Raw genomic sequence first — 60,948 nt, forward strand, 5'->3', positions numbered from 1 at the left:
CATGCGATTTTATTTCACCAAGTCTCTCACGCCAATCAAGAAAAAATATCCAAATGAATATGAATCAATCAATTCATCAATGATTCTCATGATATGATCATTATCTATTCCTGGTCCGATTAGAGGGACCCGATACATTGGTATCAGCGAAAGAATGAGGGTGAACATGAGGCTCATTTTTGTCACCACCCTCGACCTGCTTTGGCTGGACACCTCGGAGAAGAAGATGCATGCACTGGACAAGCAACAGGCTGCCCACCAAATCACTCGGATTCTGGTGCATGCAATGGATACAGTCAAATCAGAGGTTCACGGTATGTGCACCAGAACTCCAGCTTTCTTTAGCCTCTTCTCCAATCTAGATAATATATTTTTTTGTCACGGATTCTTATCGAAACCAAGCAGACCACATAATAAACTGATAACTTATTGTCTGTCATAAAAAATTGTGGTGTGTTTGTTCCTCGTTGGCTTTGTCTATCAACTTTATTACTATTCTAGTTTCACATTACTTAACGAGTGTTTGTGTGCTCTGGTATTTTATTCTGGAATGAGAGGATGGAAATCCAAAGCAGAACCTCAAGGCATGTGTTCTTCAGAAATAGTAAGTGGGATATTCTTATTCTTTTTCTTTTACGGTTAAATATTCACATGATGTTACTTGCAGACATTTGATGCCTCATTTAGATTTGGATAAGCAAGTTGTTGATATACTTTCTTGGTGTTTGCTTTCAAATTGTTAACGATAAGCCCACTAGCTCTGCCTAACAATGGTAAAAAGTAGTCACTAGAAGAAAGAAATGAACGCACAGTTTATGACCACCACAAACTCTACAACTTGATCTCGGACAGAGCACTATCATAAAAAAGGTGAGGATATCATCCGATTAGGGCCCAAAATTTGTTCCAAATCTATTATGATACTACGGTAGGTTCCCTGTTTTTTTTTTTTTTTTTGTGGTTCTGCTGCTGCTGCTGCTGAAATAAAGAGAATTTTTTCGTAATATAATATCCTTCTCGTTATTTTCTGTCTGTTTAATGAGGTCAGATGGTCATTTGTCCACGAAAAGACTGATTTTGTCTGTCCTCGAGAAGACTACTCTTCTACGTCTTTTATTTCATGGATTTGATCACCACCTCATATTTATCTTTATTTTATTTTCACGTAATGATATGAGAAAAAAAAATTTAGAAAACAGGCTTACTAAGTTCAATGATGATTAAATAAATCGTATAGTAAGTCCTAAATATAATCATCCATAATTGTATATTTTTTTTCTTTTGTCACAATTCTGAGTTAGAATAATTTTCATATCTCGAGCACTTTCATTTTCTCGCTCTTGAAACTTGTAACAAATAAGTGAGGTTCAAATCGTTTTTGGTTGTCTCCGCCTTTCTATATTGTTTGTTAGTTCTCATCCTCTGCTCTCATCAATGGATTCTTTCTTGTCTTCTCTCTGTCACAGTAGATTTATGATAGAAAAGATAAATAAATAATTAAGATCGTAGTGAGATGAGAGAAACAGAGAAGATTCCACAGATCCTAAATCCAAACTCTTATTCATTAGCATCGATTCCCTGGAAGCCAAAGAAACATACATATAAGGATGACGCCACGCATCGATGCTTCCTTCCGTCTCTTACTACGTCTCTTACTACATAAGAGGTGGAGTAAAATCCAGCGAGGAGCAAGTACTCGGCGTCGGTTCATTGCTTGTGGGAGAGAATCATCTCGCGCAGCTCGGCTGCGTCCACCTGCGCTCGGAGGTTGCTGGGCCTGTAGTACCCCGTCACCGGGTCCGGGACCCAAGAATTCGACGAAGCAGAGGTGGAAGAGGAGGCGGCGGTGGTCGAGGAGTCTACCACCTTGCGCGCCACCGTTTTCTGCTCCACGGACCTTCTCACACCAGCCGCCGCCGCTGCTGCAACGTATCCCCTCCTGGATGAATCGAACGGAGCAGGAGTAAGTAATGGTCTAATTATTGATTATAGATTATAGATAGATGATGATGATTGGTATATCAGTTACCTGTTAACCAAGAGGGCGATGTTTTGAGAGACGGACGCAGCGAGAGCAGCAGCACTAGAGAGAGAGCGAGCCATCTGCCCTCTTCGTTTTATCACCTTAATTTCTCTAGCTAGTAGAAAGAAAGAGAAGAGATGGACGAACAGGAAGAGGTCGTTCTCTTCTTGTTGTTGTGCTCCTCTCTCTCTCTCTTTCTCTCTCTCTCCTTCTATCCTCCCTACCTTGGCCTGTTTGGTTTGGGGATGAAGTGAGACCGAATGCCAAGGTGTTTATTTATAGCAACAGCCGTGAACCGGAAATGGCTGTGTATGTGTTTTCTGTGGGAGGAAACGAAGCCGTGGGGCGGGTTATCAGCCAGTAGTATCTCTTTGGCTCTTCCGCGTCGCCACGAGCCGCTGTTTCCTTTAATTAATTCCGAGAGAGAGAGAGAGAGAGAGAGATGTGTGGTCCGGAGAATTCGACCTCCGCCATCTTGCCTTTGAAAAATCTTCTGCGCTGCAGCTGCTGACAGGCAGACTCCTCTGCTCAGTGCCTCATTGCGTCAAATGAGCAAAGCATGGAACCAGTCAGGTGGATGTCAACTTCTACAAGATATTCCAGTGGCTTGTTTAAATGGATTCCCTGTCCAACTTTTTGGTTCGGGGAAGAACTCTAGATACTATCAAAGTATCAATCTAGTTGTGATCTGATCACTTGGTATCGTGCTCCATCAATCTAACTACTAAGATATAAAATGTAGTTTGGTCGGAGACACCTGTCGAGAAAACAGATCATGCACTGATTTCGTCTTGGATTTGCAGACAATTCAAGCCGTTGTAGAAAGAGAGATGAGATGAGCCGGTTGGAGAGGGTGATTGATGGAACCCTATTTGTTCTACCGTCAACAGGTGGCTGGTGGATTGAGTGCCAAGAACATTATCTTTAGTATCAAAACAACGAGAGCTTTTAGGCTAGTGGATTGAGTGCCAAGAACACCACATGCAAACATTATCCGTAGTATCAGAACAACGATAGCTTTTTGAGGATGAAGAGTATGGCATCACTAACTAAATCTTGATTATTAATTAAACACTAAGTTATCTTTATCGAGGTGTCTAAGTAAGTTAATGGTATCATTGCGTAAGTGATAAATCTCATGCATATTGTTTTCATCTGACTTCTTTCCCTTTTAGTTTTGCTCTGTTCTGATAATAACAACTGTGGCTTTGTCTTAGATTACGAGGGGAGAAGAAGTAGATGCTTAAAGAGACAAGCTCCTCAAACAAAGCCAGTCAAACTTAATTACATGAGTAAGTCAATTTGGTATCTCAAGTATAGAAACACTTTGGGCTTCTCTGCTGGAGTTGGAGTAGGTCGTTTAATCGAGCTCGTTTCTTTGCTGATGCCATTTGCATTCCCAGACAATATCTTCATTAAATCATTCTAAAGGAAAAAAGAAGAAACAATTAGTAGCATAGAACCAATAAAGCTTCGTATCGCAGAAACCACTCCTACGAAGTCTTAGTGCTTGCCATTTGTTCATTTTCGTGTGTATATATACAACGCCAACTTTAAAAGCTTCTGTCTATTGATTTTCCTAAAAATAGATCTAGAGATAATGAGAGATTAGATAAAAAGAAAAAGGGTATAATAAGGAGAGTTATGTTTGAGTTTAGGATAATTTAAGAAAATTTATAATTTAATCTCACATGAAGAAAATTTTAATTATCTCTATAAAAAAAATAAAAAGGGTCCAACTACTTCAATCTTTTATCCGTCTTTATAATTTTTGTTTGATTTTTTATCTATGAATTTTTGTTTGATTGATGATCTATGAATTTTCTTAGTGTAACAGATTTTACGGACAACAAAAATTAAAATTGCACCTACGCCTATTTAAGTTTTAGGACTTAAGTCAAAATATCTTTGATGATGCCAGTTTGAACACTAGGCATTATTTTTTTCTTAGAGTATGATGTGATTTGTATGAATATTAATTATTCTTCAAACAGATGAACATTTTCTAACATATTTATTACTATAGCATCCATTTCGATTATTAAGATAGTAAATAATATAACGCGTAGTTAAACATGTTAGGATAAACTAGCAGGGGTGAATTAGTGTTTTTGTAGAAGTTACGAATTAGAAAATCCTCGTTCGATAAACTCCTATCAGAAAGATACTTAATTTAAAATCAGTAAGTAATAAAGGTAAACATCAAAAGAAAAGAGTATACCAAATTTATCGTGGTTCGATCATCGGTGTTCGCGTCCACTAACGGTCTTTCTTTAATGGGTGAAGACCAATTACCCTTTTACAACTCTTTTCTCCTTCCGGCAAGTTTAGGAAAGAACTTTTACACCCATTTTTTATAAAGTTTTCCTCGTACTCTCTCTTAGAATAGTCTTTAAACTTTAGGAGGAGGGACTCAACACTTTACAAGGGTTTACAAATTTAGAATCACAGAGTTTTGTTCTACTTTCTTAGTCTCTTAAACAAAAAATATTAGGGTATTTATAGACCTCAAATGACTTTAAAAATTAGAGCCAAAATTCAAATCCTCGAGATTTCGGGGTACTAACGATACCACCGCCTACAGTATTGACACTAAGTAGTACCACCGCCTAACACTGGGTGATACCACCACCCAATCTAGCAGTACCATCATCTAACACAATCTCGGGGATTGTGTCTTGGAGACTAAGCCGTTGGCAATTCCACTACCTAGACCAATGGTGCCACTACTTGACCCAACTTTTGGGTCACTGAATAGGTCTTTATCTTAGCTCAAAATAGCTCTATCTTAGGCCTAATTGAGTTGACCTAATTATATTCAAACCAACTCAATTAGAACTCTAAACTAATTCGACCTAGACAAATTATTACAAAGTATGAATCATATATTGTCTAGCATGTCATTGGTTCTTTCGACGCTTCGTTTGATCCTTCGGCGCATCATCCTCTCCTTCGGCGTATTGCCCAATTGGCATGTTAACTTCCTGCAATATCCGATCTCCTTGTTGCAAAGTTTGATTCTTCCAGCTTGATGCCCGAACTCATGGCACGAAGTCCTTCTATCGGTATGTCGACCAATCTTCTAACATGTTCAACTCTTGCCTTATGTCTAATTCCTCCTATTTCAATCAATTTGCCTCTCCTTGATTGAAGCTAATCATGTGTTACTCAATCACAAACTCATCAATTGATTTCATCATCAAAATCCAAGATTCAACAATTTTTCCTTTTTTTATGATGACAATCAATTGATAACAGAGTTTAAACTAAACTCTCCTTACCAATATGTCATATTGATAGAATCTTTAAATTCAGAAAATCATGTAATGCTTTAAAAAATAAAAGTACATCATACCATGCATGATTCGACGCATTATCATATCTTTTCCCCCTTTGTCATCAACAAAAAGGAGAAGTGCATCGTATAAGTTTTTGAGATATACAAGTTTTACAATATACAAGCTAGCAATAATTTTGAGTTGTGCAAGTTTATAAATTTTACTTCTTGAGATGTACAAGTTTGCACTTTTGCTTCTCTTGATATGTGCAAGACAGCAAATTCTTTCTTCTCTTGCAAGCTATCGATTTGCTTCTTGAAATGTGCAAGCTAGCAAATTCTTTTTTTCTTTTTGCGATATGCAAGCTAGCAAGTTCTTGAGAATGAAGTTTAGCGAAATTTTTCTTCTCTTGAGATAACAACTTTTTGCTTCTCTTTACAATGTGTATGTTAGCAGGTTTTCTCTCCTTGAAATGTGCAAGCTAGCAATACTTTCTCCCCCTTTGTTATTATCAAAAGAAAGAATACAATGGTACAAAATTTTTCTTTTTACATCAATTTTTAGATTATAACAAATATTAATAACAACGATAAGTTTACATCAATATTTCAATCATCAAAAATGAAAGATTAACTCATAAATACTAAAAAACCATGAGTCATTTTTGACAAATCTCCTCTTTAGTAAATAACAAAAAAATATTATAGGAGATTAAATAGTCAATGATCTTCAAATGTAATCTTATGTTATAAATTCTGAGAAATCAAAAGAAAATTTTGAATGAACATTTCTTTAGTAAAACGAAGGAATCATAGTGAACGATATTAATTTATATAAAACCTCAAGTTATAATTATCAAGATCATGGTTTGTTTGCATAATTCTCCTCTTTAGTAAAAGAAGGAATCATAAAAAATCTTGATTCATGAAAAATTTAAGTTATGATTCTGAAAAATCAAAAGAGAATCCATGATTCATTTGGATAAATCTTAATAAGAAGAAATAATATGAGAATACATAATAACAGATCTTGATTCATAAACGATTTCAAGTTATAAATCTCAAGAAATCAAGATCTTGATTTCGATAAAACTCATTAAATTCAAATCATCAAAATCACTTTCATAGTTCACAAGATTCATAACATAAATAGAATCATTAATCTCTTATTAAAAAATTTAATAAGCTTTTAGGGATAGAATCATATTCAATAAAAATAATGCATTCCTCTATGTAATTGATTTTATGCCATTGTTTTCTAAGTCAAAACCATGCAGTATCATTTAAACCCATAAAATAAGCATCATCACAAAAATTCATCATGATCAATAGTATGACATTAAAACATCTTCAAACAAAAGATTCAATTTGTTAATAATCATTTTAATTCCAATGGTCTTTCTTTTGTTATTGTTTATTATAATAATATATTTTACTTCTTAATCCCATAAAATCTAGTTTTTCATACTTAGTACAAGGAATTAATATGTCATTGTCATGCTCAATTTTTTTTTTTTCAAAATCACTAGAAAGAGAAGGATGATGCCCATTTTTTCCTATATTTATATACTAATTTAAAAATAACTCATGAAATGCATCAAGTAATTTCACAATAAAGTAAAGGAGTTTTGGTTGAGTTACTTATCTCATTGTCAAAACTCATTAAGGCGTAGTTTGTTACTTTGTTTTTGTTGGTTTGCTCTTCACCTTCGAATGTACTCGATTCGTCCCAAGTCGCCTTGACTACTTTCTTTTCTTTGACAGCTTCTTCTTTTTAAGTTTATTTTTATTTTTTATTTTTATTTTATGAACCTTTTAAATTTACTTGTGAGGAGTTCAAAGTTATCATCACTTGAGCTTTCGCTCGAGTGGTCTTCTTTTATTCTAAGTGTCAAATCCTTCCTGTTCTTTAAAAGGTTGTTCTCAAGTTCGTCATGTGCTATACAAGTCATTTCATATGTCATTAATGAACCGATGAGTTCTTCTAGTGGAAAATTATTTAAGTCATTTGCCTCTTGTATTGCAGTTACTTTTAAATCCCAATTTTTAGAAAGAGATAGTAAAACTTTATTAACAAGTTTAAGATTCAAAAAATATTTACCAAGAGCTTTTAAACTATTGATGATATTCATAAAACGGGTGTATATAACAATAATAGTTTGGCTTGGCTTCATTCGAAACAATTCAAAATCATACATCAAAAGATTTATTTTAGACTCTTTAACTCTACTTGTGTCTTCTCATATGTAATTTCAAGAGTATGTCAAATGTTACGTGCAGTTTCACAAATCAAAATATGATTAAACTTATTTTTATCTAAAGCGCAAAATAAAGCATTCATAGCTTTCGTATTTAAAGAAAAAATTTTCTTACCCAAATTATTCCATTCGTTCATTGGATTAGAAGACTTTTAAAAATTATTTTCAATAATATTCCATAAATCGAAGTTCATAGAAAGAAGAAAAACTCTTATTCGAGTTTTTCAATATGTGTAGTCTATCCCATTGAACATAGGAGGATGAATGATAGAGTGACCCTCTAGATTACCAGTAAAAGTTATTCTCTTGGGTGTTAAACCAATCGAAAAAAATTTGGCTCTGATACCAACTATTAAGACCGTTTCGACACTAAGAGGAAGGGGTAAATTAGTGCTTTTGTAAAAATTACGATTTAAAAAATTTTCATTCGATAAATCTCATATCAGAAAGATACTTAATATGAAAACATCGTAGGAATATAATAAGTAATAAAATTAGTAAGCAATAAAGGTAAATAGCAAAGGAAAAGAGCATATCGGCTTTATAGTGGTTTGGTCGTCGTGTGAGGCCATTGGCGTCCACTAATAGTCTTCCTTTAATGAGTGAAGACCAACTACCCTTTTACAACTCTTTCTCCTTTTGACAGGCCTAAGAGAGAATCTTTACACCCCCTTTTTACAAAGTTTCTCTCACACTCTCCCTTGGAATAATCTCTAAACTTTACAAGGGTTTACAACTTCAGAATTAGAGTTTTGTTCTACTTTCTTGCTCTTTTAAGCAGGAAAGATTGAGATATTTATAGAGCTCAAATGACTTCAAAAATTAGAACAAAAATTCAAATCCCCGAGATTTCAAGGTACTAGCAGTACCACCACCTGTGTTGGGCGGTACCACCACTTGCAGTATTGACATTGGGTAGTACCACCATCTGACACAGTCTCAAAGATTGTGTTTTGGAGAATGAGCCGTTGGTAGTTCCACTGCTTGGACTGAGGTGCCACCACCTAACCCAACTTTTGGGTCACTAAACAAGCCTTTCTCTTGGCCCAAAACAACCTCATCTTAGGCCCAATGAGCCCCTAATTGAATTAACCTAATTACATTTAAACTAACTCAATTAGAACTCTAAGCTAATTCGATCTAGACAAATTATTATAAAGCACGAATCATATATTGTTTGGCATGTTATTAATTCTTCTGATGCTTCGTCCGATCTTTCAACACATCGTCCTTTTCTTCGGCATATTACCTAATCGGCATGTTGACTTCCTACAATATCTGATCTCCTTGGTGCGAAGTCCAATTCTTCTAGCCCGATGCCCGAACTCATGGCTTAAGGTCTTTTTACCCGCACATCGACCAATCTTCTAACATGTTCAACTCTAGCCCAACGGCTGATTCCTCCTGCTTCAATCAATTTGCCTCTCTTTGTTCAAAGCTAGTCTTGTGTCACTCAAAATACAAATTAGACCACAAACTCATCAATTGATTTCATAATCAAAATCTAAGATTGAATAAAACACTTAATGGAGTGTAATGATATATAGTATTTAGTAGTTACGTGTGCTAAACATATATCAATATGAGGCTTATTAATTAGATAACTTTAATATCTCGATTGTTACACTTTCAAAAATTACATTAAGATCTCTATGAAAATAAAACATTGAGATCCCTACACAGGATTAAAAAATAATTTTATAACGTTAAAAATTGAGAGAGGTTTTATTGGAGGGTTGAATGTTTCACTTTCATAATTATAGAGATCTCAATATAATTTTTAAAAGTAGAGAGACCGAAATACTAAGGATAACTACTTACGGAATGTAATATGTAATTAGTGTTGAATCCCATATTTTGATGATGAAATTAATTGATGAGTTTATGGACTAATATGTTTTTGAGATAAATGATATAGAAAATATTTCAAATATGGGCACAAACAAACCATCAAAAGGTACATTGTCAAAGTAGGAGAATCATATATTGTGCCAAAAAAATATCATGTTACAAATTGGATATCGAGCCAAATGATTAGTCGACATGTCGAAGATTGAACTTCGTGTTATAAGTTCAGGCATCATGTCAAAAGGATCGGGTATTGCATCAAAAGATTGGGTATTGTGGGAAAGTCAACATGTCCATAGATCGGGCGATATGCCAAAGGAGAGGACGATGTGCCGAAGGTTTGGACAAAGTGTTGGCAGATCGGACGGCATGCAGTAATGACATATAACATGCTAAAAAGTTTTGTAATTGTGCCAAATATGTGGTTGGATTGTTAACATCTTGATCAAGGTCTTTCTGGGTCAAATTATATTGGAATTTGGCTGCAACTATGCTAACTTATTAAGAAAGCCAATGGGCTTGGACCCGGCAAAATTAGGCCAAAATAATGGTCATGAGCTGACTTGGGTGGTGGTGCCACTAGGCCCAATGGGATGGACTATACCTATTGGAAAACTAAAATGAAATTTGTTTCTCTTTTCTATGGATTTTGATTTATGGAACGTTATCGAATTTGGCTTTCAAAAATCTTCTAAACTAATGAATGAATGGAATGATTTTGAAAAGAGAACATTTTTCGTAAATGCTAAAGTTATGAATGTTAGGATCGAGTCGGCAATAAGAGGGGAGGGGTGAATTAGTGTAACGGATAAAAAATACGTCAAGTCAAAAATCTTCGTACGATGAAAAATCGTTTCGACAAAGTGAGTTTAACTTTGAAAGCGTACGGAATGGTGTGCAGCAAAAGTAATGAGGAAGTAAAGTAATTTGTAATAAAGATAAATAGTAAAATAGAAATGCAAATCATTTTATAGTGGTTCAGTCGTCGTGACCTACATCCACTCCACCGATTCATCTACCGTCGAGGCCACCAGCATCCACTAATGATCTTCCTTCAATGTGCGAAGATCAAGTACCCTTTTACACCATTCTTCTCCTTTTCACAGGTTTAGGAGACAACCTTTACACCCCCACTTACTCCTCTCTTAAACTGCACTAACACTTGGAGCTTGTAGAGGAGTTCTCACAAGATTACAATAGTATTTTTCTTCTTTTAGCTCTCAATTCTTGTATATGTTAACTTGGGATGAGAGAAGTATTTATAGGCCTCAAGTGGATTCAAACTTGGAGCCTAAAAGTGTCTCATCCTCGATTTTCGAGGTACCGGCGGTACCACCACTTGTGTTGGACAGTACCACTACCTACAGTACTGACACTAGACAGTACCACCGCCCAATCTGGTGGTACCACCGCTTGGCACCTTGCCACTAGGTGGTACCACTGCCCAGACTAGCAGTACCACCGCTTGACATAGTCTCGGAGACTGTGCCACGATGGTTTCACTTGTTGGGTCACTGTTTGGGCCTTTTCACTTGGCCCAACACAACCCAAACTTGGGCCCAATTGGCCCCTAATTGAATTGGCCCAATTCCAACCCAATTATATACTAACTACGAATGTTAAGGCATATACTAAGCTAAATAAGTCTGGTAAGTCTAGGTTTCTTCCGGTGAGCTTCCGGTGATCTTCCGGCGAACTTCCGACGATCTCTCGGTAGTGTTCCAACGGACTCCCGGCAAGCTCCTGAACTTCACGATGATCTTCTTGGTGAGTTCCGACATGCTTCTTTGGCAAGCTCCTGGACTTCTCGGTCAATTTTGATAGAACTTTCGATGAGCGTCCGAACTTTCAACGAACTCTCGAACTCCAAACGAAATCTTGTTCTTAACTTTGGGACTTCATTTTGCTTTATGCCTTAATCGCTATCATAGGTAATCCTGCACACTTAAAACCTACTTCGATCTAGACAATTATTACAAAGCTTGAATCAAATGTTATCCGGTATGTCATTGGTTCATCGATGTTTTGTCTAATTCTTCGGCGCATCGTCCTCTCTTGCGGCCTATTGCCTAATCGGCTAGTTGACCTCTGCAACTCCAATTTCCATAGTGCAATTTCCGCTCTTCTTGGCCCGATGCCCGAACCCATGGCCCGAAGCCTTCTGCCGATACGTTAACTAGTCCTCCGGCTCGACGTCCAATCTTCTAATATGTTCCACTCCGACCCAACATGATTCTTCCTACTTTAATTGTCTCTCCCTGATCGAAGCTTCCTGCGTCACTCAAAATGCAGATCAGATAAACACTATCAATTGGTTTCATTATCAAAATATGAGATTCAACAATCTCCCCTGACAACCAATTGATGACGAAGTTAACCTTAACTCCCCCTTGATATATGCCATATTGATAGAACCTTGAATTCAAGTTGAATTCAAGTCAAAGAAAATTTAATCATGAATCCAAGCAATATATCATCATAAAATCATGCATAATCAAAATTTTAATATATCATTCCATGCATGATTGTTCATCATAACTTCTCCCCATTTGTCATCAACAAAAAGGAGAAGTGCAACTATGCAAGCTAGTAAAATAGCAAGTCTTGAACATGCAAGCTAGCAAGTTTTAGAGATGTGCAGAGTTTAGCATATTTGCTTTTTTTGCAATGTTTAAGCTAGCAAGTTTTCGAAAAAGAATGTAAGATAGCATTTTTGCCTCTTATTGAGGTGTGCAAGCTAGCAATTCTTGCTTCCTTTTGCAATGTACAAGTTACAAGTTTTGCTTATTGAGATAGGCAATATAGCACTTTTGCTTCTCTTAAGATTGCAAGATAATATTTCTTGCCTCTCATTGTGATGTGTAAGCAAGCAAGCAAGTTTTTCTATCTTTGAAATGTGCAAGCTAATAAATTTATCTCTCCCTTTGTTATTATGAAAAAGAAGGGAAGAATATAATTTTATAATTTTTTTCCTTTACAATAATTTTCAAAGCATGTCAAAGATAAATAACAAATTTACATCAATATTCTAATCATTATTCCAATCATCAAAACTGAAAAATCAAATCATGATTTTTGACATATCTCTCTTTTGTATATAGAAGGAATGATAGGGAAACGATATTGATTCAAAAAGAAGATTCAAGTCTAAAAATCGAGAAATCAAGGTCATGATCCGAAAAATATATAAGAAGAATTTATGCATTTGGGAGATTTAACATGTCTAAGTTTATCATTCAAGCTAACAAAAACAAGATCTTGATTCATAGAAAAATCTCATGCATCAAATATCGAGAAATCAAGATCATGATTTGGGAAAAAAAATTAAATCTTAACCCATAAATTTTTTTGTTTGAATTGCCAAGTCATCATCATTATTACGTTGGGCATGATACTAAATCAATAAATTTTCAAATCAATATTACTTGGGTATAATACGGTTTCAAGTCTTCAATATATAACATGCATAATTTCAAACTATTACATTTCATCCTTGCTTCATACATGATACAAATCAATCATCACTATGGGCATATCATACATGATACTAAAGCATTCATGATACCAAATATTAAATTAATATTTTTGAGCATTTATCACTTCATGATTGTTGATACCAAATATTCATCATTTATTTTCTCCCCCTTTATTATAGGCAAAAAGAGGGGAATAACACAAATGCGTAAATATTCAAGTCATCACATGAAAGATATCAAGAAAAATTTAGTAATGAGATATAGTTCATGAATTCAAGGAATTAAAAAAAAATTATATCATAAAAGATATCATGTGAATACCAAAAGACATGATTCATATAGTAAATCTCCTCTTTAAATAAAATACCAAAAAAAAATCGTAGGAGTACAAAGAAGAGATCTTGATTCCACAAAAATCTCAAGCAATTCCAAGAAATCAAGATCATGATTTGGATAAAACTCATTCAAATTTAAATCATCAAATCATCAGAATTACTTTCAAGAGATTCAAAATGACATAAATAAATTTATCAATCTCTTAGTGAAAAAATCGATAAGATAGAGAAAAAGAATTTTTCAAGAAAAATCCTTTCCTCTTTTTAGTTATTTCAATTTAAGTGATTTGATTTCTTACATGCATGCCCAAGTTTTTATGCCAAATCAAAATATGTATCATCGTTTAAGACTGAAAAATAAATTTCATTATCAAAATCATCATGACAAAAAATATAACACATTAAACATAAGACTTTTTTAAACAAGAGATTTGATTTATCATTTTAATGATAATACATTTTTCTTTTTATGTGTTTCATTGTGATTGATTTCATATAAGTATGCTCAAGTTTTTCGTATGAAAACCATTCATCATGTTTAAAACCGAAATACAAGCTTTCTCACGAAAAATCATCAAGACAAACATTTAAGCATTCATAGAAGTAATCTTATTTAGTGTACAAGCATTACATTTTTAATATTTTTATTTCTTTATCATAAAACATGCAAATGTCATGATTATTTTTTAAAATAACTAGAAAATGAAGCATGATATTTTTTTTATAATTTTTTTTATTCTTTACTAACTAATTTAAAAATAACTCATAAAAAACATCAAGTAATTTCAAAGTAAACTAAAGGAGTTTCGTTTGAGTTATTTACCTCATTGTCAAGAGTTACCAAACCGAAGTTCACCACTTCATCTTTATCAGTTTGCTCCTCATCTTCGGATGCACTGATTTCGTCCTAAGTCACCTTGAGTGCTTTCTTATTCTTTAGTAACTTTTTTTTTTAAATTTATTTTTATTCTTTAATTCCTATTTTAAGAACTTTTTAAACTTTATTGTGAGAAGTTCAAGTTCATCATCACTTGAGCTTTCGCTCGAGTGGTCTTCTTTTATTCTAAGTGTAAAATCTTTTCTATTCTTTGAAAGGTTGTTCTCAAGTTCGTCATCTACCACATAAGTCATTTCGTAGGTCATCAAAGACTCGATAAGTTCTTCGAGAGAAAAATTATTCAAATCCTTGGTCTCTTAAATGGCTATTACTTTAGGACCCCAATTTTTAGAAAGAGATCATAAAACTTTATTAACAAGTTCAAGATTCGAAAAATATTTGCCAAGAGCTTTTAAGTCATTGATGACATTCGTAAAACTGGTGTACATGTCAACAATGGTTTCACTTAGCTTCATTTGAAATAGTTCAAAATCACGCATTAAAAGATTGACTTTAGACTCTTTAACTATCTTCGTGCCTTCGTGAGTGATTTCGAGTGTGTACCAAATATCAAAAGTCATTTCACAAATAGACACTCGATTGAATTTATTTTTGTCTAAGGTGCAAAATAGAGCATTCATAGCTCTAGCATTTAAAGAAAAAGTTTTCTTCTCCAAATCATTTCATTTGTTCATTGGAGTAGAAGACTTTTCAAATCCTTTTTGATAGTATTCCATAAATTTAAATCAATAGAAAGCAATAAAACTCTCATTCGAGTTTTCCAATATGTGTTGTCCGTCCCATTGAACATAGGAGGACGAATAATAGAAAGTCCCTCTTGAAATCTAAAAAGAGTCATTTCTCTTGGGTGTTAAACCAAACAAGAAAAAACATGCCTCTGATACCAACTGTTATGATCGAGTCGACACTAAGAGGGAGGCGTGAATTAGTGCAGCAGATAAAAATCACGTTGAGTCAAAAATCTTCGTACGATGAAAAATCGTTTCGACAAAGTGAGTTTAACTTTGAAAGCATACGGAAGGGTGTGCAGCAAAAGTAATGAGAAAGTAAAGCAGTTTGCAATAAAGATAAATAGCAAAACAGAAATGCAAAATGTTTTATAGTGGTTTGGTCGTCGTGACCTTCATCCACTCCACTAATTCTTCTTTCGTCGAGGCCACCGACATCCACTAATGATCTTCATTCAATGGGGGAAGATCAACTATCATTTTACACCCTTCTTCTCCTTTTCATAGGTTTAGGAGACAACCTTTGCACCCCACTTACTCCTCTGTTAAACTGCACTAACACTTAGAGCTTTTAGAGGAATTCTCATAAGATTATAATAGTGTTTTTCTTCTTTTTGCTCTCAATTCTTGTGTATGTTAACTAGAGGGGTATTTATAAGCCTCAAGTAGATTCAAACTTGGAGCCTAAAAGTATCTCATCCTTGATTTTCGGGGTAATTGTGGTACCACCACATGCAGCACTAATACTGAGCGGTACCACCTCCTGGCACCCTACCACTGGGCGGTACCATTGCCTAGTCTGGCGGTACCATCGCTTGACAATCTCTCAGAGATTGTGTCTAGGCGGTACCATCGCCTAACATAATCTCGGAGACTGTGCCACGACGGTTCCACCTGTTGAGTCATTATTTTGGCCTTTTCACTTGGCCCAACACAGTCCAAACTTGGGCCCAATTGGCCCTTAATTGAGTTGGCCCAATTCCAACCCAATTATGTGTTACCTATGAATTTTAAGGCATACACTAAGCTAAATAAGTCTGGTAAGTCTAGGGTTCTTCCAACGAACTTCTGACGATCTTCCGGTGAACTTCCGACGATCTCTCGGTAGTGTTCCAACGGACTCCCGACAAACTCTTGGACTTCTCGGTCAATTCCGACAGAACTTCTGACGAACGTTCGGACTTCCGACGAACGTTTGGACTTCCGACGAACTCTCAAACTCCCAATAAAATCTCATTCTTAACTCCGGGACTTCATTTTGCTTTATGCCTTGATCGCTATCATAGTTAATCCTGCACACTTAAAACCTACTTCGATCTAGACAATTGTTACAAAGCTTGAATCAAATGTTGTCCGGTATGTCATTAGTTCATCGATGCTTCGTCCGATTCTTTGGCGTATCATCCTCTCTTGCGGCCTATTGCCCAATCGACTAGTTGACCTCCTCAACTCTGATTTCCTTTGTGCAATTTCCACTCTTTTTGGCCTGATGCCCGAACTCATGGCCCGAAGCCTTCTGTTGATATGTCATCCGGTCCTCCGGCTCGACGTCCAATCTTATGACATGTTCCACTCTGGCCCAACATGATTCTTCCTACTTTAATTGTCTCTTCTTGATCGAAGCTTCCTGCGTCACTTAAAACGTAGATCAGATAAACACTATCAACTGGTTTCATCATCAAAATCAAAGATTTAATAATTAATGCTTTATTTTATGCTTTAGACAAAAATGAGCTCAATCGAGTTTCTACTTATAACACCATATATAATATTTGGTAGAAACTCGAAGTTACTCATGAAGGCATAAAGAGAGTAAAAGAATCTAAAATTAATCTTTTAGTTCATAGTTACAAATTATTTAAAATGAAGTCAAGTAAATCCATTGGTGACATATACACTCATTTTATAGATGTTGTCAATGGGTTAAAAGCTTGGTAAAAAATATACTAATCTTGAATTGGTGAGTAAGATTTTAAGGTCTCTTCAAGTTAGGATCCAAATGTAACGACAATCCAATAAGTTAAAGATTTGAATAATTTTTCTCTTGAAGAACTTATAGGATCTTTAATGACCTATAAAATAACTTGTAAAACATATGATGAAGAAGAGAAAAACCTTCCAAAGAAAAGGAAGGATATTTTTCTTAAATCTAAAGAAGACTACTCGAGTGAAAGCTCAAGTAATGATGATGATGACATGGCACTCCTAACAAGAAGATTCAAAAAGTTCACGAGGAGAAACAAGATAAATCTTACTAGATGAGAAGGTGAGAATAAAAGTGAACGTAAGAATGATGTAGTCATATGCTATGAGTGCAAAAAACTTAAACACTTCAAAAATGAGTGTTTGCAATTAAAAGAAGTTGTCAACTCTGTTGAATCTCGGATTTTGATGATGAAGTCAATTGTCATTTGTTGTCTAACCTATATGTTGAGATAAGTGTGCAGGATTAACTACGATGAAAGTAAGACATGCAGCAGGAGTTGCGTCGGAGTCATGACAATGATCATGTTGGGAGTTCGAGAGCTCGACGGAAGTTCGGACAGTCGTCGGAGGTTCTGCGGGAACAAATCCGAGATGTCCATAAGCTTGCCAAAAAAACTCGTCGGAACTCGCCAAGTGTATCGTCGCAAGTCCAGGAGTTTGCCGGAAGTCCGCAGGAGAATCACCGAGGGTTCATCGGATGATCGACGGAAGTTCGGCGGAAACTCGCCGGAAGAAGCGATTGACGCACCAGAGCAAGCTGCAGAAATTGTCTTTCGAATTTATCGTAGTTAGCACAATGATTAAGTTGGAAATGGGAGGTGATCCCATTAGCTTAATCTTGGGGCAATTGGGCCCCTGAAAGACCCAATTTGGGCCGAATGGATCTACCTATTCGGACCCTGATTGCTGTGGGAGGTGCAACTGCCCAAGCCAGGAGGTAGCACCACCTGGGCTAAGTCTCCCAGGGAGACTGGGCCGTGCAACCGCCCCAGCCAAGAGGTGCAACCGCCTGGGCTCAGTCTCCAAGCGAGATTGGGTGGTGCAACCTCTCATGACAGGAGGTAGCACCGCCTGAGCTCGGTCTTCGAGCTCTGGCAAGAGGTGCAACCGCCTGAGCTCGGTCTTCGAGCTCTGGCAGAGAGGTGCAACCGCCCCTGACAGAGGTGGCACCGCCTAGAGGCTCAGTCTTCGAGCTCTGCCAGGCGGTGCAACCGCTTCAGTCAGGAGGTGCAACCGCCTGATCCCGGAATTCCGGAAATTGACAGTTTTGAGCTCCAAATTTGAACTGGGTTGGGGCCTATAAATACCCCACCTATTCAGCACTGAAAGCAGTAACAAACACTCAAAATCTTGACATCTTTCTGTGATTCTTAGAGCTCAAAATTGTTGTAAAGGCCAAAAGTTCTCCTCCCTCTGTTCTTCAAAGTTTTGAGTTGTAAAGAAAGGAGAGAAAATTTTTGTAAGGGTTGTCTCCTAAGCCCGTCAAAAGGAGTGAAACTGTAAAAGGGTGGTTGGCCTTCGCCTATTGAAGGAAGGCCTCTAGTTGACGTCGGTGACCTCGTCGGTGGAGGAAGCCAAAAGTAGAGTAGGTCAAGATTGACCGAACCACTCTAAATCTCGGTTTGTATTTACTTTGAGCATTTTATCTTTACTGCAAACCTCCTAAATAGCTACTGCCTTCTGCGCTTTTACGAACGAGTTTCTAAGTTCAGAACTTTCCGAATCTACGTTTAGACGTAAATCGGCTTTTTCGTACGATCATTACATTTCAGTTTACGTTTACGTTTTGATTTCAATCATAACTGCAAACTGCCTTCTGCACATTTATAAAACGTATCTCAAAGTTCAGTATCCTCAAAATTGGCATTTAGACGTAAACTGGTTTTATCGTACGAACGTTGCATTTCAGTTTGCGCTTGCATTCTGATTTTTATCATAAACTGCAAACTGCCTTCGTAGATTTACTTTAGCGTCATCTCGCTTAATCTTAAGTTAAAGTAATCTTAGAATCCGCTTTTACATCGAAATCGTTTTTATCAAACGAACGCAGCTTTCGATTTTAATAGTGAAAGATTTCCGCTGCACTAATTCACCCCCCCCCCCCCCTCTTAGTGCTCTTGATCCTAACAATTGGTATCAGAGCGGGGTTAACTCTCAAATGGATTAAAACCCAAGAGAGATGGCTTACGCCGAAAACCAAGAGGGCCATTCTATTACACGTCCACCCATGTTCAATGGGACGGACTACACCTATTGGAAGACCCGAATGAGGATCTTTCTTATTTCTATGGATTTTGAACTTTGGAATCTTGTCGAAAACGGTTTTTCAAAGTCTTCTCTTCCAATGGTCGATTGGAATGATTTGGAGAAGAAGGCTTTCGCTCTTAATGCAAAGGCTATGAATGCCTTACTTTGTGCACTTGATAAAAACGAGTTTAATCGTGTTTCGATTTGTGAAACTGCATTTGATATTTGGCACACACTCGAAGTGACTCATGAAGGCACAAGTAGAGTGAAAGAGTCAAAAATCAATCTTTTGCTACACTCTTTTGAACTTTTCCGGATGAAACCGAGTGAGACTATTGGCGACATGTTTACCCGTTTCACGGATGTCGTCAACGGTCTAAAAAGACTCGAAAAAAGTTTTTCGGATTTTGAGCTCGTAAATAAGATTCTAAGATCCCTTCCTAAAAGTTGGGATCCTAAAGTCACTGCTATTCAAGAGGCGAAAGATCTAAACAACTTCCCTCTTGAAGAACTAATTGGGTCATTAATGACCTACGAGATGACTTGCAAAGCTCATGAAGAGCAAGAAGACATCCTTCCAAAGAACAGGAAGGATATGGCACTTAGAACTTCAGAAGATCACTTGAGAGAAAACTCAAGTGATGAGGACTATGACGATGACTTAGCACTTCTAACAAGAAATTTTAAAAAATTCATTAAAAGAAACAAGTTTAAAAATGACACAAAAAACAAACTTGAACCCAAAAAGGACCAAGTCATTTGCTATGAGTGCAAAAAGCCGGGACACTACAAGAGTGATTGTCCCCAAATCAAAAAGAGAACACCAAAGAAGAAGGCGCTCAAAGCAACATGGGATGATTCGAGCGCATCCGAAGAAGAGGAGTCCAACACCGAGCAAGTTGCTCATTACGCCCTAATGGCCATCGGAGAGGAGGTAACGAATTTAATAGATGCAGATTTATCTTTCGATGAATTATTAAATGTCTTCCATGACTTATTTGATGAATGCAAGATTATCAATAGAAAATACAAATTGCTAAAAAAGGAGCATGATAGTCTTACTTATGATTTTGATAAGTTAAAAACTGAATATCATGATAGTTTAAATTCATGCATCAAATGCCATGATCTAGAAACTCTCCAAAAAGAAAACTTGCTACTTAAGGACACCTTGAAGAAATTCGAGGTTGGTAGCAAGTCATTAAACATGATCCTTGCAAACAAGGGTCACGTTCCCAAAAGAAGTGGAATTGGATTTGTGAGAAGTTCTCACCAAAATCCAACCACCTTCATGAAAGGCACCATCCTACATGTTCGACACCAAAACAAATGCAACTTTTGTTGCAAATTTGGACACAAGATGCATTATTGTCCATTCAAGAAAATTAGTCCAAACAAATTGATTTGGGTTCCTAAAGGAACCATGATAAATTCTATGCAACATGATAGACAATGTAGATCTATCTTTGAGGCACCCAAAAGCAAATGGGTACCTAAAAATTATCCTTTCTTGTAGAAACTCATACCATCGCAAGCTAGGAGCAAGAGATGGTACCTTGATAGTGGATGCTCAAGGCATATGACCGGAGATCCATCTCAATTCTCTAAGCTCACTAGCATAGACGAAGGCTATGTCACCTTCGGAGACAACAACAAGGGTAAAATCATTGGCAAAGGAACCATAGGTAACAAATCCAACTTCTTTATTGAAGATGTTTTGTTAGTTGATGGTTTAAAACATAACCTCTTGAGCATTAGTCAATTATGTGATAAAGGATACATTGTTAGATTCAAATCTAATGCTTACATCATTGAAAAATCACACAAAAACATGTCTATGATTGTATTAAAACAAAATAACGTATACACTATTGACATCAATGATTTGTGTAATGAAATGTGTTTTTCGGCTTTGAATGAGGATGCTTGGCTATGGCAGAGAAGAATAGGTCATGCTAGCATGAAACTAATCACTCAAATATCATCTAAAGATCTTGTAAGAGGAATTCCTCATATCAAGTTTATCAAAGATAATGTATGTGATGCTTGCCAATTAGGTAAACAAATTAAGGGTAATTTCAAATCTAAGAATCAAATAAGCACCTCTAGGCCCTTACAATTGATCCATATGGACTTGTTCGGACCAATCTCTACATCAAGCCTAGGAGGTAGCAAATACGCCTTCGTCATTGTGGATGACTATAGTAGATACACATGGACTTACTTCTTAAAACAGAAAAATGAATGCTTTAGATCTTTTACCAAGTTTTGTAAACTTGTTCAAAACGAGAAGGGTTCTATGATTTCGTCAATTAGAAGTGATCATGGTGGAGAATTTAAAAACCATGATTTCCAAGAATTCTGTGAATTCAATGGATACAACCATAATTTCTCTACTCCAAGAAATCCTCAACAAAATGGAGTAGTAGAAAGAAAAAATCGAAATTTACAAGAAATGGCAAGAACCATGTTGAATGAACATAGCCTACCCAAATATTTTTGGGCCGAAGCCGTAAACAATGCATGCTATATTTTGAATAGAGTTCTAGTTAGACCCTTACTCACCAAAACTCCTTATGAGTTATGGAACAACAAAAAACCCAATGTTTCATATTTTAAAGTCTTTGGGTGTAAATGCTTTATCTTGAATGAAAAAGATAACTTAGGAAAATTTGATGCTAAATCCGATGAAGGAATCTTTCTTGGTTATTCTTCAGTTTCTAAAGCTTTTCGTATCTTCAATAAAAGAACATTAATTATTGAAGAATCCATTCATGTTGTTTTCAATGAGGTTTCTGAAATCAGGAAAAACGATTTTGATGATGATGTTAATTTTGATTCCTTGAATTTAAATGAAACCCCTTCTCCAAATAGCAACTTGGATGCATCCACTTCCAAAACATCCTTACCCAAGGATTGGAAGTATGTAGATGCTCATCCCAAGGAGCTAATTTTAGGAGACACGTCAAAGGGGGTTCAAACACGATCTTCTCTTAAAAATTTTTGTGCAGACGCCGCCTTTCTCTCCCAAATTGAACCCAAATGTGTTGACGAAGCCATGAAAGATGATTCATGGATTATCGCAATGCAAGATGAATTGAATCAATTTGAGAGAAATGAGATGTGGAAGCTTGTTCCTAGGCCAAATGACCATTTAGTTATTGGTACTAAATGGGTCTTCATAAAAAAGCAAGATGAAAATGGTATCGTGGTTAGAAACAAGGCTAGATTAGTGGCCAAAGGTTTCAACCAAGAAGAATGTATCGATTACGAAGAAACCTTCGCTCCTGTGTCTCGATTGGAAGTCATAAGGATGCTCCTTGCCTACGCTAGTAGTAATAATTTTAAGCTGTTTCAAATGGATGTTAAAAGCGCTTTTCTAAATGGCTTTATCTCCGAAGAAGTTTATGTTGAACAACCTCCTGGATTTGAAAATAATAGCCTCCCTAATCATGTGTTTATATTAACTAAAGCTCTCTATGGTTTAAAACAAGCCCCAAGGGCTTGGTATGAGAGACTTAATTCTTTTCTTATCGAAAATAATTTCACAAAAGGCAAGGTTGATACTACATTGTTCATCAAGAATTTTGAAAATAATTTTCTCATTGTTCAGATTTATGTTGATGATATTATCTTTGGCTGTACGAATGAATCTCTTTGTGAATCTTTTGCTAAAACTATGAGTCTTGAATTCGAAATGAGCTTAATGGGAGAATTAATATTCTTCTTAGGCTTGCAAATCAAACAACTAAGCAATGACATCTTTATTAGTCAAACTAAATATGCTATGAATTTATTAAAAAAGTTTAATATGAACAACTCAAAGGCTATTAACACTCCTATGAGCACCTCCACTAAGTTAGAAATTGATGAAAGTGGAGAAAGCTTCGATCAAAAAACTTATAGGGGTATGATAGGAAGTTTACTTTACCTCACTGCAACTAGACCAGACATCATGTTTAGTGTAGGACTTTGTGCTAGATTTCAATCAAACCCTAAGATATCTCATCTCAAAGCAGTTAAAAGAATACTTAGATATCTTAATGGTACCACAAATCTAGGATTATGGTACCTAAAATCAAATAATTTTGAGTTAATTGCTTATGCTGATGCGGACTTTGCTGGCTGTAAACTAAATAGAAAAAGCACATCAGGATCATGTCAATTTTTAGGACATGCCCTTGTTTCCTGGTCATCTAAGAAACAAAACTCGGTTGCACTATCAACAACCGAAGCTGAATATATTGCAGCAAGTGCATGCTGTGCACAAGTTGTATGGATGAAAAACACCTTAGAAGATTACAAAGTTAATCTTAAAAATATTCCCATTAAATGTGATAACACAAGTGCAATATGCTTGACTAAGAATCATATATAACACTCAAGAACAAAACACATTGATATTAGACATCACTTTATACGAGATCATGTTACTAATCATGATGTAACCATAGAGTTCATTGATACTAAACATCAACTAGCTGACATTTTTACAAAACCTCTAAGTGAAGAACAATTTGATTTCATACGAAGAGAATTAGGAATGTTGATGTGTCCAAATAGATAAACTAGTCAAAATTATTTTTCTGGCTTTATTGAATGATCAAATCACTTGATTGCCATGTGTTGAAATGTTTTAATTTTTGAAAAACTGTAGCATAATCTTGTCCGAATGCATGAAAGAATTCATCTCATTTTCGGATTCGCTTAACAGTTGGAATGACAAAAATCAAATACACTCTTATGAAAAATATTTTGAAATGGATTTGATAAAATGACTTTCCTCCTTCATGCACAAAGGATTATAACAAAAAAGGAGAAGAAGTATTCAAAGCATTATACGTATCATGTCTTCCTTTATATGCTTGATAACTTGCTTATATTGTTCTCCTAGTATCACATCTACCATGCTTTTTGTTGATGACAAAGGGGGAGAAATATATGAATTGATGCTATAAACACTGATGCTATGATTATGTCATGCCTGCATTATCAAGAGATATATGAACATATGCCATATTTGAAATGTGTACATCTGCTAAAATATTTGAAATGTGTACATCATGTAATGATATCAAAATCTTACTTCACGGCTTTACATGTTGATATCTTACAATATGATGAATTGCTTCAATTACATTCATTCAAAATTGTTATGTAAGAATGAATGTCAAACCTTGACATCATCTTCAGAAATGTCACTTGAATTCTTAGGTCTTGAATTCAAGAATGACTTATCTCAAGTATGGCATGTAGACAAGGGGAGTTAAGGTTAACTCCATTATCAATTGATTGTCATCATCAAAAAGGGGGAGATTGTTGAATCTCGGATTTTGATGATGAAGTCAATTGTCATTTGTTGTCTAACCTATATGTTGAGATAAGTGTGCAGGATTAACTACGATGAAAGTAAGACATGCAGCAGAAGTTACGCCGGAGTCATGACAATGATCACGTTGGGAGTTCGAGAGCTCGACGGAAGTTCGGACAGTCGTCGGAGGTTCTGCGGGAACAAATCCGAGATGTCCATAAGCTTGCCAAAGAAGCTCATCAGAACTCGCCAAGTGTATCGTCGCAAGTCCAGGAGTTTGCCGGAAGTCCGCAGGAGAATCACCGAGGGTTCATCGGATGATCGACGGAAGTTCGCCGGAAACTCGCCGGAAGAAGCGATTGACGCACCGGAGCAAGCTGCAGAAATTGTCTTAGAATTTATCGTAGTTAGCACAATGATTAAGTTGGAAATGGGAGGTGATCCCATTAGCTTAATCTTGGGGTAATTGGGCCCCTGAAAGACCCAATTTAGGCCGAATGGATCTACTCATTCGGACCCTGATTGCTGTGGGAGGTGCAACCGCCCAAGCCAGGAGGTAGCACCGCCTGGGCTAAGTCTCCCAGGGAGACTGGGCCGTGCAACTGCCCCAGCCAAGAGGTGCAACCGCCTGGGCTCAGTCTCTAAGCAAGACTGGGCGGTGCAACCTCTCCTGACAGGAGGTAGCACCGCTTGAGCTCGTTCTTCGAGCTCTGGCAGGCGGTGCAACCGCCCCAGTCAGGAGGTGCAAACGCCTAAGCTCGGTCTTCGAGCTCTGGCAGAGAGGTGCAACCGCCCCTGACAGAGGTGGCACCGCCCAGAGGCTCAGTCTTCGAGCTCTGCCAGGCGGTGCAACCACTCCAGTCAGGAGGTGCAACCGCCTGATCCCGGAATTCCGGGAATTGACAGTTTTGAGCTCCAAATTTGAATTGGGTTGGGGCCTATAAATACCCCACCCATTCAGCACTGAAAGCAGGAACAAACACTTGAAATCTTGACATCTTTCTGTGATTCTTAGAGCTCAAAATTGTTGTAAAGGCCAAAAGTTCTCCTCCCTCTGTTCTTCAAAGTTTTGAGTTGTAAAGAGAGGAGAGAAAATTTCTGTAAGGGTTGTCTCCTAAGCCCGTCAAAAAGAGTGAAACTGTAAAAGGGTAGTTGGCCTTCGCCTATTGAAGGAATGCCTCTAGTTGACGTCGGTGACCTCGTCGGTGGAGGAAGCCAAAAGTGGAGTAGGTCAAGATTGACCGAACCACTCTAAATCTCGGTTTGCATTTACTTTGAGCATTTTATCTTTACTACAAACCTCCTAAATAGCTACTACCTTCTGCGCTTTTACGAACGAGTTTCTAAGTTCAGAACTTTCCGAATCTGCGTTTAGACGTAAATCGGCTTTTTCGTACGATCATTACATTTCAGTTTACGTTTACGTTTTGATTTCAATCATAACTGCAAACTGCCTTCTGCGCATTTATAAAACGTATCTCAAATTTCAATATCCTCAAAATTGGCATTTAGACGTAAACCGGTTTTATCGTACGAACGTCGCATTACAGTTTGCACTTGCATTCTGATTTTTATCATAAACTGCAAACTGCCTTCGTAGATTTACTTTAACGTCATCTCGCTTAATCTTAAGTTAAAGTAATCTTAGAATCCGCTTTTACATCGAAATCGTTTTTATCAAACGAACGCAGCTTTCGATTTTAATAGTGAAAGATTTCCACTGCACTAATTCACCCCCCCCTCTCAGTGCTCTTGATCCTAACAAACCCAAACGAAGAAGAAAGCACTTAAGACAATGTAGGATAAATCAAGTGAATCAGAGGTCGAAGAGCAAGTCAATGAAGAAGAAATAACAAACTATGCCTTAATTACCTTCAATAATGAGGTATTTGACTCTCCTAACACAATTTTATTATATGATGAATTATTTGATGTATTTTTTGATTTATATGATAAACTTAAAAAGATTAACAAAAAAATATAATTTGCTAAAAAATGATTATATTTCTCTCACTAATGAATTTGATGAATTAAAAAATAAGTATGACAACTATATATCAATATCTTGCACTAAATGTGAAAGAAAATATGTTACTATAATAAATATTAGAAAATTTTAAAATTAAAAATAAGTCACTGAATATGATTCTTACTAATCAAAGCTATGTATCAAGAAAAGAAGGTATTGGCTTCATAAGTAGTAACACTCGTTAAAAGCTAACAAAATTTATAAAACGACCCATACTACATATTCCTCCTAAAGTTAAATATATTTTTTATAAAAATTTTGATCACTATACATACACATACTCTCTTAATAACTGTAGTTCTCATAAATTAGTTTAAATTTCTATAGTTCTCATAAATTAGTTTGGGTTTCTAAAGAAACTATAAGTGATTTGATGCCAAAAGTCAATAAAGGTATATCTAACCATAAAGAACCCAAAGTTAAATAGGTACCTAAAGTAAACCCCTCTTTATTATAGGTATATCTCCGAGTAAGAGCTAAAAGCAAAAGATAGTATCTTGATAGTGGATGCTCAAGACACATGATCGGAGATCCAACATACCTCTCAAAACTTACTAGTCGAAATAGAGGATATGTTATTTTTGGAGACAATAATAAAGGAAAATTCATTGACATTAGAAATATTGGTAGCAAATCGAATATCGTGAAGATGTGCTTTTAGTCAACTTTGTGATAAAAGATATAATGTTAAATTTGAATCTCATGCTTGTAACATAGAAATACTAAATAAAAATAAATCTATGATTGATTTAAGAAGTGATAATATTTATACTATTAATCTTGATTATTTTTGTGATGAAACTTACTTTTTGATTTAGAATAATGGTACATGGCTTTAGCATAGGAGATTAGGAATACAAGTATGAAATTGATATCACAAATTGCAAATAAAGAACTTATAAGAAGAATACTTAAAATTAAATTTGTCGAATATAAAATTTGTGATGTGTGTCAAATAAGAAAACACATAAAGAGTAGCTTCAAACCAAAAAATCAAGTGAGTATCTCTATACCATTACAACTAATTCACATGGATTTATTTGGACCTATTGATATTATAAGTCTAGGAGGTAATAAATATGCTTTCGTAATTATTGATTATTATAGTAGATATATTTGGACATACTTTTTGGTACACAAAAATGATTATTTTAAATATTTTATTAAAATTTATAAATAAGTTTAAAATAAAAAGAGTTTTATGATTTCTTCTACTTATAGTGATCATAGTGGTGAATTTAAAAATTATGATTTTTAATAATTTTATGATTTGAATAGGTATAACCATATTATTTTCTCTAAAAAATCTGTAACAAAATAAAGTTGTTGAGAGAAATAATAGGAGCTTACAGATGATAAGGACTATACTTAATGAACATAATCTATCAAAATGCTTTTACGTCGAAACCGTTAACACAACATACTATGTCATGAATAGAGTTCTTATAAGACCTCATCTATCTAAAACTCCCTATGAATTGTGGAACAAGAAAATATCCAACGTTTCATATTTTAGAGTTTTTAGATGTAAATATTTTATTTTAAATGAAAATGATACTTTAGAAAAATTTGATACAAAATCCGATGAAGGTATTTTTCTCACATATTCCTCAATTTCTAAAGCTTATCAAATTTTCAATAAGAGATCCTTGGGAAATCTATTCATTTTATTTTTAATGAATCTTTTGAAGTTAAAAAAAATAATTTTGATGATAAAAGCCAACGAGCTTGGACCCGAGTCGAACTGGGCATAAGTCCAAAATAGTGGCCTTGAGCTAGCTTGGGCGATGGTACCATCGAGCCCAAACAGTGGTACTGCTTGAATTAATTGATAAGCACAAATAGTGCTGTCAACAATGGTACTACCTATATAGGTAGTAGTACTGCCTAGGGTAATTGTGGTATCATCCAGAATTTAAAAATTATGACGATGATACCACCTAAAAGTCCAAAATTACAACGTTAAAAATTACGGTTGTAGTATTGTTAGGTGTCAGCATTTGCACCACTCATATCCCGAAATTTTGGATGATTTAAAATTTTTAGCTCCATTTTGAAGCTTTTTGGGGTCTATAATATCCCACTAAGGCTTGGTTGATGGAGCATTAAACTCTAAGTTTGTGAAGGGTTTTAGTTTTCTTTTTGAGCAATTATTTGAGTTTATTCATCCTTCTTGAGTTTAGAGGTAATTCTAAGTTTTATGAGGTGGGAGATTTTATAAAAGAGTGAATGTGGAGGTTCTATCCTAAGCCTATTAAAAAGAGAAAAACTATAATAATGATAGTTGATCTTCGTCCATTAGAAAGAAAATTGATCGAATTAGGAGTGAACATAGGTTGAAAAGATGGAACCACTATAAATCAGTTTGTATTTCTTATCTTATTTTTAATTTATTGTTGCTTACTCATTTATTTTACTCACAACCTTTATTTATATTTTTTATTAATCATATTTTGGATACAGATTTATCAATCAAAGTTTAAAATCAATTAAAATTTACTAATTCACTCTCTCTTACTACAATTACAATCCGAACAATTAACCCCCATCAACTCCCGCATATTACGTTACCATTAAAATCTTATTATTAGTCATTCCTTATTAGAAATCCAGCATAGCATGTCTATCTTTTCTGTTTAAAAAATAAAAAATAAAACTATTCATTAGATGACGTGGGAATGATCGTAACCTGTCCAACATAGCATTTCGGTCACTCGTCACATCAGACAGGATATGGTCATAACCCGTGGAAAAAGACATGTATCTAATAGCCTACAGATCAGGTCGAGTTCTTTTCGTGTTTTCATTATATGTTGGCTTTACAGTGCAAGTGGTTGTTGGTGTCAAGCTTCAATTTTGTTTTGGATTATTTTCCTACAAACTACCAATAATTTAGGTATTGTTTAGTGTTTTTTTTCAAACAGAATTTTTAATTATAAAAATATCTAAATAATCTTTCAAAAAATTTTAACCTGTTAGAATGTTTTATTTGTTACGATTCAAATATGTATTTAAATAAAAATAAAAAAAAAATTATTATAGTACTTTGACCACCATAATGAAAATAATATAAAAACACTATGAATGTTCTAAATGATTTTCCAATCTTTACCAAACTAACTATAAATCTAAAAAATATGATATGATAATAATATATTATAATATAATATTACTTATAGTGTTTTTAGTACATCAATAAAACACTATAAACGATATTGAGAAACACCATAAATGAGTCAGATGAAAACACTGTAATAATTTAAAACTGATAAAAAAAATAGATGAAATTTTTTTAAAGATATTTTAGATTTTTTTTTAATTAGGAATACTATTTTAAAAATACCTAAAATATAAGTATTACATCCTCTCTCTCTCTCTCTCTCTCTCTCTCTCTCTCTCTCTCTCTCTTTCAGCCCATCGTAATTGACGACTTACTCGAGAGGCATGCCTTCATCGTCATCATCCATTATTAGTTAACACATACCATTACCAGATGCATGGATTCTCAATGCGTACAACTCTTTCACTCCCACCTCAAATCGTGAATTCATTGCCACTTGGACGCATCAGATGAAAGCGATGGCTTTTGGAGAATTGATGATCAGCACAATATATCTGACGCGAGGCAAAACATAATCGTACTACTACTAAATGGCAGATTTTAGACTTCAAAGTCGTCTTCTATCTATAACATCATACACTAAATGACATGACAGGCAAAGAAATCTCTTTAATGATTCTGTACAATTCTTTTAGATTAGAAAAGGATTATGGAGACCCCATATATCTCATCTTTCAGACAAGAAATCAACTATTTCCCTCCCAAAAAGAGAGAATTATAGAGAAAGTGAGTATGGATGACTTAATTATATGTACATGATTTCAATTGAGTCTACATTTAAATTGTAACACGCGCAGTATATTATATATATATATATATATATATATATATATATATATATTTATTTATTTATTTAGAGAGAGAGAGAGAGAGAGAGAGAGAGAGAGAGAGAGGAGAGGAGAGGACAGAAGGGGGAAATATGATCGAGACGAGGGTAGTTTGGTCAATACGCCAAACTCACGGCTCTCTTCAAAACCAGGTCCCTCCGGGAAGAACCTACGCACTAGTGCTAGTACGCGAAACCACCGGCTGTGGCCCGTCCTTTTCTGGCCACCACCCTCGGCTGGCCGCGCTCCGCCTGGAGCTCGGCGTCTAGGGAGCAGTTGTCCCTCCTCCCGTTCTCCTCGTCCATAAATATCTGCCTGTTTCGGCACTCCACGCTGCAGAACGCTCGGTCCCCCCTGCAGAGTCAATCACCATGAAAACCTTTAAGTGAGAGTGAGAGAGAGAGAGAGAGAGAGAGAGAGAGAGAGAGAGAGAGAGAGAGAGAAGCCTCTGGCAACCAGAACTCCCACCCCGGGGTTGAAAGGCACAAAAGTTTTCCTTCGGTCACCTGTACATATAGATGTCGTTGCCTTGCTGTAGTCTTCTCCGGCAGAGGTAGCAGCGTTCGAGGAAATGGCTAGCGGAGAAGGAAGAAGAATTCGTGCAAGTGGAAGGTAGAGAAGCGTTCTTCATGAGGGAGGTTTTGCTTATGATATGGGTGTACTTGGTCAAGTTGTTTTGTGCTTCCAAGAGAACGCTTAATCCAGCCATATCCTATTGCTGCTGCTGCTGCTGCTGCTGCTGCTGCTGCTCCTCTCCTTTCTTGCAATCAGGTGGCGAAGGCAAGGCTTTAAAGGGGAAGGGAAGCGTGTGATGCACCGCAGGAACAAGTTGAGGGAGTGGGGACTTTGGTGACGATGGTAGCTTGTCTTCATTGTGAGAGCGGCCATCTTCCGTGACAGGAATCTTGTTCTCGAATATGGAAATCAGATGGGTTGGACCCTGCAGAAAAGAAAGGTAGCAGCACCATATATAGTTGGGAGGCAACAAACCAGGGACTGCTGAGCACATAGTTTCTGGATGAACTTTCATGCATGGCATTTCTTGCGTGGTGATCAACCCTATGCATGGTTTGATGGTTTCATCCTGTCCACGTCCAACTTTTGTTGTTGATTACGTGCGTCCAGTGTGGATTTTGGCGTTTGGCTACTGGCTGTGTGTAAATCTAGAAAGGCCAACCGAACTGATCCTGGAGTTGTTGTCAGTGATCTAAGCCCGGAGATGTTATGTGAAAGTATCAGGTGGGATCATACAGATTTTTCTTTTACTTCCTTTTTATTTATTTATGTATGTGTGTGAATGAAGTCACAGGTTATGATCTCTTAAGGCTATGTATTGCTTGATGAATGATGTCGTACATGCGGTGCAACGAGAATTTGATTGTTCTCTAATCGTGCTCATAGATCAGGATGATCGTCGATCATTAAATCATAAGATGCTTGGTGCGATAGAGATACAATGATGCCTCGTCGTCGTTGAGGAGGAAATAGAGTATACTGAGATTCCTTTTAATTATTGCACCTCCCCACCGTGGCCATGAAGTCAAAAAGATATGTAGGTGTGGGTCAATCTTCTGCCTTTTTGCTCCTCCATTGCCGCTGTGCCGGTGTTCATCTTGTCGTTCGACTCAGTTGATCCATTTTCCGTCGCCTCATCATGTAGAACACAGCAAGAAGATTAGCTGATCGATTCTGTCGTTGTCGACGATGGCAAGAGTCGATGGTGCATGGTTGTACACACTCGTCTACCTTACAAACTGAAATCCCATGGAATGGAATCCAGTTAGGGTTTCTGTATGGAACGAGGATGATGATGGTGTGAGTGGGAGTGGGAGTGGCAGTGGCAGTGGGAGTCGATCCATCCAACCTTGGGTGGGTTTGCCATCTTCAAGCACAGGGGCTACTGTAATGATTTCAGGACATCGATTGCTTACCTCCCCCCCCCCGCTAAAAAAGGTGAGAGAGATTTTTCTGCTCGGGGTGAGATAATGGCACTGACTTTGCTTTCTGAAAACAAATATGTTCCTTTTTCTAAGAAATAAAAGTACGAGTGGGTTTAGATATGGATTCTCTTTTTTCCTAAAGATAATATTAATATTCCTTCCTACTTTATATAAACAAGAAGTCACATGTTTGTGCTGAGGAGAGAGACAATAAAAATAAAAATAAAAAGAGAAATTTATTAAAAATTAATTAATAAATAAATCAATGTAACATAAGTGACTTGTTAAATCTTTATCTATATCTATGAAGAAAATTTAAATTTTCTATAGTCGAAAAAGACATGAGAATATTAAAGATGTTTTTCTTATTCTATCCCCTCATTAATAAATAAGATATTTATAGTGGAATCAAATTCTAATTATCAAAGTTTAGGACTTTCTTTTTTTTATACTAGGATTCCTTATTCCATCCAGACACCGAATTCAAAAATTTTAAAATATTTATCGATCTCAATAATTTAAAAAAATTATATTTAATAAAGACTATTATCGATTGCTATCATCCTTTAATATTGTTTATATTTAAGAAAGAATCTCATATAAAACAACAAGTGTAGTGAATAACAGAAAATATTTTATTAACTAAAAAGCACTTTGCAACCCCATCTACTTTTGCTCTCTAATTGTGACTTAGGTGCACCATAAGAGGAGGGAGACTGCACTCTTATTTATTTATACAATTAAATTCCTAAGTTTTGAATATTTTAAGATTTATGATTTAAAAGCTTAACTACACTATTTTATTTAAATTAGCATGTTGTATTAGTATTATTTCTAACCCTCTTTTTTAATGCTAATATCCTTAATTCTAACTTCTTTTTTTATTCAAAATTAAAATTTCTTTAATATCAAGGATCCAATGAAAATAGCAGTTGGAACATTTGTAATTGATTTTATTCTTGGGAATAACAATTGTAGTATTGACAAAGAATATCAAACAATCTGACTCATTGTTAGTCTTTTATAACACATCTAACAGGTTAGCTTCTTAATCACCTACATTCCATTTCCCCCTTTATAAACTATTTTTGTTTTAAGTTAATTTAAATTATTTTACTATAATAATAATAATAATAATAAAACTATAAAATCAACACATGATTATGTGGTTCAGCAATCATTATCTCCGTTAAAAAAACAAAATGATTCACTAAATACTAAGAATAAATATAAATAATATTCAATACATGAAGTCGAAAGTATCACATGCATCCTCTCTAGATCAATTAGAGATAATTTACGAAACACCTATACCTATCATTTGTAAGATACATAAAATATTTTTTATAAAAAATATAAAATATTTATAAAGATAAATCCTAGTTTGATAAAGACTCTTTTTTATACTTGAATTCGTACTCATAATTCTTCAAATAATTATATTTAGATATAATTAAAACTCCTAAAAATATTTCTGTTGTCAAATATTTAAAAAGTCATCCTCGAATTGAAAATAAAGGCACTAACTTTGTTTTCTTAGATTGATTACTTTCTCTATGGGGAAAAAAGGAAAATAACAAGAATAATGGCTCTGAATTTTCCTATTTAATGCTCCTCTTATGCGATTTGGTTGCCGAAATTCCATGTTTATTCATAAAATAAACAGACAGGTGAGAAGGAGAAGTCATGAGAGGGAGAGAGAGGAGCATTGCTCAGTTTCCCTTTCTTCTTCTTCTTCTTCTTCTTTTTTTTTTTCTTTTATTAAATGAAAAATTTCTTATAAAAAACAACTTCGGTTCTTATTATCACTATAATCTCAGTTGTTTCTTCCTATTCCTCTAATTCTTCTTTTGATATTTTCCATTCCTCTCTCTTTGGGAGAGAGAGGAGCATTGCTCAGTTTCCCTTTCTTCTTCTTCTTCTTCTTCTTCTTCTTCTTCTTTTTTTCTTTTATTAAATGAATTTTTTTTTATAAAAAACAACTTCGGTTCTTACTATCACTATAATCTCAGTTGTTTCTTCCTATTCCTCTAATTCTTCTTTTGATATTTTCCATTCCTCTATCTTTGGTCGCTCCGACTAAAAAAACTTGTGATTCTTCATGTTCTATACTTGCAGAAAAATCAACCTAGTGGGGTAATCTTTGGTGATATAGAACAGTAATTTGTACCCCCGGATTCCTTTTTCATAATGTTCTTCTATTTAATTTTGTGACACATATTACGAGTTAATCAGGGCGTCAATTTTGTATTATTGCATTAAAGCTTTGCTGGATAGATCGCTAGAGTGGGGGAGCTAAAGATACATGGGCCGCACATGAAGCTGCTCGGTTGTGCCGTCGATCCACACCTTGAGATGCGTGCATGGGCCATCCCGAGATGGCATCGTCACCGTCACCATGGCCTCCACCACGCGCCCAAAAGGCAACGTGACAACCGAGTGATTGAGTTGACCAACCTCAGCCCCGTCCCCGTCTTAGTTGGCGCACGTGGCGTCCCAACTCACAAAAGAATCTAGTCAACACATGCTTCCTTCCTCCCTCCATGATTGCTACACCGAAGCGGAAGAAAGAAAGCAGAGATCGAAGTTGTTGTGTCTACACCCTAAGATGTCATGCTTTTTACCCATTCGTTCATCCATCTACGCGAACAAAGGAGAAGCTCTTGCATTTAGCTGACGAAGACGATCAAATCTAACACGACCAACAGTCAAACGTCCTCGCCTAACCCCATCTTTGCGTGCGTCGTGGTGGTCCAAAGTGCCTGTGCTGCACCTGACGCAACGTGTGCAGGCCTCCGTCACTTTCACCAACTCGACCCGCATCAATCGTCGCTGTGGCCGAGAGTCATTATTCCCTTTGCCCGCTACGATACAAACGGAACGAAACAGCCGCCACCAATTTCTCCTTCACCACCGATCGCTGCGGGCTGTTTGGAGCGGATTCGCGTCTCCGGACTCGCCGGGCGGCGGATGTCGGGTAACAACATCACGCGAGTCGCCTCCGACGACGGCTCGTTCGCGACTCGAAGCCTTCATGAGAGCAGCAGCAGGTGCGACTCGGGCCACGGCGGCGCCACGCGGCTTTCTGTGGACCTGGTCACCGCCGCCCGTCGCCACGTCTCCTTCCTGCGGTCCTTCGCCACCTCCCCTGTCCTCCACCATGCCCGCACCGTCGCCCGCGCCATCCGACGGTCAGATTTCGTCCTCGCTGCCCTCTGTTTCGGTGCGCCACTAGATCGATGGCTTAGGTTCGTCGTTTTTCTGGCTCAGGTACGATCAGCTGTGGATGCCGTTGATCGCCGAGCTGGCGCAGGCGGCGCCGCCGTCCGCTCCTCCGATGCTCCTCCCGCCGCCGGACATCCACTGGGTGTGGTACTGTCACTGCCTCGATCCGGTAAGCTTCGAGCGATGCGATTAACCCTTGTAAAACTCGCATCTTTCCTCTTTTTGTACTTGTTCCATGGAACTATGGCCGCCGCAGGCAGGGAGCTACCGCGAGTACTGCATCTTGAGATTCGGAGCGCTTGTCGATCGACCGCTGATCATTGACGACGAGAACGAGGAGTACGCGTACAACCGGTGCCGGGAGGTCTGGGCCGTCCGGTATCCGTCCGAGCCGTTCGATCTTGAGGTTGACTCCGCGGAAGATGGCGAAGCAAGCGGTAAATGTGAGGATCACCTCTCCGCGGTGGTGGCGAGGTACCGGACGCTCTATTCCTTCTTCTGCGACCCCTTCGTTTCAGAGACCGTCTACCTCGTCGCCGCGCGTAGGAGGTACTCGAGCTTCCTCCACCTCTCGAGGCGATCCATCGAAGATGGGATGCTCCGGATGGTTCTCACCTCAGATATCTTCCTCATCTGGCTCACCCATCAAGTACGATTCCACCTCAAAATTCGATCTTGATGCTGATATGAGTTCCTACAGAATTCTCCAAATTTATCATCAAGCTTCGATCTTGTTCTAAAATCTGAAACGATTGGCGCGAGCAGAGCTATCCCAGGAGCTATGCGAAGGACATAGAGGACAGGGGGGATCCGGCGAGGGTAACGGTGGGCTTCGGCGACCGAGCCACGGCGGAGGAGGCGAAGGAGACAGTGAGGGCGTGGGAGGAGGCGTTAGACGAGCCATATGAGCGAGCGGGAGCAGTTCTCGACCCTGCAGCGTCGCCGTCGCGGGTCTACTTCAACTGGGAGACGGCGGAGGCGGACGTCAACAGGAGTTACAAAGGGTTGCAGCCAAGGTTCCTCCTGGAGGTGACGCCTCCACCTGCATTTTCTCGTCACCATTCTCGTTATTGTGCTTTGATTTCTGTTGCTTCGCTGGTAATTTGATCGTTTCCTGCTCTCTCCCCCCTCATTGTTCGCTTCATGTCTGCTTTCCTCCTCGCCAATTCTATGAGCAATGAATGGGAGATGAAGGAAAGAAGCCAATACCAGAGACGAGTCTCAGTTTGGTGGCTAAACAGTCCCAACTCGATTTTGTAGCACTAAACCTGTATCAATTCCTAATAATTTTGTCATTATGTTGGCAGATTATTGGTTTTAGGTAGCTGCTTTAATCTGTCACAGGTCCGTATATTCCTTAAAGGAAAATGGGAGGAGAGGGAAGATAAACACCTAACCAAGAATTTCCTGCGGTTACGAACCATCAGGTGTAACAGGGAAATGAAGCTTAATGAGCCTGTTCATGATTTATCCTTCGAAACTTGGCACAAGACATGGCATCTGTACTGTGAATTTGGGACAAGAGGAATTGTAATAGAGGTTCGGCGACGGGGAAGCAATTGTCTGATAAATAGCAAGTTGATTACGAAACTAGTGTTCCTGTGGAACGACTTGCTGCGAGCAACCACTCTGATGCTGAAGAAGGAGCTGGAGATGCAAGTGAGAGCCTTGGCATCGATCACTCCACCTGTTCAAGCTCCATACTTACTGAAGTGTGTTCCGGATAGAGTAACCGATGATGGGGGTGCAATGATTTCAGATGTGGTTCTGAGGATGAATAGATACCATCCACAACAAGGTCGTTGGTTATCTCGTACTGTGCTTGATCATGCCAAAAGGGAGTGCTTTGTGATACGAATACGGTAGCAAATTTCCACAGTTCCTTTCAAATTTGCTGCTATCTGTTAAAAGAAAACATATGTAGCGAATGATTGTAGTTGATGCATTTGTGTAGAGTAGGCAGAGGCATTTGGCGGAGAGGAGCTGAGTCTCCAGTAGCAGTGAAGTGGGAGGATAGAATTATAGAAGTACGAGAAGGGCCATGGTTATACGTTGCTGGAACTGTCGGTGTTGCCCCCGGTAAGATGTTAATTTAATTTACTGATACCAAATTTCAGAGTACTGAAAGAAAAGCGGTACATTTTGATAAAGATGGTAAATCGCTCCACTTGTCATTGTTCAGCATCCAAAGAGATTTAAAGTGTACTCTTACCTTCTTTCTTTTCAAGTCATTTGTGATTAATGAGCTATTCCCTCTTGATTGTAGACAAGATAGTGGGCACTGCAACACCTAAGAAAGAAGATTCACAAGTGAAAAAGATGCTCTGGTGTTTGTCGACAGGAGATGTTCTAACAATACAATGGGAAAATGGACTTGATATTCAGCTTGAAAATGGAAGTTCTGGTGAACAGGTGATTGGAATTTGTTCTCATTTTATTTGTTGATGGGCATATAATTATCATCTGATTTTCTGTTGCTAGATGGGACCTTTATACAATTGGCATATAATTACAATGCCATGCATGAAAGAGATATAGGCTGTTCAAACTAGCTGTGAAAAGTCTACAGGAAGCATCCAAAAAAGTAGTAATCTATTGGGTCTCTTAAGTGATTAAGATATAATCTGGTGATTTCATGAATCTTCAAACTAGTCCATGTCTAATCTAAATATGCATTTATTGATTGCCATCATCAACGACATATCTACTCTTGCACACACACCAAAAAACTTCTTTGTTGTGAGCTTATTGTGCAGCCCCAATGTATCTACCAACACTGAGCTCTTCTGCACCCAATCTGAAAAGGCTTGCTTCTGATATGAGTTGAATATACTACAGGCTAAGTTGCTCACCGGAAGGAAACTACAATACCAACTAAAGGATGTAGGCTCATCGAACGAAGAAGAAGAGCAATACTTGACTCTAGTTCGGTTTACATCAGAACATCCAGATGGAAAAGCAACCGCACTCTTAAATTGGAAGCTGCTCGCAGTGGAATTCTTGCCAGAAGAAGATGCAGTACTTGTGCTGCTTGTATGCGTAGCTGTAGCTCGAACCATTTCAGAGATCAGAAGGGAAGATATGAGTGGACTCTTAGCTCGAAGGCGAGTGAGAGAATTCGCTGGAGGGTGTAGGGACTGGGGCTCAGTTCTGCTCCCATCCTCGTCTACTTATTCGTCCGTCCATCTGCAACCATGGTATTGGAATGCTCATCAGGTATTAGCCTCAGCTGAGACAAGTGATTCTGGGTTGCCGATCTCCAAGCATCTTCCTGCTGACGGGAAGTGCTCGATGTACGAGCAAGTCATTCTATCTTGATGGCAACTTTTACTTGATGGCTGCTTATCTTGATGTATGAATTTTTCAAAGAGGATTTGCGTCCATACACAGTCTTCTGTTCACAAACCAATTAAAATGGCTTCTTGTTTAGACCTCTGTATCATGATACTATCTTGTTGTTGGTAAGCTTATGATTCATTTCTCTCTCTCTCTCTCTCTCTCTCTCTCTCTCTCTCTCTCCGAGTGATGGTCAAATTGGCCGGGCTTGTTGTTGTTGTTGTGTTTGGTGGGTCATTGCTTAAGATTTAAACAACTTAGTGAGCCGTACTGTCGGTGCGATTTGAAAATTTGAGTTGTTAAGCATTAGATGTCACCAGTGATTATACTGATCTCAAGAGCCATTCTGAAGGCTCACAAGGCATACCACTGAATGATCGATCATACACAGTGTAAAATGGTATTCTAGTTGAATGCGATGTATCTTTTGGTCTATTCAAATTCTGAAGCTGCTGCCTATGTTATAATAGAAAACAACAGGAGGGAGGTCATGTATTTTCTTGAAGGTTAAATAAACTAAACGCATTGTCATTGTTGATGGACTCAAAAGGGCTAAAGAAGAGTAGTCGCTGGATATAATTTTATTGTAAGAGATGACCATTCCAGGGATTATCCATAAACAGAAGAAGAAGAAGAATAATAATAATAATAATAATAATAATAATAAGAAGATAAGTGATGATGAGGTGGTTGATGCAGGCACACATGGGAGTCACATGGATACAAAATCCAATCGCCTGGCGTCCTTATCTCTTACATGACAATAATAGAACTACGAGAGACTGGGAGATACGAATGTTAAACTACACTACTTGTATCATGGACATGATGAATGATTTGGTCTCTGTGAAGATGTCTTGAGCAACAATTGAACTCCATTATTAGTTCATTTCCTTCAATCGTTTCCGCTATTTGATGGAAATATCTTTTGTATAAGCTTCCTGAGAGCTCCCTCCTTTGGGAGTAATAGTTAATTGAGACGTCCCATTCGCCTAAATGGGATTAGGGTCCCAACTCGGTTCTCGACCAATTCCAGTTGACTCAAAACCACTGCACAGACCCCTCCACACACGTACCCTACTATCAATGTGCCGTTTAATGATTGATGGTCACTCCTGGGGCTCGCAGGACCTTTCCATGTTAGGAGTGGAGTAGGTCGGGCTACTACTACCTGGAGCGGTGGGAGCGATGAGAGCGACGGAGAACGGAACGGGCCAGGAACTCGGGACGGCGTACCTGTCCGTGCTGAGCGGCCCCACCTACCACCACCACGATCACCACCAAGAAGAAGGCGGAGGAGGAGGAGGAGGAGGAGGAAGGTGAACAGGTACGCCCGTCCTTAGTTACGGACTGGGCTGCCCACGTTATCGGGCCCCACTTTTTCCTCTCTTCCGGGTACGGAATGCCCTGACCCGACCGTGGTTACGTTGCCGGGATATTAATATCCTATAAGCACAGAAGAAGTTACAGCTGTCACGAACCTAAACGGGAGGTGTCCTCACCGTGCCCGCCCAGTCAACACGTCCTCCAATCCCTGACGTCCACGTTCCCCGCATCACCGTCATCTATTTACCGTACGCCCATTTTTTATCCAATCATTACGCGATACGCTCACCCGGTGGAGGTAGTAACCCGATTCAGCCTTCTTGACCTCTCTTCTCCTTCCAACCCTTTCTTGCTCCGGAAGCTGACAATCTCTTCCTTCTTCTTTCTCTCTTCTCTGCATCACATCACCGATCGCCCTTCTCGTGAAGAAGAGGAGAAGTTGGGACGCCAGCCACACTTCCGTCTTCCCTCCTTTGCCAGTCATGCGCTCCCTACGCGGAAGAACGCCGCTGCTCCGCGGGCCCACTAGCTCCGACGACGCCTCTCTCCTGCCTCTCCTCCACCCCTTCGTCCCTCTCCCCTCCTTCCTCTTCATCCCCACCTAAACGAATACATTACTGAGACACGGAGGGGAGGCGAGACGATGAAGAGGGCGCATCAGCAGCATCGTCACCAGCCGTTCGACTCCATCCTGGCCGCTCTTTCCGTCGACCTGCTGATCCAGATCCTCGAACGCGTCGACGACCCCCGCGACCGAAAGGCGTGGCGCTTGGTCTGTCGCGATTTTCTCCGAGCGGAGGCACTTCACCGCCGGGCGCTCCGCGTCCTCCGCCTCGAGGCCCTTCCGGGCCTCCTCCGTCGCTACGCCGCCTGCCTCGACCTCCTCGATCTCTCCGCCTGCCCCGGCCTTGGTGACCACGCCCTCGCCACCGCCCTCTTCGCAGGAGCGGGCAGCTGGCTGCTTAAGTCCGTCAGCCTCAGCCGCGCCAGCGGGGTCGGGTGGCGAGGACTGGCGGCGCTTGCTGCAGCGTGCCCCCGCCTCGAGTCCGTGGACCTGTCGCACTGCGTCGGCGTCGGGGACCGGGAGGCCGCCGCGCTTGCCGCGGCCGAGGGGCTGCGGATGCTACGGTTGGACAAGTGCCTCCGCGTGACGGACGTCGGACTTGCCAAGTTAGCGGTAGGGTGCCCCGCGCTGGAGAACCTCAGTATCAAATGGTGCCTGGAGATCTCGGATATTGGCATCGAGCTGCTCGCCAAGAAGTGCCGGGATCTGAGGGTTTTGGACATCTCCTATCTTAAGGTTACCTTACCCCCAAATCTTCCTCGCTCTCTCTCTCTCGCTCTTCTTTCGTAAATGTTGGTCAAAATCTTCGTCTGTCGAGTAAAAGAGTCTCACATAATGGTAACTGTCGAAACAACATTTAACAAGGCGCAGTAACCTTGCCATTTCAGCTTGTGATCTTAGAAAGCTATGTATCTGATGGAGCTCATACGTTCTGGGATTTCTTTCCTTTTTCAGATAACAAATAGTTCAGTAAAATCTATCTCCTCTCTTGGGAAGCTCGAAGTTCTGAGTATGGTTGGATGCTCCAATATAGATGATGAAGGATTACAATTTCTCGATAATGGAAGCAACTCATTGCGGGTAAGTTTCCATAGAGAACTTTTCTGCCAATCTTTCTTGCTTAGATTTGTGCCACCTCTTCCTCGGTCGGTATTACAGCATTGTGTCAGTAGCTTGTTCAAACAGCACTAGTATTCTTGTACTGAGCGGAAGGAAATAAATGTCAAAATCAGAAAGATCATTAATCTGATGAGTTTGTCGCTCAGTTCAATTAATGCCATCTGTTAGAGAAGCATAGCTGTTGTTGGATCCTAATACGTCTGCTAATGCCACTGCAGATGTTGATAGTTTACCAAATTATGTGGACAACAATGGGCAATTTATTGATTTAGATATTTTTGCTTGATTGCAGAGCATTGATGTCTCTCGGTGTGACAATGTGACTGCTAGCGGCTTAACCTCAGTGATAGAAGAGCACATGTGTCTGCAAAAGCTCAACGTCGGGGACTGTTTTCCTGTGAGGCTATGGCTCTGAAGCACTCGTTACATTTTCTTTTCCTTCTTCCCATTGCTTATGTAAAACTGTACATTGCAGGAGTTGGCACCACTCTTCCTTTCCAAGTTGAATGGATTGAAGGATAGCTTGACTGTGCTAATACTTGATGGCTTTCAAGTTTCAGCCTCGAGCCTTAAGATAATTGGTGTCAATTGCAAGAATTTGTCTGAGATTGGGCTTAGTAAATGCAAGTGGGTGACTGATGAAGGGATCTCTGAACTAGCAGCCGGCTGTGTCAATTTAATGTCGATTGATCTGACTTGCTGTCGCATGCTAACGGACAAAGCCCTGATGGCCATAGGAGAGCACAATAAAAAGCTTGTCTGCCTCCGATTAGAGTCCTGCAGTTTAATAACTGACAAGGGTCTTGAACATATTGGGACTGGTTGTCCCAATCTGGAAGAAATAGATCTCACCGACTGTCCTATAACTGATACCGGTGAGTACAATGCTCTCATGATTGATGAATAACTTGTTGTCCCTTCAAGTAGCATTGCATTTACTTCCACTCTTATGCTCTGCAGCAATGAAGTATTTGTCCAGATGTTGGGAGCTGATGATCTTGAAGTTGGGCCTTTGTGACAAAATCTCCAGCGAAGGTCTTGTTCATATCGCATCCAATTGCCAAAATCTTTGTGAACTTGATCTCTACCGGTATGGTTGATTCAGTTTATATTGTAATCAGCTGTTTTTGGCTCTTCTGAATTGAAAAAAAAGGAAATCTCACAAAAGTATGGACCTTCACAGCTGCATCGAAGTCACTGATGATGGGTTGGCTGCCATAGCTACTGGCTGCAGCAAGTTACAAAAGTTAAACCTTTGCTACTGCATACAGATCACCGACCGAGGGATGAAGCACCTAAGTTGTTTGGAAGATCTGCGTGACCTTGAACTGAGGGGTCTACATCATGTTACCAGTTTAGGGGTCACATCAATCGCAATTGGTTGCCGGCATCTCACTGAACTGGATTTGAAGCGTTGCAATTTGGTAGATAATGTAGGTTTATGTGCTCTTGCCCAGTACACGGGAAACCTCAGACAGGTCAGTGATTTACCATCACAGTTTCTTCTCTTCTTCCTCGGTATCAGGAAACTCTGAAAAAGAAAAAAAAATCTGGTGAAAAATAAGAAAGATAAGATAGAATATCTGGAATCTGATTATAATTTGTTTTGTAGATAAATATATCATACTGCCCAGTTTCAAGCATGGGCCTCTGCAAGCTACTCGGCACTCTCAAGTGCCTGCAGGATGTGAAGTTAGTGCATCTCACACATGTGCCAGTTGAGCGCCTCGAGCTTGCACTGAGAGCTTACGGTGGACAGTTGAAGAAGCTGAAGCTTTTCATTGGGTTGAGGGATCTTCTTTCTCCATGGCTGATTCAGATGCTGCAGGCTCGGAGGTGCCGGATACGATGGGTTGATAAGCCTCTGGTCTTTAGTCCATAGGTAAAATCCTGCTCCTGCTTCCCTTTTTCTGCAAGCTATGATGCCTACCAGTTGCGATTAACAGTTTAATTTTGTATAGTTGTTGATGCCTTGAATGTGAGACCATAGTACGGAACAAATTCTCCTTGTAAATTCGCAATCATGCAAATAAAGAAAAAGAAACTGAAATACTCTACCGCACTTGCTGAAGTTAATTCATCGTAACAAGAATTAGTGTGGCTATAAACAGTAGTATTTTAAATCAAAGAGCCTTTTTATATCTCTACTTTGATAAAAAATCTGGTTCTACGACTTTTGTTTCCTATTGTCATATTAATTTAGTGCGATGATCATTTATTTCTCCTAGTATTTCTGAGAGGCAATCAGCCAGGCAGCTTATTGTTTCTAATTGCAGTCAATGTTGACTAACCCTGAACTTTCTTTCTTCTTTTGCTACCGGTAATCGATTGTTTTCTATTACTGCAGCGTGCTTCAGCAAAATACAGGACATCTCAAGAACTGGGCGTTTTGCAAGGTCAGTAGGCTTACAAGTGCTGTCATGCTCTTCAGGTTTTCGTTGCATGTCTTCTTCTTCCTTAAGGTAGGTCATGTCCCTAAATTAGGAGGAAGAAGCTGGTTCTTAAGAAATAATTAGCCTCACCGATCATAAGGGGAGAAATTTGTCTGGAAGTGAGAACAGTAGATGCGTAATCATCATCAAACAGAATTGGGTTCGTAAGATACAAATGTTTCTCTGGTCACTTGGTGTGGAAGCTAAAATAATGGTTGGTGTTTCTGATAATAATGTTGTGTCATTTGTCATGTAATCGTCACTACACGCTCTCTTAGATCAAATTATATTTTACATAAAAGCAACCTAATAGATAGAGGTCAAGATAATTTTAAATGAACTTAGTTCTTCAGTGTTGTATATGTTCCATAGAGAATAATGGCGACGACATATACAACAAGAATTTGTTATATTCTTGTATATAACAAATTTGAATTTGTTAATATTCTTTCTTCTTTTCTTTTCCTAGGATTATAAAAGATCAATTTTTAGACCAAGTAAAAATAAGATTTTTATTATAAAGTGCGTTAATCAATGGATGCCTAAGTTCATTTGTTGTGATTTTTAGGAGAAATTATTATTTTAATTCACGAGAAGATACCGACAGTAGTATAACAGTAAAAATAAATGGTCCTAAATAAATTATTGTACTAAAATTTGCTTCTTCTTTTTTTTTTTGTGGATATTTGGAATTACCTAATCTGTTTAAACCGGATTTGGATATTATTTAATGAAAAAATATATTCAGATAATGAAATGGATTTGATGATGTCGATTAGGTATAGAATATAGGTAAGATTTCTTTGGACGCTTCTCGAGCTCGCACGGTTCGTGGAATGTTCCGTAAAATATCTTTTAAAAATAATTTCCCGATCTAACAAATTTTCAGAATCTCAGATTTTCAAAATGGTAAAAAAAAAAAAAAAAAAGAGAGAGAGAGAAGGTTATTTCTCTTTCCACCTTTTTAATAAACCAACTCAAAATCATGCAGATTTAATCAATCTAAAATTTAAACTGATTCAAAATAAATTATATTAAATAATTTAATGATACATATCAATTTATAATAATAATAATAATAATATATTAAATTATTAAAAATATAATAAACAAATAAAAATAAATAAATAAATTTTAAACTAATTTAACTAACTATAAAGTTAAGAATAATATAAGAATTATAATTATATACTTTAAAAAAAATATAAAAATATTTAAGATACTAAAAAATAAATTTGAAAGGTCTATATGACAATTATTTTATTATTTTTTAGTTTTTAAAAATAGTTTATTTACTAATTTTGATTGTTAAATATTAAATTTATACATAAAATATCAGAAAATATATTCTTAATATCAAAAATAAATTTATATTATTAAAAATAATAAATATATATAATTATAATAAATTATAAAAATAATAAAATAAAATGTATAATAATTAAATTAAAAAATAACCATAAAGTAAAACTTTGAATTAGACCTAGATGAACATATATCAATTTTTTTTTTCTCTTTTAGAGATATTTTGATTTTTTTTAATTTATTCATAATCGAAATAATTTGTGGGTTTTTTATATTTTTATTTTCACTAAAACATGATAGATCTATGCAATATTTTTTTTCATATTTGAGCCACTAAATAGATGAATATTTGGTCAAAAAATTAAGTTTTGATATTCGATATACTATTTTTGGGACTAAACCAAAAATAATGTATATCACATATAAGGCACAGTCCAAATGCTCTAAAGTATTCAGAAAAAATATTGTATTAGACCTAAATGGACATTTATCTTTTTTTAATTTAGAGAAATTTTTTGAAAATTTTTTATTTATTCACAATCTGAATCATATGTATTTTTTTATTTTCTCGATTTTTTTATTTCTAACAAAATATGTTGCATCCAAGTAATGTTTTATAACATTTAATCTTCTACATACATGGATGGACAACCTAATGATAAAAATCTAGTCCAAAAATATTAAGCCTTGATATCTAATATACAATTTTTGAGATCAAACCAAAAATACTAATATGAACAGTTATGGTTTTCCTATTTTCTTCATTTTTCTATTTTCATCAAAATATGTTGGATATATATAATATTTTTTGACATTTAAGCTTCTAAATAGATAAACAACATATGATAAAAATTTGGTCCAAAATTATTAAATTTTGATATCTGAATCAAATCAGGCATACAAAGATACAAAGACTAATTCAAATACTATAAGATTTTTATAAAAGCTTCACATTGGACTTAGATGGACATCTATCATTTTTTTTAATTTAATTTTTTTTTTATAAATATTTTTTATTTATTAAGAATTTCAATAGTTTGTGAATTTTCTTTTTAAAGTTTTTTTTCTATTTCAATCAAAATATATTAGATCCATATATTGTTTTTTAATATTTAAACTTCTAAATACATGAACAACCTACAATAAAAATTTATCCCAAAAAATTAAGCGTTGATATCCGATACACTATTTTTGTCTTAAACAAAAAAACATAATGTATCGCATGTAAGGACTAGTCCAAATTTTTTAAAAAGTATTGCATTAGATCTAGATGGACATTTATCATTTTTTTTATAATTTAGAGTTTCTAATATTCTTTGATTTATTCAGAATTTAAATAGTTTTATAATTTTTATATTTTATTAAAATTTATTTATTTCCATCGAAATATAGTAGATCCATATAATATTTTTTTTATATTGAGTTTCTAAAAAAAATTTGATCCAAAAATATATATATTTTTTGTCAAATCAAAAATAGTATATCTCAAACAATAACTAGTCCAAATGCTTTCAATTTTTTAGGAAAGCATCCTATTGCACCTAAATAGAACTTATCATATTTTTTGTAATTTACAAAATTTTTTGATAATATTCTAATTTATTCAGAATGTAAAAAATCTTTATTTTTTTTCTTTAAGTTTTTTATTTCCACTTAAATATGTTGGATCCATGCAATATTTTTTTACATTTGCAGTTGTAAATAGATAGATAACATATGATAAAAATTTGGTCTAAAAAATTAAGCTCTAATATCCAATATACTATTTTATTGGGATCAAATAAAAAATAGTACATCAAATACAAGGAGATTCAAATACTTTAAAATTTTTATGAAAGTTTTGAATTAGACCTGTCTTTTTCTATTTTATAGAAATATTTTTATTTGTTTATTTATTTAGAATCTAAATAGTGTATTTTTTTATTTTCTCTATTTTTTTTTTCTATTTTCACTAAAATTTGATGGATCCATGTAATGTTTTCTGATATTTAAGCTTCTAAATAGATAAATAACTTATGATAAAATTTAAGTTCAAAAAAGTTAACTCTTGCTATAGGATGCATTATTTTTATGGTCAAACGAAAAAAAATTAACGCATACAAAAACTGATCAAAATACTCTAAAATTTCAATGAAAGCTTGATTTAGACCCAAACATACAAATATCACTCTTTATTTTTTCTAATTTAGAAATATCTTTCTTATTTATTTAGAATCGGAACTCCAAGCGATTTTCCTTTTTTTTTTTTCATTTCCACTGATGTATCCATGTATTGTTTTTTTGGCATTTGAGTATTTAAATAAGTGAACAAACTATGGTAAAAGTTTGGTCTAAAACAATTAAGTTTTGAATTCCAATGTAATATTTTTGGGGTGAAACCAAAAATAGTATATTTCATATAATGACTAGGACAAATACTCTGAAATCTTTAGGAAAGCATTGTATTACACCTAAATAGACATATATCACTATTTATCTAATTTAAAAATTTATTTAATATTTTCTTTGATTTATTCAAAATCTGAATAGCCTTCAGTTTTTCTATTTTCTTCAATTTTTTTTATTTGCACTGAAATATGTTGGATCCATGCAATATTTTTGGACATTTAACATTTTAAATATATGAAAAACCTATGGCAAAAATTCGATCAAAAAAAATTAAGGCCTGATATTTGATAACTATTTTTGGTCAAATAAAAAATTTGTCCAAATTATTATAAATTTTCATGAAAGTTTCGAATTAGACCCATAATTGATACAGTTTATGATTTTTTTAATTTTCTTCATGTTTTTTTATTTTCACTAAAACATGAAAGGTTCATGCAATATATTTTTGATATTTGAGTTTCTAAATAGATTGATAATCTATAGTAAAAATTTGGTCCAAAAATTAAGCCATCATATTGATACATTATTGTTGGGGTCAAACTAAAAATAGTGTATATCACATGCGCCAAATGTTTTGTTTTCAGAAAAATAGTGTATATCATATATATATATATATATTTTTTTTATTTCGAGATATTTTTTTATTTATTCATAATATGAACAATATGTAATTTTCTTATTTTTCTCTTTTTTATTTCCAATCAAAATATGTTGGATCCATGGATCTATGTAATATTTTATGACATTTAAGCTTCTAAATAGATGAACAGCCTATGATAAAAATTTGGCCCAAAAATATTAAGCCTTGACATCCAATATGCTATTTTTGGGTCAAACTTGGACCAAAGATTTTAAATTTTTTTATGAAAACTTGAAATTTAACTCAGATAGACATATATCACTCCTATTTTCTTCAATTTTCAAATTTTAACATTTTTTTATGAAAGATTTGAATTGTGCTTTGATGGACATATCTTTTGAAATTTTTTTGATTTATATAGAATCCAGCACTATTTTTTATTTTCTTTTTTTCTCTATTTCCATCTAAACATGATAAATCCATGTAACTTTTTAATATTTTAGCTTCTAAAGAGAAGAACAAACTATGATATAATATTGATCTAAAAATATTAGCTCATGGTATAAAACACACTATTTTTGTGGTCAAACCAAAATAATGTATGGCATATAAAGATTGGTCCAAATGCTCTAAAATTTTAATAAAAACTTTAAATTCGACCCAAGTAAATATATATGCCTTTTCTTAATTTAGAATTTTCTTAATATTTTTGATATATTTATAATCTAAACAATTAGTGGTTTTCCTTTTTTTTTATTTTTACTAAAAATGATGGATCCATATAATGTTTTTTAATATTTAAACTTTTGAATAGATGGACAATCTATGATAAAAATTTGGTGTAAAAAAATTAAATCCTGATATTGCTTACATTGTTTTTCAAGGTCAAACTAAGAAATAGTGTATTATATATAAGGACTAGTTCAAATACTCTGAAATTTTTAGATTAGTATTGCATTGCACGGAGATGGATATCTATCACCTTTTATCTAATTTAGAGAATTATTTTGATTTTTTATTATTCAGAATTTGAATAATTTATGTTTTTTTTTTATTTTCTTCAAGTTTTTTATTTTCATGGAAATATGTTGGATCCATGTAATATTTTTAACATTTAAGCTTTTAAATAGATAGACAATCGATGGTAAAAAATTTGATCCAAAAAAAAATTAAAGCCATAATATCCGATATACATTGAGCTTCTAAATAGATGAACAACCTATGATGAAAAAATTGGTCTAAAAAAATCAACTTGTATATGATATATTATTTTTGGGATCAAACACAAAATGGTGTATTGTATACAGGACTAGTCTATAGTATCTGAAATTTTCACAAGGGCTTTGAATTGGACCCATGGACATCTAACACTTTTTTTTTTTTTTTTAATTTAGAGAATCTTTTGATATTTCTCAAAGTTATTCAGAATATGAACAATATGTAGTATTTTCATCAAAACATGATGGATCCATACAATGCTTTTTAACATTTGAGCTCATAAATAGATGGACAATCTATGGTAAACATTTGGTCCAAAAAAATTAAGTTTTGATATCCAATATATTATTTTTGGAGTCAAACTAAAAATAGTGTAGTATCACAGTCTAAATGCTGTGAGACTTTTAGAAAAGCTTTGAATTGGACTCAAATGGACATCTATCATATTTTTTTTTCTAATTTATATTTTTTATTTTTAAAGTTAGTGAATTTGATGCAAGGATCAGTGAAAATATTGTAAAAATTTCATGTTCCTTTGAATGACACCCAGATTAACATTCATGATACTTTTTCTATTTTCTATTTTTTTTTATTTTTTCCTAATATTTTTAGCATTTAAATGGTTTGAATTTTTCCTTTTTTTATTTTTTAGTTATCACAAAAATGATCTATCCATGTAATATTTTTTAACATTTGATATTTTAAATAGGTGATAAACCTATGCTAAAAATTTGGTTCACAAAATCGAAACCCTTTATATTATATATATTTTTAAATACATAATTATTATTATAACATTCTTTACTTTATAGTTAATTTTTTAAAAATTTATTGATTATATTTTTGTTTTATTATTTTTTACATATCACTAAATTATTCAATATAATTTATATTTGATATTAAGATAATATTTTTTTTCAATATTTTTGTATAAATTTAAAATTTTAAGTGACAAAATTAGTCAATAAACTATTTTCAAAACCTTAAAATAAAAAAATTAATGGTAATATATTATTGTTATATTACTCTTGACTTTATAGTTAGATAAATTAGTTCTAAATTTATTATTTTATTTTTATTATTTTTAATAATTTAATATATCTTGTGTGTTTGTTTATTATTTTAAGAATATAAATTGATATATATATATATATATATATATATATATATATATATATTTCAGTAAGTTTTTTTAACCGATTTTTAGTAGTTTTAGATTGGTTGAGTTCAATTGTATGGTTTGATTTACTATCATTTTAATGAGCAGGAGAAGATAACGACCTAAAAAGATAAAAATTATTTGAGAGTTACTTTTTATCATTTTAAAAATTCAGGACTCGCTTTGCGAAAATTTCTAAAAACTAAAAATATTTTTCGAGAATTCACCCAAAAAAAAAAAAAAATCTTTCTAGAATCCTTGCTTGCTTGTAGTATACATGTATATACTTCATTTTTAATAGAAAAATTAGAACACCTTTATATACTACATTTTTAACCAAAAAGTTAGAACAGCTGAATATATATGTTTATAAAGACTCAGAGTGCGACACCTGACGCAGAGAACCACACTGGCAGCACATACATACTCTCAAAGAGCCCTAATAAAAAGAAAGGGGTTTGGATCCATCACCATTAATTTAATGACCATAATAAAAGGGAGAAGAAGAATATATATAGTCTGACCATAATAAAAGAAGAGATGATGACAAAGGACTATCTATGTATTATGTTATTTTGCCACCAACAATTTCTTTTTCCTTTTTGTTGCTGATGCTCACACAATTTAACAAGGCAAAAACTACCTTCTTGTTTGACACCAGCCAGCCAACAAACAGGTAGCACCACTGCTTTATAGACTCGAGTTTCCATATGCTTTTCTATAAAACTTAAAAAGGCCTAATTAAATTAAACCACACATTCAGCAATCCAGATCTGTGAGAGTAAGAAATCAAATCTCATCACCCATATTATACCTCAAGAAGTTAAGAGTGATCTCATATCCTATTTAGATGTGGCTGCAGTTGACCTGTCGCCGCCAATATAAGACCTGCAGTCCAGAGGATGAACTATTTATTATCAGACTTGGCTTTATCAAATGTTGCTTTGGAAAATCAATGAATCTATGCAAGCCTTCATAATCAACTATCATCTGCTCCTCAGCTGAGTGCCGATTGAGCATTACAACTTCAAAAATCACAACTGGTATCAAAACCATCTTTTAAAATTGCTTTCGATTTTTCAGCTGAAATAGTAAGCTGATCTGATTATTTAACATATGCTCAAGAAGCTGGCGTTATAGCCATTCACTATACGGTCTTCTTGTTGGATGAGTTCCAAATTTGTTGTCTGAAAATAAAATTGAGAAAACAAGCTGTGTGCAGTGTAGACATATTATATCCTAGAGATTAATTAGCCCTTGGACCGTTAAACAGAATGTTACCTAGAAATAAAGCAGAAGGTTTTCCAGGTCTTGATTTAAACTCTGGATGAAATTGCACGCCGACGTAGTAGGGATGACTCGGAAGCTCTACAACCTGCTCAATAATACAAAGGAATAACTTATCATCAGAACACAACATCGCACAATGTGAACAAAATTGAATAATTAGCAGCATACCTCCATTCTTGTTCCGCTTTCATCACTGCCAACAAATTCAAGACCTGCACTTTCCAGCTTGCCAACATAATCAGGGTTTACCTATTACATATAGAGGAAGACATTAAAGAAGCATGATGCTGATAGTTAAAACAATCAATGACACTTGATGTATCTCTTGAGACAATAAAATAAAATTTAGGCAAAATTCCAGCTGAGTTAAATACTTGCTATTTCCAGAACACTAAGAGAAAAAGGGAGACATCAAGCCTGGTTTCCTGGATGTAATATGATCCTACAAGTGTATAGTATCACTTATCCAAAAATGGAATACCTTAAGAAAACAGTTAGATGTAATATGTACTTTATGGAGTGTAGCAAATATGAGTTATTACAAATGTCACCCACTGAGCAAGGAGCCTTTCTATGACATGTTAAAACACAGACAATTTTGTAGCATTCCAAATAAAGATGTATAATAATATCTGGTTGCCAAGCTCCAAATATGATTGGAAGATGTGAAGTGCAACTACGACTCCATTGTAAAAGAATAGATTGTGAATTTTGTATCCTCCACATTCTCTCCCAGGACACTTGAATAATGTTTACAAAGGTACACAAAAGCAAGAGCTTTGGTAGTAGGCAGGCCTTTTCACTGGCAAGAGGTCTTACATGCTAAACATATGACAAGTTTTTAATCCAAGGTCTGAAATAGGCCATACCAGTATCAGTATTTACAAAAGATAGGTGGTTGTCAACAATTATCTGGACAACGGCTGAAATCATAGTTATCTGAGCAATTGATAGTGCTTTCATGATTAACATATATAGATATAGCTACATATACCTCGTTATCAGAGAATGGGGATTGCAAAAACACACATTCATCGGTGCTAGATAGAAAAGGTATTGCTACATACACATTGATCAAAGCAAAACAGCAAGGGAAACGTAAATTACTATACAATGTATTTTGTTAACTTATATTCATTGCTGACCTCGTATCTGTGCCGATGCCGTTCATCCACATATGCAGAACCTTTGTAGCTAGCATTCACACAATTTTTAGTTAACAAAATTGAAAAGGCATTGTCAACATAAGATTATCAAACAGTTATTAAAAAAAGAAGCACAAATTGTTGGTTATTTGACAGTAATGGATGTGTATATGCCTTCAGATAAATGTGTGGTACTTAAAATACTGTAGTACCCACACTTAATGTAATGCTTAGTCTATCAAATAACTCGTGAAATACATTGCTTAGAAGTCAAAGGTTACAAGTGACATACAGCTTTGAAGTAATACAATCAGGACTCCTGATGAAAGTTCTCCGAGAACCCAGTCTCATTGTACTCCCCATGTGTGTTCTTGAACCCTGCATACAGTGACAAAATGATGAGCTTCAAGTTCCTTTTGTGTCTCCATAGAGAATCCATGCTTGACATACCTCAGGCATGAACATTACAACAGGATGTGGTGTTTGAGGGTCAAACTCTTCACTGTTTGCTCCTTCCAAACCCAGAATCTAGTCAATATTCAGTTAAATGAGCAGGAGAGCTACAGAATAAAAGGTAAGGACAACTATTGTCACTACAATGAAACAGAAAATTATCAAAAGGGAAACATACAGATCTGGAGATCTCAATCACAGAAATCTGCATGCCCAAGCAAATGCCAAGATATGGAATTTTGTTTTCTCTAGCATATTTTGCTGCTAATATCATTCCTGGCACTCCACGATCACCAAATCCGCCAGGAACGAGAATGCATGAAGAACCCTATACTTTCATATTGACAAACAGCTTTGCAATGTAAGCATAGAGGAGGATAATAGGAACTGTGGAACGAGCATAGAACATAACTAAGATGCTTGATGAAATTTGCTCAACTGAAAAAATGCAATAGAGAATTTAAGTCTTACTTTCAAGGCTTTCCATGCCATTTCATATGCTTCTGGTGTCTGTACATTAGAAAAGAAAAGACTAAGGCAAAAGCGTGATGGTAGATAACCAACTACAAATATCTTACACAATCTATACCACACGTGCACTCTCATCTTCGAGGTCTGAGGCTGCAATCCATTCAACTGATGGTCTGAATGAGCAAGCAACACAGGCATGTAAAAGGGCCTGCAATTGAAAAATCAAAGTATGGTATTTACAGAATCCTTTCTCAATAAGAGTGCAAAAAATATATGTCAAACACTAAGAATATGCAAACATGAGCTGCAAATATAAAGGATAATCATGGTAGGTTCATATTGATGTTTGTAAATTACCTAGTTGCCACAAGAAGTTCCCTGCTAATAAGATGAAAAGGATGATACATCCTACACCAATCTCACATGTTAGAATAGTTTGGTAGAGTCATGACTCATTTGCTACATCTCATAGGAAAGATTATCCAAGGTAGAAACTATACAAGCCATATGATGTTAAAGCTTGAACCCACATAGTCCATCTAATAGTCTAATTAGGTTCTTCAAAATCATTACTATTAACACTCTTTTCATTTTTTCTGTCCAATGGATCAAGAGCATGAGTTTCACCTCATAAAGAAATGTTTCCATAGGCAGTCCATGTTGCTATATACACAACTAGTACCACAATCATAGCACATCAAACTCATTCTTGCCCAAACAAATACAATTAAGAAAGAAAAAATAGAACTTTTTTTAACTCCACGTGATGGATGCCATGCAACATGACTAATCTGCTATCTGGCAAGCATCTGAGTTGGAGAATAAAACCCGTATTCCACAATGTTTGCATAAAAAAAATTCCCAAAAGGTTAAATTCATGTTTGCCAATCTTGCTCGATGAAGAGTTTAAGGAAAGCATGATGGAAGCAGTGATGCACCATGGTCACTCCATTTGGAGATTAGAGTCAGAACATCAGCAATAAATTTAATGCATACAACAATCACCAAGGATAGGATAAAAGTTCTTGCCCATATCCAGGTATATGTAGACCAACCTATTACAGTAATCATAGCCATAGTTTTGTCAGTTCATTCACACTTGGAAGATCTTCAATATCTTTATGTTAAACTTGACAGTATGATCACAAATTTAAGGTATCATACCAGCAGCAGTAATTAAATTAATCAGGCAACTTATTTATACAAAAGGCTGCAGAAGCATCACAAAGTTGCACATGTGTAGAATGACAAGTCAATGAAAAATAAACAGCTGGGTGTGAAAAGTTTTAGACACACCTTCACCACTGACAAATATGAATAAAGTTGCACACGTGTAGAATGACAAGTCAATGAAAAATAAACAGCTGGCTTTGAAAAGTTTTAGACACACCTTCACCACTGACAAATATGAATCTGTTAGACCAGTATATTTTCCAACCATAGCAATCTTAACCTAAAGAACAGAGAACAGTGCTCAGTTGTATGAAGAGAAGTGAAGCAGGCCAGCAAACAGGATCGGAGGTCAATAATACTCACTGTGCTATTTAAGTTCTCATATGTCTCTGCCATCTCTGTCCAACTCTTTAAATCGGGGGAAGTAGCCATGCTGAAATAAAGCTTCCAGAATCAATCCAACATGTCTGATGCACGTAAATGGATTGCTTACAACATAAATATGCACGGAACCAAACCAATAATAGCTAATAATAAAATGCATAATTTGCCTGTAAAAGTTCAGCTGTTTTATAATGGCCTCATGAGCATTTTGGTTCTGGAGAAAACACATTAATCAGTATTGAAATAGAAGAACAAAAATCAAGACAATTTTCTTAATTGATTTGATGCAGATCATTCAATTGAAAATCGTCAAGTTCATAAAATTTGGTTACAGCTACTAAACTAACCCGAAGTAACAGTGGGATATGCCAAATATTCGGAACATCATGGATATTAAGGATGTTAGCAACCTGAAGATGCATATAAACTCCAACAGTGAGAACAACAGATGTTAAATATTATAAGCACTTCCAAGCAAAGACTCACTGGAACATGACAAAACTGCGACAGTTTGACTTTCGTATTTTCCTGTATAGGCTGCAAATTAACAAAAACCAAAGTCAATTGTGAGGCTCTCCATTACACAATGAAATATAAAAGAAAAATAAAATCTGGGGAGATCCAACATCTTAATTAAGATGTTTGTAGAACTTCTAAAAACTACAAAACGAAGTCAAATTTATGAACATGGCAGCATACTGTAAATGCTGTGATAGATAACCCAACAAACATGATGTCCAAAAAAATTACAGGATAACATGCAACTTAACCAATTAAGAGAATGAAAAACATCCCCAAAAACTTATAATAAAGAGTGCTAGTACAATGTTGATGGTTTAGCAAGAATAAGAAAACATTATAGTCTGACTTACCAAAAATTTTACGTCACTACATGATTTTCAAACTCACACTAAATGACAGAAAGGTAGAGTTACTAGAGTAAGTGCTAACTCTGTACTTACAATATGTACAATAATCCTTAGTGACAGTGGAGAAACTATGTGATAAAATCCCAGTCTTACGGGATAACTTAGTGACAATTTAATGATATTGTTCCAGAGACAGGAGGAAGAAAGTGGAAACACGGTAAATCAATGGACAAACATATAGTTTCTGATAGACTCCATCAAATGAAACAACTGTATCTAAAGTTTTGCAACAGAGAGAGACCAAATGACATGATATGCAATATCCAATTTGTCTTGCTAGTTGGACATATAAAATTACCTGTGAAGACCGGCATGCCAGTAGGTCTGGAGTCAAACCCAAAGCCCTCAGTTCTCGTACACTGTGTTGTGTTGGCTTTGTTTTCTACATATAAATAATGAATATAATGTAAGTTTATAAATTACGTCAGAAAATAGGAGCAAATTGTTCGTAAAATGGAAAAACAAATCAGTAACTTTGAACATCAACCACAGAAATTATTCAGGGTACAGTTCCTAGTTTAGTTGCATCATCTGGAGAAAATTTTGCAGCGATGCTTTTTTCTTATAGAATATCAATTCAAACAAGGGCAAGTAGGGATATTTACTTGCTCACCGACCACACCAAGTACTGGCACAAGACTCACATGAATGAGACAAAAATTCTCTTTACCTGAAAAGAACAAGTTCTATGAGATACATAAGAACTGCATCAGACAAAAAAGCACATTTCAAACTTAACTCCAACCACGGTTGGTCTTCTGTTGGTCTGTTGGTCTCATGATTCCCAAACATTAATTAATTATTAATGTCAAGTTTTAACTTTCATCTTAAGAAATATCAACACTGTATATTCAACAATCCTAAACAATATCAAAGGGTGACTCTTGTCTCAATATGATTTATTTCTTTCTCTTCCTTAGTTCGAAGACCATACTTTTGGAACTTGAACTGAAACAATGTTATCCAACAGAAACAGAAAAATGATAACACCAACATATACCAAAAAAGAAGTCAGAAATTGTTATGATCAAGTTGACTCGGACAAGCAATATCGTAAAACCTATGTGATAATACAAATGAATAATGCTTTCCAAATTACCTACAGAAAAAGACAACTGGCGCAGAGCTTCAATAAATGGCATTGATTCAATATCACCTGAATCACACACAATACAGTTCTGTTGGTCCAAGAACATCAAAATTGATTGTAAATGATGCAGAGTCAAAACTAAACATTAACAAACATTTTTCATATCATACCTACAGTTCCACCTAATTCTATTACGCAAACATCAGCAGCACCGTCCTTGCCATCAACAGGTATAGATGCCACTGATTCGATCCAATTCTTTATGGCATCAGTGATGTGAGGGACAACCTGGGATTCATGATACCAAGCAGTTTGTGTTAATGTCAAGTAGCAATTTAAGAAATTCGGAGATGAATATATAAAGCATTTAAGCATAAGTAAGCTCCATGATATTTCACCTGGACGGTCTTTCCAAGATAGTCACCCTTCCTTTCTTTCTCAAGGACAGACTGAAAAAGTATATGGCATATCAGTTTACTAGGAATCCCAAGGATATCCAAAGAGATAGGCTGAATTTTCATAGTAAAATCTTGCCTGATAAATTTTCCCCGTGGTAATATTGTTATCTCTGGTAAGAGTGACATCCAAGAAACGCTCATAGTTTCCAAGGTCCAAATCAACCTGCATATCAAACATTGCAGCACAGAAAAATAATTAATATAATAAGAAGCTAATAAGAAAAACATCCAAACATCAAAGAGAATTAGTAGCAATAAAACTGGCCAAAATGCCGATAGCAAGAGAACTGACGGACTCAGTTTAGATTCTTTAGAACATGTAATTAACACCGACACCATTGCCATAAATTACTAAAGTAAAAGATAATAACAATAATAACAAAGAGAAGGGAACAGTGAAGGACATCCAGCAGAGGTGTCAGACATGTAGAAACTGTGGATTAGAATAACATGGCTACCATAACAAAAACAACATTAACATAAACCTGCTCTTAGAACTAACAAGGGACAAAAGCATTGAATTAAACTAATTCCACTGCATTTTTCATGTGATTTTTCTGTAATGTTACAAGGAATGAAAGGAAGAAAAATCAGAACAACCAAAGCAACCAACATGGATACTTAACAAAAACTATTTCTCTTTTATACTTTCAGAAATTGAAATATAAATAAATAGTTGATGTATGAACTTAGAAATTATGTATCACTGGAATTTACTACAGTTACATTGAAGAGAGCAAAGAAATCAAGCCTTAACTACCACATGTTTTAGTGTACATAAAGCTACAACTGAGAAGGGTGGATGCCAGACACCATGACTATAGTTGACAAGGTATATGGACCTTATTGTAGCAACGGTCATGGTTTATACCAATGCATGATAATTTAATTTTTAAGAAAAAGTAGAAAAATTACCTCGCCACCATCATCAAGAACAAAAACCTCTCCATGTTCAAATGGAGACATCGTCCCTGCATCAGTGTTTAAGTATGGATCTGCACGCAGCAGTAGTAATGCACATAAATTCAGCAGGAAACATGATATAACTCAACCAGTGGTATCAGCAAAAAGGAACGAAGCATAAATTGGTAGAAGAAAAACAATTCCCCATTATAACCAGTAATTAACGCTAGAAGTACTAAAAAACAGAGATAAACAGCTAACAAATTCAAAGACAGGGATACAGATATCTCCAAAATAGTAGAACCTGAATAGACCAAAGACAGACGAACCGGCATGCAATAGACTAATCTTTAACCAATATATGAGCTTGCAGTAGACGACGAACCACAAGCAGACAACTGAAATGCATATTCTTGAGCGAAGAAAAAGCGGATAGAAGTTTCCATAGAGAAAATATAATATTCTCAATCAAATCTGGCAAAGTTCACAACACAAAAACGAATATATACATCAAATAAATATCAAATTTAGTAAGGAAGGAAGTAACCCGACTAACCTGATACAGAATCTGAATCAGAGAAAGAGACTCGAGAGAAGTAAATAATCGAGAGGAGCAGAAAACAGCCACAGACAACTGAAGGAAGTGCCTCAAATGGCAATCGAATAATGCTCTAAACCTATAAAGGACTTCAAAATCAACTAACGACGTTGAAAGAGACTTCTCAATTGAGAACCAAGGAAAGGAATACCACACGTTAATCTAAAGCCAAACAATAAAACAAAACGTCGAACAAGAAAGAAACCCCTGTTCTGCAAGAAGATAGGAAAGAAACGATTTAAGGGATCATGGAAGGTCACATTCCGCACAAGATCATGGACGACGTGATACTCTGACGCCGAATCAAACAAGAAGAGCAGGCGGAAAGACCCAAAAGCAAGGTATTCTTCTCACAGAGAAAGGAGCAATTCCGGATCAAAAATGTTACTCCGGGAAAGAAGAAACGGAAAAACCTATTTTGATGGAGGTGACGCGGAGCCCGCAGGATTTGAGCACGACGCCGATGCTGCTGGCCGTTACGCCCTTCCCCAAACCGCTCACCACACCGCCTGTTACCAGCACGTACTTCATCTGCCTCTCCGCCCCTGCTCCGCGCTCCATTACCTCCAGGCAACGGATTCCGATCCTTCCACCGCGAGAGGGCCGCAACCAGGCAAGGGGCAAATGGACTCTTCCCCCCGCCGCAAAAGAGAGGCAGAGGCGAATCGTTGCGAGACGATTCGCTTAACTGGGCGTTTCGTTTCGAAGCGAATCCCACCGCGGGATCATGTAGCGTGCCCTTCTTATCAGGCGATCGGCTCAATGTAGGCCGTCCGTTGAACTATCGCTGGGTTAATGACTCCTCCCCCCCCCCTTTTTTGCGTTCTTTTGAAGTAGGATCAAAATATCATACGTATCCCTCATCACCCTTGAATTCGTATGTATATATACTGTATATTTATTCCGAACCAAAAAATAACATGATAATTATGTTTAAGAAATACTACTATAAGCCCTTGAAAAAATGGGTAATCATGGGTCGTAGATGATGATGTGATATATGTATATATACAATATACACTTGATTAATAACTTTTTGTTAGCAGCCATCATTGTCCACATGTAAAAGTAATAGATCGTCCTTTTGCACACGACAC

General features: G+C 36.1%; 4 protein-coding genes across 4 annotated transcripts; 2 read left to right on the plus strand and 2 right to left on the minus strand.

Moving 5' to 3' along the window:
* Positions 1-30,252: 30,252 nt before the first annotated feature.
* Positions 30,253-31,270, minus strand: LOC135677749 (FCS-Like Zinc finger 15-like). The gene is made up of 2 exons (XM_065190134.1): positions 30,871-31,270; positions 30,253-30,718 (listed from the first exon to the last, which is right to left on the minus strand). The coding sequence occupies exons 1-2, from the start codon at positions 31,071-31,073 to the stop codon at positions 30,547-30,549; spliced, it is 375 nt and encodes a 124-aa protein (XP_065046206.1). The 5' UTR covers positions 31,074-31,270; the 3' UTR covers positions 30,253-30,546.
* Positions 31,271-35,106: 3,836 nt separating this feature from the next.
* On the plus strand, positions 35,107-39,016 carry LOC135676560 (glycine-rich domain-containing protein 2-like). Its single transcript, XM_065187885.1, has 8 exons — positions 35,107-35,495; positions 35,575-35,698; positions 35,786-36,178; positions 36,295-36,558; positions 36,874-37,391; positions 37,484-37,608; positions 37,796-37,941; positions 38,368-39,016. Exons 1-8 carry the CDS (start codon positions 35,275-35,277, stop codon positions 38,845-38,847), a joined length of 2,271 nt encoding a protein of 756 aa, XP_065043957.1. The 5' UTR covers positions 35,107-35,274; the 3' UTR covers positions 38,848-39,016.
* A 1,438-nt stretch (positions 39,017-40,454) lies between these two features.
* On the plus strand, positions 40,455-44,497 carry LOC135676561 (F-box/LRR-repeat protein 3-like). The gene is made up of 8 exons (XM_065187886.1): positions 40,455-41,491; positions 41,711-41,836; positions 42,168-42,272; positions 42,351-42,750; positions 42,836-42,965; positions 43,059-43,353; positions 43,488-43,757; positions 44,223-44,497. The coding sequence occupies exons 1-7, from the start codon at positions 40,835-40,837 to the stop codon at positions 43,755-43,757; spliced, it is 1,983 nt and encodes a 660-aa protein (XP_065043958.1). The 5' UTR covers positions 40,455-40,834; the 3' UTR covers positions 44,223-44,497.
* Positions 44,498-51,400: 6,903 nt separating this feature from the next.
* Positions 51,401-60,641, minus strand: LOC135676562 (uncharacterized). Its single transcript, XM_065187888.1, has 22 exons — positions 60,265-60,641; positions 59,266-59,345; positions 58,427-58,513; positions 58,291-58,341; positions 58,063-58,180; positions 57,902-57,958; positions 57,408-57,472; positions 57,101-57,184; positions 56,360-56,410; positions 56,221-56,283; positions 56,041-56,087; positions 55,853-55,922; positions 55,707-55,769; positions 54,435-54,524; positions 54,317-54,355; positions 54,024-54,173; positions 53,843-53,920; positions 53,685-53,770; positions 53,393-53,441; positions 52,416-52,496; positions 52,239-52,332; positions 51,401-51,845 (listed from the first exon to the last, which is right to left on the minus strand). The coding sequence occupies exons 1-22, from the start codon at positions 60,410-60,412 to the stop codon at positions 51,793-51,795; spliced, it is 1,704 nt and encodes a 567-aa protein (XP_065043960.1). The 5' UTR covers positions 60,413-60,641; the 3' UTR covers positions 51,401-51,792.
* Between the last annotated feature and the right edge of the window lie 307 nt (positions 60,642-60,948).

This window comes from Musa acuminata, chromosome BXJ1-6 (genome assembly GCF_036884655.1).
Source record: "Musa acuminata AAA Group cultivar baxijiao chromosome BXJ1-6, Cavendish_Baxijiao_AAA, whole genome shotgun sequence".
Taxonomy (NCBI): Eukaryota; Viridiplantae; Streptophyta; class Magnoliopsida; order Zingiberales; family Musaceae; genus Musa; species Musa acuminata.

Excerpts from the sequence above, each read along its gene's own strand:
- LOC135677749 (XM_065190134.1), bottom strand. The coding sequence starts at position 31,073 with ATGGCTGGATTAAGCGTTCTCTTGGAAGCACAAAACAACTTGACCAAG. Across the intron at positions 30,719-30,870 it reads AACGACATCTATATGTACAG|GGGGGACCGAGCGTTCTGCA; the intron begins GTGACCGAAGGA and ends TTGACTCTGCAG.
- LOC135676560 (XM_065187885.1), top strand. The coding sequence starts at position 35,275 with ATGTCGGGTAACAACATCACGCGAGTCGCCTCCGACGACGGCTCGTTC. Across the intron at positions 36,559-36,873 it reads AGCCAAGGTTCCTCCTGGAG|GTCCGTATATTCCTTAAAGG; the intron begins GTGACGCCTCCA and ends AATCTGTCACAG. Across the intron at positions 37,609-37,795 it reads AACTGTCGGTGTTGCCCCCG|ACAAGATAGTGGGCACTGCA; the intron begins GTAAGATGTTAA and ends TCTTGATTGTAG.
- LOC135676561 (XM_065187886.1), top strand. The coding sequence starts at position 40,835 with ATGAAGAGGGCGCATCAGCAGCATCGTCACCAGCCGTTCGACTCCATC. Across the intron at positions 42,273-42,350 it reads ACGTCGGGGACTGTTTTCCT|GAGTTGGCACCACTCTTCCT; the intron begins GTGAGGCTATGG and ends TGTACATTGCAG. Across the intron at positions 42,751-42,835 it reads CTGTCCTATAACTGATACCG|CAATGAAGTATTTGTCCAGA; the intron begins GTGAGTACAATG and ends TATGCTCTGCAG.
- LOC135676562 (XM_065187888.1), bottom strand. The coding sequence starts at position 60,412 with ATGGAGCGCGGAGCAGGGGCGGAGAGGCAGATGAAGTACGTGCTGGTA. Across the intron at positions 57,473-57,901 it reads CCAGTTGTCTTTTTCTGTAG|GTAAAGAGAATTTTTGTCTC; the intron begins GTAATTTGGAAA and ends TGTTCTTTTCAG. Across the intron at positions 51,846-52,238 it reads ACCTTCTGCTTTATTTCTAG|GTCTTATATTGGCGGCGACA; the intron begins GTAACATTCTGT and ends TCTGGACTGCAG.